Source organism: Trachemys scripta, chromosome 22 (assembly GCF_013100865.1).
Source record: "Trachemys scripta elegans isolate TJP31775 chromosome 22, CAS_Tse_1.0, whole genome shotgun sequence".
Lineage (NCBI taxonomy): Eukaryota > Metazoa > Chordata > Testudines > Emydidae > Trachemys > Trachemys scripta.
In genome coordinates this window covers 441,663-512,074 of record NC_048319.1, presented here as the reverse complement: position 1 = coordinate 512,074, position 70,412 = coordinate 441,663, and the positions used below count along the sequence as shown (strand labels likewise).

The following is a 70,412-nucleotide window of genomic DNA, read 5'->3' as shown; positions in this document are numbered from 1 at the left end:
CCCCCAAGGTTGGGGCACTTTTGTGATGAAGTGCAGAAGGGATTAGGCCTTAAATTCCCCCCCAAAGGAGGGACTGCTTAGAAGACAGTCCTACTCTCTTCTCCTTATTGTACACTCTGTAGTCTGTGAAAACCTGAGTGCTGCCCTCAATGCCCTTGTGCAGAGCGCCACACACTGGCTGCAAACCTGCACCCCAGAATGCCTGTATTTCTCTGGAACAGTGTGTACAGTATATTGTTTTTGAGTTGCTAAGGCTGGAAAGTGCAAGAGAAATAAAATTTTAAGGGACTCTTCCAGACAGGAATAGAACCAAAATAATCTCAACACACAGGGCAGCAGCAGAACCAGCTGTTGTGGGCAAGACACCAGGGAAAGGGGAGAGCTCACCTTTGCAGAAAGACCGGTTTCAGTAAGAAGCCATCGTTCTGGTTGTTTGGGACGCCCTCCACCCCAACGTACTGTTCCATGTAGTTAGCCAAGTGCTATACAAGAAAGACCGTTTCCAAGTCATATCTCCCCAGTCAGAATAAACTCAGTTGCCCTAATAGTGTATTTCTAGGCTGCTTTTAAAGCTGCCTGTACCTAACCCAACCACCCAGAGCCAATTTGCGTTTAAATCCACGTCTGTATCAGCAGCCTCTATATCAAGGACACACAGTCCTCCACATGCTCTACCCCAAGTGCACTCCATGTCCTGGGAAAGCCTGTCCCCCAATTTCGAATGAAATGGAAGGGAATATTCCTGGCAGCCTCCTTTGTCACAGTGGCACAGAGGCGATTCCATAGTCCTTGCACCTTAATTACCTGAACCTCCATAGGGTCTTCTGTTTGGGTTTCTTCTGTGTCTAGTAGCTCGATGGTCATGATCACCTGCCCTTTCCTCTGAAGAAACATTACCTGTAATGAAGTGAGACACAGGGGACGTCACCTGCAGCCTCCAGAGCTGGGCAGGAGCCCAGATCAGTGTGCTGAATTTTCATGGAAATTCAGCTGAACATGACAGATTGGAGAAGAGGTGAATATACAACATGGCACCCTGATGCTTGACCACACACAAACCTAGGCTCAGTTCTTGCTACCACTTTCTCCATTCCTCTACACGGTCTCTTTGGGGATTTCAATACCACCTTTATGCAGATATTCCTTCAACCTCTCAAGCTCTGCCCTCCCCCACTCACCCTGGGTGTTCCCTCCTTCTCTGCCTGCCCCATCACCCTTGGCACAGTAACTCCTCAAACTTAATGCATCAAAACAAAGCTCCATCCTTCCTTCCAGTCCTCCTCCTGACCCTTCGCCCTCCAATACTGCTAACTGCTCCTCTATCCTCCTCACCACCCTGATGTTATATCAGGCTTCTCTCACACTTACTCATGCCTGTCCAAACTGTTGCCAAATGCTGCCTGTCCTTCCTCTACAAGACTTTCCTCTTAATTCAATCTTTATTATTAGAACCACGCTCCCAAGCTTTGGTTAACACCTGTACTGGCTACTATAAGCACCATCTCTTCCCTCTGCCTCCCCACCAGTCCCCCTGGAACTAACCTCCTGGGCCCTCTGCAAAGATGCCTTAAGACTCCATCCTTCCACATTCAAATCCTTCCTTGAAATTCACTGTCCACAAAGCCTCCAAACTTTAACCCTAGCACTGAAACTCACCACGCCCTTTTGGACTTGCCTAGGTCTGAGCGCAGCCAGCATTCATGCTGTGCCGAGAGGGCAGAAGCCCTCTCCTTGCCCGCTGCCCTGTCAGGAAAGAGCTTTGTCTTTTTATTTGCCTCCAAAGTGCCACATGCCCCCATGGAACTATCTGAAAAGTAATATATTCACTCAATGGCTTCCTGTGTGTCTGAATAGGAGCAAACTCTCTGGCGGGCGCCTGGTCACAGCCTCCTTGGCTAGGAGCTACAAAGATAGGAAAACTCCCCAGCCATCTGATCCAAGAGATGAATTAAACTCCCCTGGCCCTAAGTAACAGGATTTGGCTCATCTCTTGGGAGATGGGCTATCAGGAGAGCATCAGACTGCTGCTGTCTGCACCACCCCAGTCTGGTTCCCCTCTGCTGTGGGTAATTCCCCTGAAGCAAGCTCTCACCTTGAAGCAGTTCTCATCTGCCATGCAGCGCTCAGCCTTCCACTGATAGCTGGTCTCCTTGGCTGCCCGGACACACCTGGAGGATAGGTTGCCTCCAGCAGCACCTCGCTTTCTTTCACTTAAGTAGAGCTCTACAACCTTCAGGCAGATATCATCACTCACAAGATGGTGAAGCTATTATCAAGAGAAAAGGGAGTCAGCAAGTTTCTAGCAAGAGTGTTACATACACTGGTGCAACCCACACTACTCCCTTACCTCTGTCCCCCTCTCCCATTTTGCAATGAATGTAACAGAGGGAGCAAGGGGCAGTCAAGGCAAAGCATTTGTTTAAACATCTAATTGCTAAAGTGGTAATGGAGAGCTTGATAATATAGTGAGTGTGAATCGTCTAATTCAACTCCTAATCAGAGCTTCCCAATGGCTCTGGTGGGGACAGTCAAGTGTCACCAGCAAAGAAATCAATGAGATGTGTAGTCGTAAGTTAACTGGCCATAGGAATTTCAGCTCACAAACTGCATTTTCTCCTGTTTTTACCAATAGTCGTTTCCTTTGACTATTTCCTCTGCCTTTTTTCCACCACCACCTAACAGTTGTATAAACACCTCAGGAGAAATCTTGGCTTCTTATGTTTTTAGGATATCTTGTAACCCTAATGGTACTATATAAAACAAAGAGGGAATACTGAAGCTTACAGAAGCTGCAAGTCCACAGGCCTAGATTTTCAAATGCCAATTCCTTTAAACTGTGATACTCAGGATTTTTAAGCTAGGGAGAGACAGGGAGGGAAACGGAGAGCTGAATGCCTGTCTCACCAGGAGATACATTCCAAGTGTCACTCCAAGGCGAAGTTCCTCTTCACCTTTACCCTCACCTTTGCGAGCTCTCTCATACGCACAGACAGACCTGTTTATCAATAGGACAAGGAGGGGCTGTCCACCAACTGCGCTGTGGAAGCACTAAGAGATGATTTGAGAGACAATTACCTGGCGGACAATATTCTGCACCAGCTTGTCCATGGTGAAGCCGATGTAGGCGTGGATAGTGAACATCTCCCTCAGAGTGTCCTCGTACTGCGTGGGGTCAATGTTCCCATCCAGCAAGCTTCTCACCATATCCAAGAATGCTGGGTAGTATTCCTCCAACTCCACCTCACCTGGGCAGGAGAAAACAGCAGTCACTGCATACAGGAGGCAGAGGGTGGCCCCGAGACAGGGGACAGAAGAGATAACTGCTCTAGATCTAGGACATTTGGCACCAAGAATATTTTTTAGACACAAGCAAGACTCTTCAAGTGCAGCACCAACCACATCTTTCCAGATGCCACTGACAGCACACGAAAGACCCCATGAGAACAGTGTGACTATCTGAAATGGTCACTGGGGCAGTGCTTGACTCAACTCTCACACGTGTATGTATTTTAAATGTAAGCAACAAACTCCAAGACACTTCATAACAGTATTTTCCCATGTTCTAGAAATACCTACATAGAAGACATAAGGTATATATCGAACAACAGCCAATGGGCTTGTAGAGGTCTAAATGAACAAAAATGTGTCCCTTGACTTGTAAGTTATCCCCTAACTATCCTGGTTAATACATGCAGGTAACATTAGTTATGAATCCATAATTCTCAGACACTGGAGAGGTCTCAGTATCTATATTCCTCATATTCATGCCAGCTGGTCTCAGTCATTGCAAGTGGCCTCTGCATAAGGCACTTAGAATGCTAACAGCAAAATAATTTCCAGACTGCAGAACGCTCTTACTTGGTTGTTTCAATCTCAGTTCCATGGCTGGATCATTGGACTTTTCTTTCCTTCCCTCACAGAGGAGTTTCTCCCTCTCCTTTTCAGTCCGATACTCTAGAAGCTGCTTCTGAGCCTGACGATAAATCTTTAAGAGCCTGGAGCAGAGAGTCTGGTGAAGGCGGAGGAAGAAATACCAATTATTATTGGCAAAGAACAGACTATAAACGTCGTCCAGAGTTTTGTGAGGCTCAGCAGCAGCGGCGTCACAGAAGCCAGCTTTCTCCTCCAGAGGGCTGCTTGGAGGCCCAGGCACATGTTTCTTTCGTAGCTCAGGATTATCCAGGTTCTGTCCCTGATGGTTTTCTCTGTCCTCATCAGTCGACTCTTCAGAAATACTGTGGTCCGGGAGCGGAGAGAAAAACAGCTGCGGTACAAAGTGATGCACTATTTGCCGAATGGTGGCCTGATCTTCCTTCTGGATAGTGGGCTGTCGTTTCCCATAGTAGCTAATGAGCGAAGCCGCATCTTCTAGAATCTGTTTATCCTCATAGATGAAGATGAGGTGAGGCTCATTCGTGGTGGCACCTCTCCCCTCTGAATGCTGCTCCTGGTGCTGTCATCAAGAGACAAACCAGTCAGACCCTTCCAATCCAGCCTCAAGAGCCATTCCCACCACAACACACACACACGCCAAGTGTTAATGGCTAGGCTGGGGGACAGAGGAGGAAAGGGGATATTTATGGGATTACATATGCTATCTTTCTTACATCTTTATCTACAAGTTATATATATTTTCGAGCATTCTTCTCACCCACTCTTGTCATCTTAAATTATGAGCTCTTCAGGGTAGGTAGGGATGGTATCTTCCTCTATGTTTGTACAGCGCTTCCCACAACAGGGACCCAATTCTGATCTGAACTTCTGGGCATTACCATAATACAGAACAATATAAACAGACAGGATCGATTGTTTGTTAACATATACACCTCATCGTAGACGCTCTCAATCTCATTCAGCAAGCTCTTGGAGCGCAGGGCTTTGGTGTCATTTTGTTTGAAGTTGACAGCCTGGTGGTCAAGGGACTTTAAGTACGCCTTCTCATACTGCTCCCGCCAGACCTTGTTGAAGCCCTGCTGGGCTTCCCGCCATTCCTCCTCTTTTGCTTTCAACCTGCATAATGCAGAACAGACAATTTGAAAACCATACCACAGAAATTCACACACAATGTTTTAAAAGCAGCCTGCTGAGACACAGCAAGACTTTCAGTATTCCCAGGGGAAAAAAAAAAAAAAAAAAACACTTTGGTAAATAGTTATGGCTGGGAATATAAAATACTGTAGTTCAAAAAACCTCTTAAGTGCCAGAAGCTCAAGCAATCCACAGTAGAGATGCCTACGCCTGTAGCCTGATTTGGGGTGGGTTAGTAGGTAGGTCTCTTGCATGACAGCTAAACTTACTTTTAATATAAAATCTATAAATCTAATGCATCAAATACTATCAAAAAGATATATTTATACAGACAAGCAGATTAATCCTTAGGGCTACACACCTTAACTCTGCCCTCCTTTTTCTGGAACAATTTTCTCGGGTCCTAGGAGATCTCCACCTAACTGTCTCTGTCTTAAATACAAGGATTCCATCTGACCCGGCAGATATGCTGGGAAGTGGGAATGGCTCAGAAGTGAGGGGCAGAGCTAAATTTTCCTCACAGGCACTAAAGAAGCTATCACAGAGCAGGGTCCAGGAACAGTGGGTGTTGTGTGAAAATGCCATAGACGGCATTCAGAACAGGAGACTTGGCAGTTGGGGATGGGGGAAGTTAAAAGCTCACGCACCAGGGAGAGAACAATTGGAGGGTGGGACTGATTTTCTTAGAATATTAGGGTTGGAAGGACCTCAGGAGGTCATCTAGTCCAACCCCTTGCTCAAAGCAGGGCCAAACCCCAACTAAATCATCCCAGCCAGGGCTTTGTCAAGCCTGACCTTAAAAACCTCTAAGGAAGGAGATTCCATCGCCTCCCTAGGTAACCCATTCCAGTGCTTCACCACCCTCCTAGTGAAAAAGTTTTTCCTAATAGCCAACCTAAACCTCCCTCAACTTGAGACCGTTACTCCTTGTTCTGTCATCTGGTACCACTGAGAACAGTCTAGATCCATCCTCTTTGGAACCCCCTTTCAGGTAGTTGAAAGCAGCTATCAAGTCCCCCCTCATTCTTCTCTTCTGCAGACTAAACAATCCCAGTTCCCTCAGCCTTTCCTCATAAGTCATCTGCTCCAGCCCCCTAATCATTTTTGTTGCCCTCCGCTGGACTCTTTCCAATTTTTCCACATCCTTCTTGTGGTGTGGGGCCCAAAACTGGACACAGTACTCCCAATGAGGCCTCACCAATGCAGAATAGAGGGGAATGATCACGTCCCTCGATCTGCTGGCAATGCTTATACAGCCCAAAATGCCGTTAGCCTTCTTGGCAACAAGGCCACACTGTCGACTCATATCCAGCTTCTCGTCCACTGTAACCCCTAGGTCCTTTTCTGCAGAACTGCTGCCTAGCCACTCAGTCCCTAGTCTGTAGCAGTGCATGGGATTCTTCCGTCCTAAGTGCACTTGTCCTTGCTGAACCTCATCAGATTTCTTTTGGCCCAATCCTCTAATTTGTCTGGGTCCTCCCTCTGCATCCTATCCCTACCCTCCAGCATATCTACCACTCCTCCCAGTTTAGTGTCATCTCCAACTTGCTGAGGGTGCAGTCCACACCCTCCTCCAGATCATTAATGAAGATATTGAACAAAACCGAGCCCAGGACCGACCCTTGGGGCACTCCGCTTGATACTGTATTTTCTCTCTTTTTAAAAAAAATTAAGCTGTTCAGCATGTAAATTATAATTTTAAAGGGAAAAATCAACATGAGATCCCCACGCCTAGCAAGCAGAGGCTCTTTGGAGAAAAATGGCGATAAAAACCTGCTTTTAAAAATGTAAGTTGAGATTATATGGCACTAGTTATGTAACGGTCATTGGACCTGTAACAGTGCTGTACCATATGCAGAGATCACCTCTAACAACACCACACCCTTGGAATTCGCTGGTTCTCAGTGAAGATTAATCCATAAAGGAGGTTTTTCAGTTATGACTGGACAAAAAAAATTAGAATTTTCAAAAAAAAGGCATACCCTCCTCACCCCCACTTTTCCAAAGTCTCATTCAAAATGACACGTCCAATTAACCTCATATTTTCAAAAATATAAAATCCTCTCTTCCTCTAAGTGGGACTAAAAGAAGTTTTAGTGCAGAAAGGAACTTTTCTCAGCAAGCCAGGGATGAGCATAACTATAACAAAGGAGCCCCTCTCATGGCTCCATTACAGAGCAATACAGTGTGCAAGTGTGAAGAATTCACAAGCTTGGGGGTGGGGGTGAAACAGTTGATTGTCATGCACTAGAAACTGTATTATAGACTGAATTAAAAAAACATACATGTTAATACCAAAAGGTATCTGAAACCTTTTACACGATTACTTAGCTTTTCAATTAAACTATAAGCATTTTTTATATAATGCTTCCTACAAAGAGAGGATTTGAAAAAAGTTTAATTTTAAAATGTATTTGTAGATGTCTACATTAATACTGAAAGCTATCTGAGGAGGAATCCTAGCTGAAACCAAACAATAGCAAAGCCCCACAGAACTAAAGGAATAGCTTGGTTTACTTATAAAATGAATGAAAAACCAATTTAACAATTTTCATGGCAGGAGAAGCAGCAATCTTGTTACAGTTATCCCCGTATTACACAATCATCACAAAGTTTGTGGTGGGCTATTTTCTACTGAAACATACATACTGTTGCTGCAAGAGCAACAGTGCATTGTCATAATTGGCATTGTTTAAGCTGTTCTCCAATGGGGCTAAGAGAGTCAGCTAATATCTTTGTGACCTATTATACTGAAGTGATTTTGTAAAGATATTCCATTAATTGCTCACCTCTGTCCTGCGTTAGAATCCTACGAGATGAAAATAGGTAATTAACTTCTGAAACGACAAACTTTCAAAGACTACATTAGCTAATTAGATAGAAATGATAGGTGAACCCAAGAAAGAGTTACCTTTTTAAAACTACGGGAACAGCAGTAACCGGATTTTTCTTAAGACTTTCAATGATTTCTGGTGCTTTATCACCGTAGATACGGTAGATGGCTCTGCGCTGGATCACTTCCGACGTTCCTCCCAAGCAATCATCCAATCGAAATTTCTCCTGGTCCTCTTGAGACATCCGAGACAGCTTTTTCTGAACACTCTCCAACACGCGTATTGTGGCCAGATTGGTTTCCAAGACAACATCCAACTGTTAAAGTTCACAAACGATATAACAACGTAAGAAAGGATTCAGCAGCTGGTCTCTGCTCTCTTCTTCTATGCTCAGATCTGTACTTGCATTTCAGTGTCCACTGGCTAGGAGTCACGGGCTCCAGTGAGGATTCTCACTAGGTGGAGCGCTCCGACAGTACTTTCAATTGTAAAATTGGCCCACAGATTTCCTTAAGGGCTATTTTCTGCTGCATTTGCCCTTGGCAAAGCAGGGTGCTATGATGCAGTTGACATCATATCTGGTTTAGAGAGAGATTGTGCTTAGAAATAAAATCCTCTACACCAAAAGCAATATTTAAAGCTATAGCACATGCAAGAGTACCAGCAGGGGCACCTCCAAGCCCTGCATGAAAAGGAGAGTACCTAAAGCTCTTGAAACCTTTCCCTCCTGTGATATACACAGTGGCATTATGGTGTTCGTGCCTCCTCCCCACAGGCTAGAGAAGTACAAAGCAATCACCACTACTGGGGAGAAGTGTGAAAGGGTTAACTTCGGAGAAAAGCAGCCTTGGGAAAGCAAGCCCACACTAAAGCTAAAGTAGAAAGAAGGGGAGGGACTGACACAGCAAGAAGAATTAACTAATAAATTGAGCCCTGCTCAGATACAAATTTTGTATCCGCATCTGATCTGCGATCCACAAAAACGACCTGTGGATATCCACATCCGCAGATATCAACAGATTTGCAGGGCTTTAGATATAAAATTTGGATCTGTATCTATCCACAATCCACAAAAATGGTCCACGGATATAAAGCAGATATCCCCGGATTTTCAGGGCTCTACTAATAAAACGTTCAGCATTTGGCTATTAGGTCTCGGGAAGTCACGGTTTCTGTGACTTCCGAGACGTAAACATAGCCTTGACTATAAATAATTTCAAGGCTCTCGGTCACATGAACAGGAGACCAAGTTGCAAAGTTCTAAGTTGAACAGCAGAACCACCTCAAATCGTTCGTCCTCACAGCGATGCAGCTGCTCCTCATAGGGAGTCTTCTTTGAGCTGACAAACGTAGAGTCTTCAGACCAGGATGGAAACGAGACCCAGGTGTCATTTAACACCTACAACAGAGTCAAAGACAACAGTCTACAGTGTCCTATAAAAAAGGACCTGTTCCTGAGGACCTGGTAGGACCTCTACAAGGGAAAATATAAAGTAGTATATTAACAGTGTTTCTATCAGCAGGTAGCTAGCTAGGTATTTCTGCCAATGATCTGTGTCAGAATTTTAAAATGTCAGTGTTGACCATTTCTCAGACATTGTGTATGTGAACAGTTGCACCCAGACATTGTTCAAAAGATTTCTAAGGTGTCCTTTGCTGCTGTTTCATAAAGGAGGAAGAGATGTTTGTCTGTAATAGTCAGCTACTGGTGATAATGGAGACAAAAATGCCAGTGCCAAGGAGGGTGGGAGGGTTGCTCTATTAAACCCAACTCCCACTGTCTGCCAAGATGCTCTGACTCAGAATGCTCCTTTATAACAAAAGGCAGCAAGTGCTTCACAAACTGGTAAGCTAAACCTACAGGGTTCACTTCCCCTATCACTAGGGCCCTACCAAATTCACGGTCCATTTTGGTCGATTTCACAGTCATAGGATTTTTAAAATTGTAAATTTCATGATTTCAGCTATTTAAATCTGAAATTTCAGTGTTGTAATTGTAAGGGTCCTGACTGAAAAAAGAAGGGTGTGTGTGTGTGTGTGTGTGTGTGTGTGTGTGTGTGTGGTGGTGGTGGTGCGGTGGGGGGGGGGCGGAAAGAGAGAGGTTGCAAGGTTATTGTAGGGAGGGTTGTGGTACTGCTACTCTTAATTCTGCTGCCTTCAGAGCTGGGCAGTTGGAGAGCGGCAGCTGCTGGCCAGGATCCCAGCTCTGAAGGCAGAGCTGCCGCCAGCAGCAGCACAGAAGTAAGGATGGCATGATATGGTATTGTCGCCTTACTCCTGCGCTGCTACTGGCAGGGTACTGTCTTCAGAGCTGGACACCCAGCTAACAGCCACCACTCTCTGGCCACCTAGCTCTGAAGACAGTGCAGAAGTAAGGGTGGCAATACCATGACCCCCCTGCTTAACATAACCTTGTGACCCCCCTGCAACTTCCTTTTGGGTCAGGACCCCCAATTTGAGAAAACGCTGCTCTACCCCGTGAAATCTGTATAGTATAAGGTAAAAGCACACAAAAGACCAGATTTCACAGTCTGTGACGCGTTTTTCATGGCTGTGAATTTGGTAGGGCCCTATATCACTGAACACAGCCAACTCTGAATGACCCCATACTAGAATTGTACCCTGCTTACACAGGATTTTTTTTTAGGCTTTGACTCAAAATTTGCTTTTTGGTGACTCACTGGTCTACTAGGCTACAAAGTCTGTCTTCATACCTGGTGCTGAAAAACTCATTTTATGCTGTGAAATAAAACTTCTCTCCCCCATTCCCGCTGCCCCTTCTACCTATCAAAGACAAGGAGTGGGTCCACAAACAAGTTGTACCAGTTTAATGAAAGGTGTGATTTTATACTGATTTAGTTAAACCAGAGCAACTTTATGTGTGGCACTCTTATCACCAGATAAACCTGATTTATAGCAATTTAACTCAGATTAGCAAATTTACAGGTGCAACCTAAACGGACATAAGCAGTTTTAAACCAGTATAAGAGCCTACATACAAAAGTTGCACCAGTTTAAACAAAGTGATTGAAGTTAAATTGGTGCAATGTCCATGTTTCAGAGAAGCCCTAAATCATCATAAGAAAGCAGTATGTGGAGGGCACTGACTAGCCTGCTTTGGGAAAGGCTATCATTGCAGACAGGGGATTCAGTAGTATTAAGCTTGGAGTACCTCCTTGCAAATGGCCGTTCTTCCGCTGCATTTTGGCTGCTGATAGGTTTTTGGAAGAGCCCGGTAACTGGATCCTATGCGTTTGCAGGAAGCATAATCAATTTCCCGACTCATTCCATCCCCAGATCGATCACTCAGCGGAGAAGCAAATGAAAGCTCTTTCACTCCAAGGAAGGATTTGAACTGTGCAAAGAGTTCTGGGAATTTCCTTAAAAAATGAACAGACATACGTGAGTAATTATATTCCACATCATCACATTCTGTCTGTTTTGTCCATTAAGTATTAATTACTTACTTCACCATCTCTTATATTTCATACAGACCATGGTCAAAACTAAACTGAAACCTAGGACTTTCTTGACACAGCCCTAAGAACTCCCTCTCCATAATGTTATCTGCTTTAATCAATCACTCTGCTTAAGGCTCTTTTCAACCATCCTCTTGGTGGAGGGCTAGAGAGATCTCCCTTCAGAATCCCATCAATACCACTCCTTAACCTGCTGAAGGAGTCTTTGTTCATTGCAGTAAGACACTCTCCCTTCTCTTGGAGGGCTAACAGCTCAATTGGCCTCCATCAGGTACTGCTACCGCTATTTGCCTGTTTTATAGCATTGTTCTAAGACTTTATGGACTAAACGTTGTGTCAGATTTTATTTCTCCTCTGTCTGAATGATTCCTAAAATTTTGGCATTGCTAACCCAGAAGAAACCTTTGACTTCATAAGGTTTTCATGTTGAAGCATGAGAGAAAAAGTGACATAGCAAATGTTTAAAAGGTACACCCTACATGTCACTGGAAAGACAAGTTCACTTACCCTAAAAATGGGGTGACTAGCTGGAGAAGCTCTGAGCCTGACACTAGCTCCTGATTGAAGAGTGCTATACAGCGGAGGAAGTTCTCATACACTTCCTGACTCTTCAGTACCCTGCGCACCTGGCAGAGAGAGGGAAAATAAAAACTCTCATATCATTTGTATACTAGCTTTATTTTTATGCTGATATTTTAAAGAGTCTAAGCCTTTTTGCACAGAGCCAATAAATTCATATGCTCATCGGAACCTTGGAAGCAGCATGCATACAGAAGTGCCCTGTTATAAACAGTAGTTTAGTAACAGGATTTACACTACTATGAGGTTCACAATTGCTGAGAAGCAGAGAAAACACACACAAGAATATACTAGTATGCGTTTCCCTCAGGGTCCTCCCAAAACTCCTCCATTTGTTAGGAAACTGTTACTTAATGGACTCTACTATACCATAGAGAGAGTCGTAGAATACCAGTCAATTACTACCTATCTGACTGAAAGCAAGACCATGCAACAGGACGAGGCCAGATCACTGACCTTATCGAAGAAAGAAAACTCCTGCAACGTTCCATATTTTCCCACTGTCGCAACTGACAGATCTTTGGTACCTCGCAGTTTCATTTTCTTCTGTTGAAAAGGTTCGATATTTTTACTTCAATGGTTTTGATTCAAATACCAGCAATTTCCATTTTACTGAACTGTAACTACCCCTTGCTCTGAGCCTTTATTCCAAAAAATCACAAATTAGCTTTGATACATCACACCCTCCATGGAGGTCTGTATCAATGACCCCAAGCAAAAACAAAACAGGTTTGCACGACAGGTAAATGATAGGGTATAATCCTGCAGGAAACAGCAAGTTATTCAAGGGGAGAGGCCCAATTCAGTCCTTCTATCAAGTCCTCATTTTCCTGATACTTAGCACTTATATGTAACTTTATATTGTATCAAGGGACAATGCACTTGTCCAAACAATTTTCAACTTCCCTTTGTTAATTGTCTTCAACACCATTTCCCTGCCCCCATTATTTATTTAAAAAATAAGGATTCTTTTACTTTCCCTTTCATGTTTGGCACTAGTTCTTTAAGAGGAAGAGGACAGTGCACCTATGACTTGTCAACTGACTCCTAATGGGATTTTATGAGTGCGCACATGGGCCATATCAATGGGGGAAATGCCTGTGGACAGACAGAGAGAGGGCAGTTGAGAGCTGCCTGGGAGTCAGGAGACTGGAGGTGGTGTCTGGGCAAAGTTGCATAAAGCAAGAAGCTTTCTGCAGACTCTCCATAGCAAGAGGGTGAAACTGTCAGGAAGCTAGTGGAGAAACGAGCCCGATGATGTTCCTGCACCAGAGAGTGATGGGCACAGAAGGCTGGAGAGGGCTGAAGGCGGAGTGCAGCAGAGGGAGATGCCTGCTGGCTCTCGGGGGTTGGGAGTTGAAGCCAGAGAAGGCTGAAGACTGGGGTCAAGGCATGGTGATATCTGGAATTTTACTGGTGAGGTGAGTGTGGTGAGAGATTCTAAGGATAAGAATGGCCGTACTGGGTCAGACCAATGGTCCATCTAGCCCAGTATTCTGTCTTCCAACAGTAGCCAATGCCAGATGCTTCAGAGGGAGTGAACAGGGCAATTATTGAGTGATCCATCCCCCTTATGTTGAGTCGCAGCATCTGGCAGTCAGAGGTTTGGGGACACCCAAAGCATGGGGTTGTGTCCCTAATCATCTTGGCTAATAGCCATTGATGGACCTATCCTCCATGAACTGATCTAATCCTTTTTTTAACCTAGTTATACTTCTGTCTTTCACATCCCCGGCAATGAGTTCCATAGGCTGACTGTGCATTGTGTTAAGTACTTCCTTTTCTTTTAAACCTGCTACCTATTAATTTCATTGTGTGACCCCTAGTTTTTGTATTATATGAAGAGGTAAATAATACTTCCCTATTCACTTTCTCCACACCAGTCATGATTTTATAGACCTCTATCCCATCCCCCACTTAGTTGTCTCTGTTCAATTTGGAAGAGTCACGGACTTTTTAAATCTATCCTTGTATGGACATTATTCCACACCCCTTACCATTTTTGCTGCCCTTCTCTGTACCTTTTCCAATTTCAATATATCTTTTTTGAGATGGGGCAACCAGAACTGCACACAGTATTCAAAGTGTGGGCATACCATAGATTTATATAGTGGCATTATGGTATTTCCTATCTTACTATCTATCCCCTTCCTAATGGTTCCTAGCATTATATTAGCTTTTTGACCACCACTGCATACTGAATGATGTTTTCAGAGAACTATCTACAAATGACTCCCAAGATCTTATTCTTGAGTGGTAAAGGTAATCTAGAACCCATCAGTTTGTATGGATAATTATGATTATTTTTTCCCAGGTGCGCTACTTTGTGCTTATCAGCACTAAATTTCATTAGCCATTTTGTTGTCCAGTTGCCCAATTTTATAAGATCCCTCTCTAACTCTCTGCAGTCAGCTTTGGACTTAGCTATGTTGAGTAATTTTGTACCGTCTGCAAACTTTTGTCAGCTCACTGTTCACCTCTTTTTCCAGATCATTTATGAATATGTTGAACAGCACTGGTCACAGTAAAGATACTTTGGGAACCCCGCAATCTACTGCTCTCCATTATGAAAACTTACCATTTATTCCGATCCTTTGTTTCTTATCTTTTAACCAATTACTGATCCATGAGAGGACCTTCCCTCTTATCCCATGACAGCTTACTATGCTTTAGAGCCTTTGGTGAGGGACCTTGTCAAAGGCTTTCCGAAAGTCTAAGTACATTATATCAACTAAATTACCCTTGTCCACATGCTTGTTGACACCCTCAAAGAATTTTGATAGATTGGTGAGGCGTGATTTTCCGTTACAAAAGCCATGTTGACTCTTCCTCACCATATTGTCTTTATCTGTGTGTGAGAATTCTGTTCTTTACTATCATTTCAACCAATCTGCCTGGTAACTGAAGTTAGGTTTATGAGGCTTTAATTACCTGGATTGTATCTGGGGTGTTTTTTTTTTTTTTTTTTGGTAAATCAGTGTTACATGAGCTATCCCCCAGTCATCTGGTCCAGAGGCTGATTTAAGCAATAGAGTACATACCACAGTTAGTAGTTCTGCAATTTCATATTTGAGTTCCTTCAGAACTCTTCGGTGAATACCATCTGGTCCTGGTGACTTATTACTGTTTAATCTAGCAATTTGTTCCACAACCTTCTCTACTGACACCTCAGTCTGGGACAGTTCCTCAACCTTTGTCACCTAAAAAGAAAGGCTTAGGTGTGGGAATCTCCCTCACATTCTCTGCAGTGAACACTGGTACAAATAATTAATTTAGTTCCTCCACAATGGCCTTGTCTTCCTTGAGTGCTCCTTTAGCACCCTAATTGTCCAGTGGCTCCACTGATTTGCAGGCTTCCTGCTTCTGATTTACTTTAAAAAAAAAAATTGCTGTCAGTTTTTGTATCTTTTGTTAGTTGCTCTTCAAATTCTTTTTTGGTCTGCCTAATTATACTCTTAACCTTGACTTTCCAGAGTTTAACACCTTTCCATTTTCCTCACTAGGATTTGACTTCTAGTTTTTAAAGAATGCCTTTTTGCCTCTAGCCACTTCTTTTACTCAGTTGTTTACCCGTGGTGGCAGTTTTGGGTCCTTTTTTTTTTTTAAATGAGCTATGCATTAGGTTTGAGCCTTTATTATGGTGTTGTTTTAAAACATCTTCCATGCAGTTTGCAGGCATTTCACGCTTCTGGCTGTTCCTTTTAATTTCCATTTAATTAGCTTCCTCATTTTTGTGTCATTCCCTTATTTGAAGTTAAATGCTGCCATGGTGAGTTTCTTTGGCATTTTATCCCCCTACAAGGATCTTAAATTTCATTACATGGTGATCACTATTACTGAATGGCTCTGTTGTATTCACCTCTTGAACCAGATCCTGCATTCCATGTAGGATTAACTCAAAAATTGCCTCATCTCTTGTGGGTTCCAGGACTGGCTGCTCCAGGAAGCAGTCATTTAATGAGTCTAGAAATTTTATTTCTGTATCCCCTTCCAAGGTGACATATACTCAGTCAATATGAGGACAGTTGAAATAGCCCATTATTATTGCATCTTCTGCCTTTGTAAGCCTCTCTAATCCCCCTGGGCACTTCACAGTCACCATCACCATCCTGGTCAGGTGGCTGGTAATATAGTCCTACTCTTATAATGCAAGCATGGAATTTCTATCCAGAGAGATTCTATGGATCTACTTAATGTACTGTCTGGACTATGGCTGTGGGACTTGTTATGATTTATGTATACAGGAGTTTTGTAATTAACCCTGAAAGGGCTACATATACTTAAGGCCTATTTCAAGGGAATCTGATGGGAAAACTGAGGCATCCATGGCTGTCATACCATGGCCTGGCACTGGAGAGCACCCAGCTGAGGCTGCCCTATGACATGCTCTTAGTAGAATTTGAAAGTTGAGAGCAATTATCTCATATAGCACAGGTTATAGCAATGCCTAAGTATGAAAACAGTACACATTTCTGTTTGCAACAAGATACCTTTGCTGGGCTGGGAACAGGACGCAGCAGTAGAGGTCTGGATCGCTTTTTACTATGTTCCAGATTTTTTTCTGGATCAGTTTTCTGGACACTGTTCATTTCACATGGCCCATTTCCTGTGAACTAAATTAAAGACAATGTTTTCAATTTGCCCTTATTAGTTCCTCAGAAATAGAGAACCCCATTTATCTGAACAGACTAGAGGACATGAGATTTCACTAAACGAGTTACCTAACTACAAAGAACAAATAGTGAAAGCATAGTTCAAACACTGATAGTCAGTTTTTCTATAACAATATTTTGCAGTGATGTAGCACCACTACACACATCACATACAAGCACAACCCATTGGAATAGCAAGAATTAACCCCTTAAAAAAAATTAATACTAAATGTTAGTTCTTTAGTAAGACATTAAGTTATATTCAATTGTTTCAGCTCTACATACAGCTACAAGGCTAGTTTGAAAATCTTGAGAAGGACCCAGTGGTAGCATCTTAACTGCACCCTAGAGTGAAACAGTCATCAGAAGTATCAGAGGGGTAGCCGTGTTAGTCTGAATCTGTAAAAAGCAACAGTCACCCATCCTGGACAATGATCCCTCACTTTCACAGACCTTGGGAGGCAGGCCAGTCCTCGCCCACAGACAACCTGCCAACCTTAAGCATATTCTCACCAGCAACCACGCACCGGACCATAACAACTCTAACTCAGGAACCAACCCATGCAACAAACCTCGATGCCAACTCTGCCCACATATCTACACCAGCAACACCATCACAGGACCTAACCAGATCAGCTACAACATCACCGGCTCATTCACCTGCACGTCCACCGATGTTATATATGCCATCATATGCCAGCAATGCCCCTCTGCTATGTACATTGGCCAAACTGGACAGTCACTACGCAAGAGGATAAATGGACACAAGTCAGATATCAGGAATGGTAATATACAAAAACCTGTAGGAGAACACTTCAACCTCCCTGGCCACACAATAGCAGATGTAAAGGTAGCCATCTTACAGCAAAAAAACTTCAGGACCAGACTCCAAAGAGAAACTGCTGAGCTCAGTTCATTTGCAAATTTGACACCATCAGATCAGGATTAAACAAAGACTGTGAATGGCTATCCAACTACAGAAGCAGTTTCTCCTCCCTTGGTGTTCACACCTCAACTGCTAGCAGAGCACCTCACCCTCCCTGATTGAACTAACCTCATTATCTCCATACTTTGATTTATACCTGCCTCTGGAGATTTCCATTACTTGCATCTGAAGAAGTGAGGTTCTTATCCACGAAAGCTTATGCTCCCAATACTTCTGTTAGCCTTAAAGGTGCCACAGGACCCTCTGTTGCTTTTTACAGTCATCAGAAGGATCAATAAGATTTGTGCTAGAGCTGTTTCAAGGGTCAAATCTTTCTCCACATCTCTGGAATTTCAAAGATTTTTTTTAATCCCTAAAGTTTTTTCATTCAGTATTAAGGATTTAGTAGAGTAGAAATTCCAAGAGCAGGAAACGAGGACAACATTCATTTGACTTTCCCAGCCATAGGGAAGATGCTGCAAGAGCAGTCAGATGATGTAGTGGTGACAGAGAAAGTCACAGGAAAAAGTGGCAGCCCACCAAATAATGGTTTTAACCACATGGATCTCTGTGGACCACCAAAATAATCCCCTCCAATTTAGACATGGTCTATTTGGCATCCAAAGGTAGCTTGTTTTCACCCAGTACTTTATCACAAGATACCCCTCAAAGGGGCTCTACTCTCCCCAAGGCAGAAGGCTCAGAGCATACTTTTTTGGGGGGCAGAGATTTTTTAGCTGTTGCCAATAGCACCACAGAGCAGCAACTTCTAAGAATTTACACATCGCTGTTTACTATCTGTTCCATCTCAAGAGACCGGTTATCTCTACTGTGCTTTGTCCAACTGCTCTGAGAGAAAGGTACACAGACACTCCACCAAATCAACCCTTCTCTCAGTCTCTTCACCTGATGCACTCTCTCCCAGCCCAGATCTCAGTCCTGCAGGGGCAAATAACTTTATTCTTTAGGGTATTTATTCAGACATTATGCAGATTATCCAACTAGAACATAAACACAGAGTAGACTGTCACACTGTTCTATCTTTTTTGCCTTATACTACCAAAACACATACCAAAGATCTTTTAGCCTCAGGGAGAAACTGTCCAAACTCAGAGAGTAGATCCTCCTGTCCCCTGAAGAGATTTGCTACTTCAGTAAACACTTCTTCCTCCGACATGCCTCGAAAGGGTCGGCCTTTAGTGTTCAGCTGTTCTTTCTGCCAATTTACAGAGAAACATTAAACAAACTGTTACAGTAATGCACTTCAGTTAGCAAGGAAACTGGAACAGACAACCCACTGTATTCATGAGTCAAATACAGGAAAAAGCTTTAGATAATTATCAGCTGGCCTAGCATTCTTGTAGCAGCACAATGTGCTACCACGTAGGGTATCCAAGGTTGGCGTCCTAGACCTCAGGGCTCAGCAGTCAATTATCAAACTGTCGTCCTTCCGTGGGCATGTAGATCTAATCACTGCATTCAGTTAGCAGATATAAAGCATTTAAAAATAGAACATTAGTAATGGTAAAAGAAAATCACCTAGCTTAAAACAAAAAATACTTTCTGTACAGTTTCAATCAGTTGTCTCTCTTTTCAAACCGAAGCCTGTAGCACCACCACATTACTGAGTTGACAAGCATTTGACAGACCCTAAGCATTCCCTATCCACATACAAAGCCTATGCTTAAGAGTTTCTCAGTGCCACATTTGTCTGAGAGAGGCTGAAGTTGGGGGAGATTTATAAATCACAATAAAACAGTACTGTACAAACAAATTTAATTTAACATTGCAGGTTCAAACAGCCACAATACTGGCCCATGATATCTTATTTGCCAGAACTCTACCTGGTAAGTGTGAAGAATTTCTAAGAATGATCTGTAGATTTCAGGATGGTCAAGAAAACGTGTTTTGATCTTATTCACGTAACTTATTGCATTATTGAACTCTACAGAATCAGATTCCAAGGAGATTTGAGATTTATCATCTTTGTATGGAAGTTGCTGCCGGAAGTCTTCAGAGCAGTCACTGTGGTTGTGGGAATTCTCCTGGCAATAATGTAACAATAACCCACCACCCGGGTGAGCACTTGGAACAGGCTCTGAAGACACCTAGTGATAGAAGTAATGCAAGCTGGTGACTCAAATAAAAAGAGACATACATGTTCATTAAAATTATCATGCATATTTACAAACTGTTTAGTTAGGGAAAGGTTAATTGCACAGTAAAAGATTTAACTGACCCATGAATTTCTTGACCTCTTTTACTAAGACGATCAATTAAAAACCATTAGCCATAGTGCTAAACTCTCACTTCTCTTTCCATTTAAATCCAACATTGCTTTTAAAGAGCTCTTCCCATCATACCTATTTGAGAACAGAGCTTCAGACAAATGTTTACAGTACTTAAAGTCTTAAACGTAATTATTCAGAGGATTTTCACATCTGATGCACCCCACTGTATGAACATTACTGAGACTTCACTTTTGAAGCTTCAACTTTGATCATTTATAACAAAGGCCAACATTAACCAGCTAAACTTCAAGACTATTGTTTTATTTACAGACACTTATGTTTGAAGGGAAAACAGGTTTGGATTGCACTCTGCAGTTTGCTAGCCTTTATCAGGGTGACTGGTAGATATTCCCAACACTTACTTAATTCTCCAGATCTCTTAAAGATTATAGCTCCACACTTTTGGACACTTACAGAGTAAAAGAAATTGTTGTATATACTTGACTGTGTTTGCAAAGACTCATGGGCTGTTGTAGTTCAGTTTTGGTATATTTTGGCTATTGACTTGTTTGGTGTATGAAGTATGTTGAACATACATTCTTTACAGAAAAATAATTACAGTGACATAATAAAAAGGAAGTGTTTAAATATGTGATGTAGCAAGAAAGAGCTATATTTCCTTATTGTAACAGCCCCTATAAAATAACTTAAAATGAGTCTCAATACCAAGAACATCTCCTTCACATCCACGCCCTGTCCTGCCACACCAGTCAAAGGCTTTCTAAGTCCCTCCTTTCACTAATGGATAAAGGTACGTTCTGAGAGCTCCTAGTAGTGCAGCTATACCATGACGTTGCATAGCAGACAGTCTGATGTACGTTACTGAGTGTCCAAATTTTCGGGAAAAATCGCTGTTTTAAAATAGGCCAATGACAGTTGAACTTCTTGCTTGCAGTTTACAGATGTCAATCAGTGTACAGAAACTTAACAGCTCCTAGCAGTCAAGCTCATTGGAATCTGTATTCCTAGAATTTGGTCAATTGTAGTGCCATGCAGACTCTATGCCACCTCTTGCTTACGATACTGCCTGAAAGCCACTTTTCTAAGCAATTGAGCATTACAGCAATTTGTTTCGATCCAATTTTACCTTTGATTTCTTAATAGCTTCTAGGATAGAGGTGGGCAAACTATGGCCCCCAGGCCACATCCGGCCTGCGGGACCATCCTGCCCAGCCCTTGAGCTCCCGTCCAGGGAGGCTAGCCCCCGGCCCCTCCCCTGCTGTCCCTCCTCCCCCGCAGCCTCAGCTCGCCGCACAGGGAGCGTGGCTGGCTCCGGCCAGGCAGCGCAGCTGGCACCAGCCAAACGGCATGGCTGCCAGTCCTGCCACTCTGAGCAGCATGGTAAGAGGGCGTTGGATAAGGGGCAGGGTGTCCCAGGGGGCAGTCAGGGAGCGGTTGGATGGGGCGGAGGTTCTGTGGGGGTGGTCAGATAGGCGTGCGAGTCCCGGGGGCCTGTCAGGGGTCGGGGATGTGGATAGGGGTTGGGGCAGTCAGGGGACGGGGTGGTTGGATAGGGGGTGGGATACCTGGGGCGGGGGGTCCCAGAAGGGGGCAGTCATGGGACAAGGAGTGGGGGGGTTGGCTGGGTCGGGGGTTGGAAGTGGGAGGGGGCGGATAGGGAGGCACAGTCTTCTCTACCCGGCCCTCCATATAGTTTCACAACCCTGATGTGGCCCTCGGGCTAAAAAGTTTGTCCACCCCTGTTCTAGGAGCATATGGTTCCTTGGTCCCAGGCTGACCAAAACCACATTAACTAGCTATGGAAGAAGTGTCCATTTGTAGCTGATTCCAAGAGAAACTCAAAATATGTTAAATACAGGAACCATCTCTGATAAGGAGATTCACAGAAAGGGCCTTGTAGATAACCTCTGAAAGTATTTTTTCCAGTTGCAAGTCTCAGTTGTCCACAAACCCTTGTATTTCCGCACCACAGGGTAATTTTGTTTCAGGATCCAGCAAGCAAAACAAGTTTCCTGTAAGTCTCTGAACATCTGAAGGCATTTTCAGCACAATAAGGCCAAACTTCATCATTAGATTCTCACACACTGTTCTTTGTGTTCTTTTATCAAAGGGTGAGTGCCTTCTTAGGTCCAGTTTTCATGAACAATTCTTCCACCAGAGCTAGACTCATAAATCAAGGGATTTTCAAATGTTGTACCTGGACCCAATGGCAATGATCTTGACAAAGAAACACAAAGTACTCAAAATTCAATGACCAAATGTCCATGAAAAAACAGACAAGCCACCACTGCTTCTGCTCTTCTGTTTTCATTCTTCCCTCAACAGTAACTGACTCATTAATGCTTGTGACTGTCACTCCATTATCCTCTGCACTTTAGAAAGTAGTGATGCCAAGAACATACAAAACACTCTGTACTAACATTGCTTTATTCTGCAGTAATTGTAGATTTAAAGAAACACGTTCAACAGTAGAGCTCTCAGAAATGCCAAGTTTCTGAGTGATAGAGAGATCAAAGAACATGAGAGCTGAAAGACTAGCAGGTGGCAGAGATTAGAGTTAAAACCAGAGGCTTCTGAACAAAATTCAGCTAAGATTTTTAAGTTTCAAACTCTGCAACTGAAAATGGATGCAAAATCTGGTATGATTCTATCTACGTTCTAATGCTACAGAATGGGAAGAGACTGTCTAGGAAGGAGTACGGCAGAAAGGGATCTAGGGGTTATAGTGGACCACAAGCTAAATATGAGTCAACAGTGTGATGCTGTTGCAAAAAAAGCAAACATGATTCTGGGATGTATTAACAGGTGTGTTGTGAGCAAGACACGAGAAGTCATTCTTCTGCTCTACTCTGCTCTGGTTAGGCCTCAGCTGGAGTATTGTGTCCAGTTCTGGGCGCCGCATTTTAAAAAAGATGTGGAGAAATTGGAAAGGGTCCAAAGAAGAGCAACAAGAATGATTAAAGGTCTTGAGAACATGACCTATGAAGGAAGGCTGAAAGAATTGGGTTTGTTTAGTTTGGAAAAGAGAAGACTGAGAGGGGACATGATAGCAGTTTTCAGGTATCTAAAAGGGTGTCATAAGGAGGAGGGAGAAAACTTGTTCACCTTAGCCTCTAAAGGACAGAACCAGAAACAATGGGTTTAAACTGCAGCAAGGGAGGTCTAGGTTGGACATTAGGAAAAAGTTCCTAACTGTCAGGGTGGTTAAACACTGGAACAAATTGCCTAGGGAGGTTGTGGAATCTCCATCTCTGGAGATATTTAAGAGTAGGTTAGATAAATGTCTATCAGGGATGGTCTAGACAGTATTTGGTCCTGCCATGCGGGCAGGGGACTGGACTCGATGACCTCTCGAGGTCCCTTCCAGTCCTAGAATCTATGAATCTATGAATCCATCACAGCTGTATTGAACACTTGGATAATAAGATTGGGACTTTTCAGCTTGGAAAAGAGATGACTAAGGGGGATATGATAGAGGTCTATCTACCAAATCACATTGGTGTGGAGAAAGTAAATAAGTGTTATTTACTCCTCATAATACAAGAAGAAGGGGTCACTAAATGAAATTAATAGGCAACAGGTTTAAAACGAACAAAAGGAAGTATTTCTTCACACAATGCATAGTCAGCCTGTGGAACTCCTTGCTCAAGGATGTTGTGAAGGCCAAGACAATAACATGGTTCAAAAAAGAACTAGATAAATTCATAGAGGATAGGAAGGTCAGGATGGGCAGAGATGGGGTCTCTAGCCTCTGTTTGCCAGAATCTGGAAATCGGTGACAGGCGATGGATGAATGGATGATTACCTGTTCTGTTCATTCTCTCGGGGACACCTGACATTGGATGCTGTCGGAAGACAGGATACTGGGCTAGATGGACCTTTGGTCTGACCCAGTATGGCAATTCTTATGATACAAATGAACAACATGTACAAATTTGTGTTCTGTGCAGGCATCTTAATGGGTATGTGGAAATATGATCTTTTCAAACATGTTTTTCAAGTTTAAATTCAAGTGCGATTATAAAGATTCACTAAATAATGTGTGTGTACACAGCCAGCCAGCCATGATTTTTAACTTTCAAATTTGATTGAAGTATTTGGCCTGCAGTGGCAACTTGTGTGGGAGCTTCATTTTAATGCAGACTAAAACTATTAAATGTTTCTTAAAGAAATTCTATTCTATTTACATTCTCATACCCATTGTTATGGTATCTGAACAACCTGTAAAACATATTTTCAAACTGCAATAAAGGCAAATCAACTCATCTATTATGCAGACCCCGTATGTCACATGTAGATACACTATGATTAATTTAAATTAATCCAAGCATTTTAACATACCTGACTAGCCAGTGGCGACTGTATACTTAACTTCCCGTTCTTTGGAATCTCTATTCTGTAGCCCAAAGGGAGGAAAGCATTGAATCCGACAATGAGGTCGGGATGTTCATGAAACAGCTGAGAAACCCGCCTGATTACACCAGGAGTATCAATGCTAGAACCAAGAACAGGCTGTTAACTCCATGTAAGACCTTAAGTCACAAAATAAAAGGTAAGATACAGAAAAAGTAAGAACTGCAATAACATTTATTAGCAATCAGGGAATTGGATAGACTTAAACATCAAGATAACATTGACTCCCCTGAAGACAATGATAAACTGTCCAGAGTTCTTGTGGCTTCCTAGAGAAGATTTAGTCACAGCAATTATAATGCAGCAGGTTGAATTATTCCAACTCTCTGGGTATGAATGTATCACAGTTAGGATAGTTCCCCTCCCTGAATCTAAACACTGATCATACAATTTATATATTTTGCAAGGTTAAGGCCAGATGTACAGATGTCCAAAGAAACTCCTTTTCCCATCCCCCCCAGTCTAAAGACTGAACTCTCCAAACGAGGCACACATTACTATTCTGGACAGTCCATGTCACTTTAAAAGACCGACAGAACTAGTAGGCCCAAATGAAGTGAAAGATTCCCAGTCATCAGCAAACTCCTCCCAAAGTGATGGTTCTGCTTACGGGGCCAGATGGAGACTCAAGGATGTGGATTAGCTGAAGGGGATGTGCCTGCCATCACTCCTGGTGTTTTGGGTGTTACAAGTTCTGGCTTCTTCACCCCTTTTTAGAATTTGGATTCCCTGAGTGAGCTGAGTTATAAGATTTATTGTCTTCCTGTAATTATGGCCCTGGGAAATTGTGGGATATTGACTCCATCCGGATGAATGGTGTTGGGATAGGTGTTCTAGAAGCAGATTTGGAACCCTCTTGGGGAGGGGATAATGGAACCCTTTATATCTGGAATTTAACTCTTGCATAATCTCATAGAACCCAAGGAGCATGTTTCCTGCATGAGCTTGGGAAGTGTTATGATCAGATTTTGCTGAAGCTGTGCTGAAAATGGGAACGGAGGCAGGGGAAATATGGAGGGGTATTTTATGTGGGGATGAGCAATGAGGAGGTTCTTAAAGGTGGGTGCTGGCATTAAAGTCTGGGGTCCTATAAGAGGAGTGCTAGGAGCAGGGGAATATTCTAGGGCAAAATGGGATACCTGAGAGGAAGGGGACTGTAGGAGTGGGTATTGGACGGGTTGGAGGGGGTGTCACCTTACCTCTGACGAAGTGGGTATTCACCCACGAAAGCTTATGCTCCAATATATCTGTTAGTCTTAAAGGTGCCACAGGAGACTCTGTTACCTTACCTCTGGCTCTTGAATTCCTTCATGATCTCCAGGAACCCGTTATAGGTGGCGGGATCACTGCCAAAGCGAATCTTCACCTGGTCCAGGTAGGAGAGTGCATCCTCCACCTGCAGGGGAGCAGGAGTTAGTCAGGGAGCTGGGGTGGAGAGCAGAGCGCAAGGCAACCTAGGGTCTGAGGACCTATGCCCCGGGGGGGGGAGAAAGGGGGCTAAGGGGCTTGCAGGAAGGGGTTGGGGTTCACTCCGGTGGGGGGTGTCACCCTCGGGGGGGAGAGGCCCTGGAGCAGACACTGTAGATTATCCCAGGTGGTAGGGAATGGGGGGTTATCCTGGGTGAAGTCCAGCGGGTGCGTGTGGCGGGGCGATGTGGGGCCCGAGCAGGCACGGGTGATTATCCCGGGTGGGAGGGGCAGGAGATTATCCCAGGTGAAGTGCAGGTGGCCCGTGGGGCGGGGCGATGGGGGCCCGAGCGGGCACGGGGGGTTAACGCGGATGGGAGGGGCAGGGAGTTATCCCGGGTGAAGTGCAGGGAGCCCATGGGGCGGGGCGATGGAGGCCCGACCAGCACGAGGGGTTATCCCAGGTGGGAGGGGCCGGGGTTTCTCCCAGGTGAAGTGCAGGGGGCCCCTGGGGCGGGGCGATGGGGGCCCGACCGGCACAGGGGGTTCTCCCGGGTGAAGTGCAGGGGGCCCGTGGGGCGGGGTGATGGGGGCCCGACCGGCACGGGGGGTTCTCCCGGGTGAAGTGCAGGGGGCCCGTGGGGCGGGGCGATGGGGGCCTGACCGGCACGGGGGGTTCTCCCGGGTGAAGTGCAGGGGGCCCGCGGGGTGGGGCGATGGGGGCCCGGGTGGGAGGGGCGGGGGGTTCTCCCGGGTGAAGTGCAGGGGGCCCGCGGGGTGGGGCGATGGGGGCCCGGGTGGGAGGGGCGGGGGGTTATCCCGGGTGGGAGGGGCCGGGGGCCCGTGGGGCGGGGCGATGGGGGCCTGAGCGGGCACGGGGGTTATCCCGGGTGGGAGGGCAGGGGGCCCGTGGGGCGGGGCGATGGGGTCCGACCGGCACGGGCGGGGGGTTCTCCCGGGTGGGGTCACTGAAGGAAGCCGGGGCGGCGCTCGGGGAGGGCCCCGCACTCACATGCACCGGAAGTTTCTCCTGCGCTGCGCCCCCGCCAGCCCGGCCCCCGCCCCATCTGGGGCCACTGCCCCCCCGGCCGCCTCCGCCTCCCCCCGCCGCCATGATGGGAGTCGGGCACCGGGCAGAAGCACCCGCCCAGGACCCCCTCGTCAGCGCGTTCCGAGCGCCTTACGTCACCACGCGCTGCACGGCTCCGCCGGGGCCGGTCGGAATGGGGCGGAACCTAGGGGAGGGGCCAGCGCTATCGGGGACGGAGCACGGGTTGGTCCGGACGATTTGTTCTGCTGCACCAACTTCCGGCCTTCCGAGGTAGCTTCCGGTGCTGGCTTTCAGCCTGGTAGCGTTCGCGTGTGGGCGCTGGCGCGCTCAGGTCAGCGGGAGCTTCGGCGGGAGAGCTGGGCTGAGGTACAGCGCGGCTCCGCACCCGGGACGGACGTGGGGAGGGCTCAGCACAGACACTGCTGGGTCTGTGCCTGCAGTTGACGCCATGTCAGTGGTCACCATGGCAACGCTGCCTGTGCAGCATACTGAGGTGGGAGCCATGACAGCGCCAGTGTAGACAGGAATATTCCCGAGGGTCCAGCAGAGACTGGAAGCATGAGAGGGAAGACCATGAGCCGTGCCCTGCCTGGACAGCTGCAGCTGGTACGGCCCAGGGCGGCAGGACATTGCCTGGAATATAGCTGCTGAATGAGCGGGAGAGAGACTTACAGCAGAAGTGGTTGAAAGGATATGAGTTTGCAAGGTGGAATGACTACAGAAAGGACAGGTCAGGGACGGGTTGCCTACAAGGCCTCATTGCTAAAAGAACAGCACAAGCATGTAGGGACAAAGGGTAAGTTACACCTTGCACCAAAACGAGTTACACCTTGCAAGGGACATAAAGGCAACAATAAGAGTTTATTTGAATATATTAGGAGAAAGATGAAGCCCTTTCACATAAAATGTAAAAAATTGTGGAAGATTTTTTTTAAACTAAGGGCTAGGGAAAAGCTGACAGATGCCGGGGTGGGGGCACACTGGGTGGAGACATCCCTTATGGATGAATTTATTAAATGGAGAACTATAGGTCCTAGTAAAGAAGATAGGAAAGAAATTGGTAAAGTACAGGTAGGAGCTAGTGAAAAACAGTCAAACATAAGAGTTCTATTTAAATGTAACAGATGAAGGCAAGCATCTGAATATTGACAGAATGTACAAGTTCTTATGTACAAATGCTAGCAGTCTAAATATTAAGATGGGTGAACTAGAGTGCCTGGCATTAAATGAGGCTGTTGATATAGTAGGCATCATGGAAACTTGGTAGAATGAGGATAATCAATGGGACATGTTAATGCCATGAGGAAAAATATATAGGAATGAGACAGTAGGTTGTGCTGTGGTTCTATATGTGAAAGAAAGCATAAAGTCAAATAAAGTAAAAATCTTAAACGAATCAAATAGTACCTTAGCATCTCAATAAATAGAAATTCTATGCTTGAACTATAAGTGTATAGAAGTATACTTTGAGTATACTACTGACCTCTAAACCTGGGTAGTGACAGCAATTCTGAACTGCTCAGGCAGATTAGAGAGGCTACAAAGGCAAAAAGTGCAATAATAATGGGGAATTTCAACTATCCTCATATTGACTGGGTATATGTCACATCGGGAAGGGATGTAGAAGTAAAATTTCTAGACACATTAAATGACTGCTTTTTGGAGCAGCTTGTCCTGGAATCCACACTGGGAGAGGTAGTTCTTGATTTAGTCCTACACAGAATGCAGGATCTGGTCCAGGAGGTGAATATAGCTGAACTTCTCTGTAATTGCGACCATGATGTAATAAATGTAACATCCTCGTGGAAGAAAAAATGCCAGAGAAACTCACCACAGTAACATTTAACTTCAAATAGGCGAATTACACAAAAATGAGGAACTTAGTAAACGGAAATTAAAAGGAACAGTCACAAGTGTGAAATACCTGCAAAGTGCATGGAAACTATTAAACACCAAAATAGAGGCTCAAATTAAATGTATACCCAAAATCAAAAAACAGTAAGAGGATGCTGCCATGGCTAAATGGCAGAGTAAAAGAGGCAGTCAGAGGCAAAAAAGGAATTTGTTAAAAATTGGAAGTCAAATTCTAGTGAGGAAAATAGAAAAAAAGCATAAACTCTGGCAACTCAAGTGTAAAAGTATAATAAGGGGACCAAAAAGAATTTGCAAAAGAAAAAAAATTGGTGTCAGTTTGTGTAAGTATATCACAAGCAGAAAGGCTAAAGAGAACTAGATAAATTCATGGAGGTTAAGTCCACTAATGGCTATTAGCCAGGATGGGTAAGGAATGGTGTCCCTAGCTTCTGTTTGTCAGAGGGTGGAGATGGATGGCAGGAGAGAGATCACTTGATCATTACCTGTTAGGTTCACTCCCTCTGGGGCACCTGGCACTGGCCACTGTCAATAGACAGGATACTGGGCTGGATGGACCTTTGGTCTGACCCAGCACTGCCATTCTTATGTTCTTAACTGGGACTGGACAATGGGGGATGAATCACTCAAAATTACCCTGTTCTGTGCATTCTCTCAGAAGCATCTGGCACTGGCTACTGTTAGAAGACAAGCTACTGGGCTAGATGTACCATTGTTCTGACCCAGTATGGCTATTCTTTTGAAGGAAAATGTAGGTCCTCTACTTAGGGAGGAAGAGCTAATAACAGATGACATCTAGATGGGTGAGGTGTTGCCTGTTTTGCTTCAGTCTTCACTAAAAAGATAAACTGACCAGAAACTAAACACAATACTAACAACAATGGGAAAGGAATGCAAACCAAAACAGGGAAACAACAGGTTAAAGAATATTTAGATAAGTCAGATGTACTCAAGTTGCTAGGACCTGATAAAATGTACCCTATGGTACTTAAGCAACTAGTTGAAGCAGTCTCAGAACCATTAGTGATTATCTTTGAGAGATCATGGAGGATGGGTGGGGTCCCAGAGGTTTGGAGAAGGGTAAACATAGTACCTATCTTGAAAGAGGGGGAAAAAGAGGACCCAAGGAATTATAAACCAGTCAGCCTAACTTTGATCCCTGGCAAGATACTGGAATAAATTATTAAGCAATCAGTTTTTAAGCACCTAGAGGGTAATAAGGTAATACATAACAGCCAACATGGATTTGTCAAGAGCAAATCATGCCAAACTAATCGTATTGAAGAGGGATACTGCCCTAATGGGTGTGTGGGGAGCTGTAAATGTGATATATCTTGATTTTAGTTAGGTTTTTGACACAGTCCCATATAAGATTCTCATAAGCAATTAGGGAAATGTGCTCTCAATGAAATTACTATAAGGTGGGTGCACAACTGCTTGAAAGGCTGTACTCAAAGAGTAGTCAGCAATGGTTTGTTGTCAAAATGGGGATGTATCTAGTAGGGTCTCACAGGGGTCTGTCTTAGATCTGGTACTATTAAATATTTTCATTAATGACGAGGATAATGGAGTGGAGAGTATGCTGATAAAATTTTCAGGTGACACAAAGCTCAGAGGGGTTGCTAGCACTCGGGAGGATGGGATCAGAATTCAAAAGGAGCCTGACAAATTGGAGAATTGGCCTGAAATCAACAAGATGAAAATCAATAAAGACAAATTGAAAGTACTACACTTAGGAATCAGAAATCAAATGCATAACTACAAAATGGGGAATAACTGACTATACCAGGGGTGGGCAAACATTTTTCCCCAAGGGCCATATTTGGGTATGGAAATTGTATGTCGGGCCATGAATTCTCACAAAATTGGGGGTTGGGGTGAGGGCTCTGGCTGGGGGCGTGGGCTCTGGGGTGCAGCCAGAAATGAGTTCAGGGTGCGGGAGGGGTCTCCAGGCTGGGACCGAAAGGTTCAGAGGGCGGGAGGAGGATCAGGGTGGGTCATGGGGTTGGGGCATGGGAGGGAGTCAGGGGTGCAGGCTCTAGAGTGCGCTTACCTCAAGCAACTCCCAGAAACAGCGGCATGTCCCCACTCCGACTCCTATGCAGAGGCGCAGCCAGGTAGTTGTGCGCGCTGCCCCATCTGCAGACATCACTCCTGCAGCTCCCATTGGCTGTGGTTCCTGGCCAATGGGAGTTGCGGGGGTGGCACTTGGGGAGGGGCATTGTGTGGAGCCCCCTGGCTGCCCCTATGCGTAGGAGCCGATGGGGGGACATGCTGCTGCTTCTGGGAGCTGCTCGGAGCGAGGCAAACCCCTGACCCCGGTCCCTGGCTGGAGCGGGGCAAGCCCCAGACTCCACTCCTCAGCAGGAGCTCGAGGGCCAGATTAAAATGTCTGGAAGGCCGGATGTGGCCTCCGGGCCATAGTTTGCCCACCCCTGGACTAGATAGTAACACTGCTGAAAAGGATCTGAGGGGATATGGCGAATCACAAATTGAATGAGTCAATAATGTGATGCAATGGCTAATATCATTTCATGGTATATTTATAGGCGTATCATATCTAAGACACAGGAAATAATTGTCCCACTCTGCTTGACACTAGTGAGGCTTCAGCTGGGGTACTGTGTCCAGTTCTGGGTGGAATACTTTAAGAAAAATATGGAAAGTGTGTGTATATATATCTCCTCAATATTTATTCCACTCTATATGCATCCGAAGAAGTGGGCTGTAGTCCACAAAAGCTTATGCTCTAATAAATTTGTTAGTCTCTAAGGTGCCACAAGTACTCCTGTTCTTTTTGCACATACAGACTAACACGGCTGCTACTCTGAAACATGGAAAGTTATAGAGAGTCCAGAGGAGAGCAACAAAAATGATAAAAGGTTTAGCAAACCTGACCTATGATGGGAGGTTAAAAAAAAAACTGGGCATGTTTAGTCTTGAGAAAAGAAGGCAGGTGGATGGGGGAGGGTTAGATAAGTCTTTAAATATGTTAAGGGCTGTTATAAAGAGGACCGTGATCAATTGTTCTCCATGTCCACTGAATGTAAGATAAGAAATAATGGGCTTAATTTTCAGCAATGAAGATTTATGCTAGATATTAGGGAAAACTTTGTAACTATAATGGTAGCGAAGCACTGGAATAGTCTTCAAGGGAGGTTGTGGAATCCCTGTCATTGCCTAACCTGTTCTTAAAATCCTCCAAACACCTGTCAGGGATGATCTTGGTTTACTTAGTCCTACCTCAGTTTACGAGGGCTGGACTTAGATGATTCCTTCAGGTCCCTTCCAGTTCTACATGGAATGGGCAGGCTGAGTGCATTAAGGAATAAAGTTGCATCTTAAAATATTCCTTCCCATTGTTACTAATAAAACTGTAAATTAACAAAAAGAAGAGGAGTACTTGTGGCACCTTAGAGACTAATAAATTTATTTCATCATAAGCTTTCGTGGGCTACAGCCCACTTCTTCAGATGCATAGAGTGAAACACACAGACAGAATTCAGAGTAATACATACAGAGAACATGAAAAGGTGGAAGTATGCATACCAATTGTAAGAGGCCAATCAATTGAGATGAGCTATCAGTAGCAGCAAAAGAAAAAACTTTGAAGTGATAATCGAGATGACCCATAGAAGGTGTGAGGAAAACTTAACATGGGGGGGAAAAAATTCAATTAGTGTAATGACCCAACCATTCCCAGTCTCTGTTTAGACCTAAGTTAATTGTGTCTAATTTGCATATTAATTCGAGTTCAGCAGTCTCTCTTTGGAGTCTGTTTTTGAAGTTTTTTTGTTGCAAAATTGACACCTTCAAGTCTGTCACTGAGTGATTAGAGAGGTTGAAGTGTTCTCCCACTGGTTTTTGAATGTTATGATTCCTGATGTCAGATTTGTGTCCATTTATTCTTTTGCGTAGAGACTGCCCAGTTTGGCCAATGTACATGGCAGAGGGGCATTGCTGGCTGCAATAAATGGAATAAAGAATAAAGGAAAGCTTATGCTGAAATAAATTTGTTAGTCTCTAAGGTGCCACAAGTACTCCTGTTCTTTTTACGGATACAGACTAACACGGCTGTTACTTTGAAACCTGTAAATTAACAATGACATTTGTAAAATTCAAATTTACTTTTCATCATTTATTCTGTTCTTGTCCGATACCTTAGGTATTTTAGAGATAATGCCTCTTTTCTGGAAGTATATTGTACACAGATCTGAGACTTCTCAAGTCAAGACATGCCAGACAGTTTTTCCTGACCTTACCCATACTCATTCGTTATCTCAAATGTTCTCTTATGCAGAAGAGTTTGTAGGCACCACCAGGAGGATGAATAAGAATTAGGGCCCTGATTTGTAGATTCCAAAGCCAGAAGGGACCATGATGATCATCTAGTCTGACCTCCTGAATAACACAGACAATAAACCTTCCCTAAAATAATTCCTAGAACATAGTTTTTAGAAAAAACATCCAGTCTTGATTTTGCATGATGAAAATCAATAGGAACGGGATCAAGACCTCAGAAAACAACACAAGCTGATCTGGGATAAGGGGCAAGATCTCACTCTTAGTCCGGAGCCAGGCTGCTGTAAACCAAATGAAAAATAGGCAGCAGGTAAATAGTCTGAGAATCTTCCTGGAACTGCTCGACCACTTCACAAGTTTTACACAGTCACACAGTTTTGAGAGAGTTTATTGGTTCGAATCTGGTTTCTGGAGACTTTTCCTCTGTCATGTTGTTCTCTTGGGTTTGCCTTCTCTTTCTTTCTGGATTTTACTACACATGTTGCCTTGATGTTCTGGAGTGGATTGTACTGCGAGCTTATGGATTGTGGGCAGCGGAACCTCTCACGAATTATGTAGCCGAGTCTTGTTGTTGCAACGAACCCATCTGCAGTTGGCATGATTCTGTTAGCAGTTGCATACACAAATTGAACAGCCAACAGGGCACCTGCAGAAGACCCCCAGAAGGCAAAAGGGAGAAACCGAGGTCAGAACAGACAAAAGGACTTGCAGCTTAGTATATTCCCCTGAAGCATGGGAAAAGGGCTTGTCATTTTCCATAAATGAGAACCATTTAGAAGGACAATTTGGACTCAAGAAAAATAAGTCACTGATGTTCATAATAATAATATTAATAATAATTTTGTATCAGTAATGTCATTAGCTCCCCGTTGACTATATTGATGGTTTTGGTGAGGGAAGCCTGTAAAGGCCATATAACACTGCCATAACACTTGCAACTGATCAGGACCAAATGCTTTGACTTCACTGTGTGCAAGAGGAATAGGTAGAACACACTTCTTGTGTAAGGAGATAGAAAATCTCTCAAAGGGCCACTGGGCTCCTGCCCAGGAAGCATTTTCTTATTACCACGGTGTAAGCTTACAATCAACTTAGATACCAAAAAGCAGTAAATCTGCTACCAGAGGTGCAAAACACACAGTTGTGCAAACCTTTTGCTGGAATCCCCCTGGTCAGATTAGTCACATCCTTTGGGAAAGAATGACAAGTTATACAGCCATCTAGGACAGGACGGTCACCGTGATTATGCAACATGGGCTGAACTGAGTGTGATCACACAAAATAGCATCTAATACAGAGATGTGGCAAGGAAAAAGAACCCCCCCACACCCATTTCTTCCTTATGCAGAATGGTGCTTTTTTACTCCTGGGCCCTAGACTTTGGGGATACTTCTAAAGATGGACTCATGTGGATACCTTGTATGAGGAGGTCAAAGGTCTTTCTCTTCTTTCTAAAAGGCAGTGCCCTAATCACCTCTGTACATCTGAGAAGGGAACTATAGCCACAGATAATGGTGGCTGGTCAGTGTATCAATATCACTCCCAAAAGAAGCACTGTCTGATCTCTGGGATGGGACATCCTATTGTGATGTCACAAAAGATAGAGGTATCCTGTCAGGCCGTTGTGGGGGGGAAGGTGTCAGTGTTCCTCCACACATAGCTGTAACCCCTTGTATCCATCTGTGCCTGTCAATTAACTGTCTTTGGCCAGGAGACGTATCCCAAGTTTTCTGTTCAAAGATGCAGTCAGGAAGTCTCTCATCCAAACTGCTAAATGAAAACTGTTTCCCTTTGGAAAGGCCATTGGATCTCTGTTTAATAAAGGCAATAAGGTGTACCACCTGCCTTATATTTGCTATAAATCCAGAATTACTCACCACTTGAAACATCCCAAACTGTAATGGAGTGATCGAATGACCCAGTGTACACGTACTTATCATCTTTTGAGAAGCAAGCACACTGAATACCTTTCAAGAAGGAAGTCTGCTAAAAATGGATAAAGATTTGAATTAGACCATAAATATCTTGTTAAATGCAGGTTGAGACTAGGAAGCCCTATACAATTTCGTGGCTACTCAGCAGTTGTGAGAATGGGGATAAAAATCTTATTAAACCAGGATTTCCACCATAAGGCAGAGTGGTCCTAATAGAGGCACGAAATGCCACAATACAAAGTCCTTTGCTTGTAAAACAATCTACAGCTGTGCAGAAAAGAAGAGATCCACTGTGATCTCTCAGGAACCTAATTAATCTACAAGTGACAGGGATTGGATACAGTCTGATTCCACGGTACATCATCAGGTGAAGTCTGAGGTCTATCAGGCGCAGGTGAAAGGCTAAAAATATCAACTCAAACTCTTCTCTCACTTTTTTTTCTTTACTTGCCTCCACTGTTCCTGGCCTGTTCACTCTGTTTTGCTTTTGCTTATTCACTGAGTAAAATCCTGCCCTCTTTACATGCTAGTCCTCCAGCTGATGCCAAGAAATTGAGTGTGGTGAGCAGGCTCTGGGCCAGAGAGATGTTAAATGCATTAGCTCATGGTGACTGTGCACTGAGAGTGTCTCTGAATAGCGCATCAAAATCCTGGATATGTACAAATCAGCACTTCAGGGCATAAAATGGGTACCTAGCTACCAACTGAGCTGCCAGATACAGGATTTAGATGTCCTCCTGTATGAAAATTTGGCTTCCTATGGACTAGTTTTTCTACTGTTTTGGCTTTTCAGATGCATTATTAGCTCATTGAAATAAGTGCCTCACAATGTTGTGTCCCTGTTCCACCCACCAGGGCAGTACCTTATAGTAGCACATTTCATGTTCCCACTGGCAGAGCTCCAAGTCCCAGAGACACTGCAGAGAATCTTCAGAGCCACTTAGTGCCCACTGCTCTCCATGGCTGGTTTCTAAACAGGTGACTATGCATTTGTGCATTTCCAAAGGAAACACTTTGGAATGTGGGCAGTCGTAAAGGAACAAGTCCCCACTTGACATGCCATAGAGGACTCGGTAGTTTGCAAGGACAGCCACACTGGAAATCACAGCAGCAGGGATCTGAGTATAAAAGGTATAAATGGGTTTGTCAATCACAGGGCATGGCTTTCCAGGGCTAACATCCAGCACAAGAACTAAGTCGTCATATGCTATGGCTAGCTGCTCTTCCTGCCTGTTGAGTGCCATGTGGTTGATTGGTTTCTGTGACTTTGGGGGTGGGATGCACACCACATCCTGCCTGGAATTAAGTGGAAACACAAGGACCGTTCCAGACACCAGCCCAGTGAAAAGGAGCTTCCTCTGCTCAGCCACCTCTAGACATCTCACTTGGGCAGAGGTGTCCAGTGTGTCACACTCTGCACCTGCAACAGAGAAGAGATGTCTGTGAGGTTCTCCCTGCTCCAGCTCTAGTCCTTTGGGTTTTTCCCATATGTCATGATAATGATCTAGACAAAAATGTCAAAGAAAAGAGATTAAAATAATTCCTAAACTTACAGTCCCTCTCTGCTCAACCCATCCCTTCTGACACAGTGTGAAGGAACAGAGAGTCCTTGCAGCATGCCTGGAAGACCAAAAAACCTGGCTCTGTCAGATCAATTATTCATTTTTTGGAATCATTTTGATTCCCATGCTACGCCAAGTTTTAATTCTCTACAGTGTTTTATAGATTGTCGTTCACCTTTAGTGGAGTCCCAGATGATGACTTGATGTCTCTCTCCGGCTTGAGGGAAGTAGACATAGTTCCCATCATGGGACATTGCAGTGCACCCTGTGCGATCTGGGACTGGTGCTAAGTTTTTGTGCTTACGATCATAAGTGAGGTCCCAAACTTTGAGATATGGTGCACTATGGGAGGCAGATACCAATGTGTGGCCACAAAGGGCTAAAAGAGTCACTGGTGTTCCCATGCCATCCAAAGTGTCTGTCAGCAAACCCTGCTCTGATAAACTCCACACCTGGGAATTAGAAAAAACATAGTGGCATTCAGTCAAAATAGTAAGAAAACACAAAATCATTAAATATATAAATTTTCCTCTCTCCCATACCCTACTCAGAGGGGTGTAGAACAATCACAGTAAAATTTTATAAAGTCAAAGTAACGATACAAGAAACAGTCTCATAAAACAAGAAACAAAGAAGAGAAATCAAATGTGTCATACACAGAGTAAAGAGAGATGGGAAATGTTCCAAAAGTGACAGTGTCTTAGAAGCATTTCTGTTCAGTTAATAAACACACAAACCTTCTCTTAAATAAACTTTTATGAAAGACCTTGAGCTGTTCTGCCTATCTGATATCTCTGCTCTGAATGACACCCCATGAGATCCTGCTGACCTCAATTGGGTGTCTCAGGTACAGACTATTCCCTTTGGGCTGCTTCACTCTCACTGTTGGAGGAGAGGGCAGTTTCTGGGGTCTTGGAATTTTAATTATTTTAAAATAATATCCCTTAATACTCTGGTTATAAGCTCTCCCTGGCCTTTCTCTCTCTGAATTTATATAGTACCATGACTCACTGTTCAGTGCCAGAAAAAGAATTAACAGGAGAGCAGAGTGAGAGCCACACACTACTAGAACTAGGAAAGAGATAAGAGAAAGACATTCAGATGGGACAATAACAGAAACACCACAAATGCATCCACAAGGCAGGTGGTTAGGGACCCTGCTCAGCACCTTACTAGATCTGGCACGCAAATGTGAGCTGGGCCTGCTGGAGGCATTTCTGACGGGAAAGCTTCCCCTCTTACCTGGATAGATTCACCCTGAGAGCCTGTGACAATGATGCTGTTGTCAGGAGAGAAAACAGCTGAGTGCACCACACACTCATGTTCCAGGTCTGCTGCCATGAACCTGTGGAATCCCTTTGAGTTGGCCAGGAACACTCGCACATACACCCCAAAGCCTAAAACAACGGAATGTTAGTTTCTGATTTACTGATCTGGGGAGGAGCTCTTGAAAGCACTTGAGATGATATAGTGCAGACAAGGCCAGACCCACCCACTGTGCATTCAGAGGCTCTAAAATGTTACATATCTCCTCCATCCATGTTCATAATCTGTTGGTCCCAGCATGCCAGTAAAGTTGTACGTTGAGAACTGCTCAGAAACCAAGGGGCTGAAATTCCCCCCGGGCAGAGGCCCAGCACAAGTCCTATGCATCACGTAAGTCCCACTTACTTTCTCATTATAGGACTTATGTGGTGCATAGACCATGTGCTAGCTCTCTGCACCGGATGAATTTCACCCCATTGCTTTCCAGCCCTTTGAGCATATTAGATTGATAAGAACATGTTAATAAAGGGAAAGACCCCCATCTTGGCCCCTGTTTAAGGGACACTTGGTGTATGACACTTAGAGAGACTACTGCCATCATCTTTTATAAATCTGCTGAAATCTTTCCCAGGTAATTGGGCTGGAGTTAAACCTGCAGCAAGAAGGGACTCATCTTCTGACACTACCAGAAAGCGAACCCTTCCAGGAAGTTTCTTCATTAAGCTGTTTCCATCAGAGAAGATCTGCCGAAAGAGAAGGTACAGTCAGACAGCACTGTGGTAGTTAAGCTGCCTCTCTCAGGTTAGAGGGAAGATGATAGGAGGATAGAAACTAAGGTGAATGGAGTTTAGTTTGGCCTCTTAATGCTGTGCAGCTCCCATGTGTTCTCGTTTACACAGCACGAGGTCTGCAGGTATAGGGAGCATGCTTTCGTCATCATGAGGAGAGGAAAGTTCTTTGGAGACCCACCCTATTACCTAGCTCAGCACAAGGCTGGATGATGCCTGGAACTGTACTTTGGCTCATTTCACTGGACCTTAGGGGACAGTTTACCAGGCAGACCTTGGTGCAAAGTCTTTCTCCTCCCGTGCACACTTTTATTGCTAATAATATTCTACCCTTGTCTAGCGCCGTCTATCCAAGGAGCTCAATGTGCTTTATGAACAGAAAACACCCCAGTGAGGTGCATTATCTTCATATTACACATGGCCAAATTGAAGCACAGAAAGGGGAAATTATTTGCTCAATCACATAGCAAGTTTGTGGCAGAGTTAGGAACAGAACCCAGCTTTACAGCACTTGGATCTTGCAATCACATTGCTGCTGATGGGTGAGCAAGCGCACAAAGGACATCATGCTAGAGCATGTCAAATTGGCTGTCTTAGAAATTCCTAGAAACCATGGAAGTGTGAAAACCTATCAAGGAATCTATGACGACAAAGGCCTATCAAAGATGCAGGCATCAGCACAGAGCGAAGTGAAACTGAGAAGAGAGAATCCAGTATCCCCACAAAGCCAGCATTTCGTAGATTAAATCCCTGAAATGTTATAGCTGGCTAAGCAGAGAGACGCACCATGGAGAGGGAACCCCTGCTAAATCCTACTATCATCTTTCCTTGCTTCTGGATCAGAATGCTGCAAGTTGGTGCTTCTTCCTGTAGCCCTGATAGCTGGCGCTTAGACTGGAGCTCTCCCGTGCTGCTGTCCCACAGACTCAGTGTTCCTCCTTCAGACATAGTCATAACCACCTGCCTTGGTTCAAACACTTCAGTGCATAGCCACGCATCTGAGGCCTCACCAGAAATCTGGAAAATATGTTCCCCTGTTTCCAGGTGCCAGGCATTAACCTAGTAAAAAGAAGGATTGGCAGGTCACCTTCTCTGGAGATCTTTTTGTGCAGCATTTGTACATATATTCATTCTGGAGTTTAGATGCTGACTTAACTTCCCAAATTTCACACTCCAGGGATCTCAAAATATTTTACAAAACCAGCATGATTCCTTGGAAGAACTTCCACATGGTTGTTGCTATCACAGTCTTGGAGTAACTGCACCTGTGTCCCCCCTCTGTGGTCACAGCCAGGTCTCCTGGTATCACCTGTCTCTGTGTAGCCTTCGGACTGGGTTTTTTTTAAGGATGTATAGCTTCCTGCCTTACCCTTTGATATGCCTAGTAACCTAGTCTACCTAAAGGCCAGTGCCTGTAGTTTGCTTTCTCTCTAAGGGCTATGAACAGTGCATTGCCAGCAGTTACAAGTTACCACATGGCTCTTTCTAAGCAAGCACATTTATTCTTAAGGTGAAAGCATTACAAAGAAAACAAAAACAATAAAAGTTCTTATATGCATTCTAAAAGCTTACCAGCAGTCACCCGTCAGTTTTATGGGGCCCTAGTAGGTCAAAGTCCTTCTAATCCTTCTGCAAGGGTTGTCCCTGTCCCACCCTTTGGACAGAAGGTCCTGTCCACTTGCTGGATTAGATAGAAGGCCCAGAGTTAGTTTAAACTTAGCCTTTTTGTATCAAAAGCCCTTTCTTTGTCTGTTGGTTTCTACAAAACCCAGTTTGAATCAGTATGAGAATCTTCTGTTGACCTAGCTGCAGTTACATTGGGAGTTAGGTTGACCTAACCATGACACTCAGGGCATGAAATTTTTCAGATCCCTGTGTGACATAGCTAGGTTGAGCTAATTCTAAAATGTAGATCAGGCCTTGCATTTTATCCAAGCTCCAAACAACCAATTTTTTTCTTCTGTTCCTTGAATGGTTGCTGAAGACGGGATTCACTGTGCTAGCCAGTGGAAGGGAAGGCAGGGGAGCCCCATCATTGAGGACTTTGAAAAGTAGACTGGACAAAGCACTAGCAAATGTCCACCTGGGATATTCTGCACTGGCCCCAGGAGTTTGGACTGGATAGGACCCAGTAGGCTTTTCCATCCAGTGGTGTTGGAATAATTTTTATAGTGGGGGTGCTGAAAGTCATGGAACAAAGCTGTAAACCCTGTATATGATGGAAACCATTTAAAGCCAGGGGTGCTGCCACACCTCGGCACCCCTAGTTCTAGCACCCCTGTTTCCATCTCTATGCTCCATGATTCCCTGATTACAACTTCTTGTGGTTTCTGCTCAGACTCTCGTCTTCTCTGTGCACTTTACATTATGGAGTGGCCTCTAGTTCCATACCTTTGCACCTGATGCTGAATATACAATCCTGTTCCTTTCATCCACATGAAGCTGATATAGATGCTGCTCTCCAGAGTGACTGTCCTGAATGGAAAACTTCTGTCTGCCAGAGACTAAATTCCAGATGCGTAGAGTGTAATCCATGGCAGCTGAGACAGCGGAAGTCCCTTTTCCAAACACTTTCACACATCTCACCTCAGCTACAAAACAGCAGAGAGAAGCATTTGCAAAACGGGGGACCCTCTCCACTTCTAGCAATTGGAAGAGTGCCCAGATTACCATCAGCTGTGAAACGCCTGCTGTGCTTACAGCTCAGGAATGACTAGATGCAAACAGAACAGGAGTACTTGTGGCACCTTAGAGACTAACAAATTTATTAGAGCATAAGCTTTCGTGGACTACAGCCCACTTCTTCGGATGCATATCGTAGATGCAAACAGTCAATGCCTTGTAAGGCCGTGAGAAAAATTCTCCAATGAGGGTCAATGAGGGAGTTAATTGCATTCTACAGCAACATTAGAGGGGGCAGTTTTAATCCATTAAATGTCTCTCAGTTACCACATTCTAAAATCCCTTTTAATTTTGGGCAATCACTTGATCTGTTTAAGGGATGCTGCATGGAATAGGACAGTTTGGCCGTAAAATACGGTTGGTGCAGCCTTCAGCTTTGAGGTCTGGATGTTGCCACCACACAGAAGCTTTCTGTATAGTACAGCGGTTCTCAAACTGTTGGTCGGGACCAGTGTTCCCTCTTATTTTTTACGTCCATGTGTGGAATTAATTTTATTATGTGCACCAGTATGGAGGTGATGTGTGACACATAACAAAATTCATGTGATGGGGGTGGGGCCGAGGGGTTTGGAGTGTGTTAGGGGGCACAGGGCTGGGGCAGAGGGTTGTCGTGTGGGGGGATGAGGGCTCTGGCTGGGGTTGCAGGCTTTGTGGTGGGGCTGGGGATGAAGGGTTTGGGGTGCGGGGGGGGCTCAGGGCTGGGGAAGAGGGTTGGGGAGATGTGGGCTCTGGGGTGGGGCCAGGGATGAGGGGTTTGGGGTGCAGGCTGCCCCGGGGCTGCGGTGGGGGGAGAGGACTCCCCCCAGCCATCTCTCACAGCAGCAGCTCGGGGCCGGGGGAGAGGCGCCTCTCCCCAGCTGCGGCAGCTCCGGCTGGGCTGGGCCAAGGGAGGGGCTCCTCTTCCCCGGCTGTGGCAAATCCGGGGCAGGTCCATGCTGGGGCTGGCGGGGAGGGGTGCCTCTCCCCACCGCAGCCCTGAGCCCCTGCACGGGGCTTAATAGGCAGCTGCGCAGCCGCGCAGCTTAGAGGGAACTTGGGACCCCAAAGTGGGTCGGAACCCCATTTTAATGGGGTCACCAGGGCTGGTTTGGACTTGCTGGGGCCCAGGTCCGAAGCCTGAGCTCCACCACCCCGGGCCAAAGCCAAAGCCTGAGGGCTTCCGCCCTGGGGGTTAGGGCTCAAGATACACGCACCCTGCCTGGGGCTGAAGCCCTTTGGCTTCGGCTTTGGCCCCCGTGCCCAGCCACTGGGGCTCAGGCTTTGGCTTTGACCCTCCACCTCACCCGGAGTGGCAGAGCTTGGACAGGCTCAGGCTTTGGTCCCCCCTCCTGGGGTCATGTCATAATTTTTGTTGTCAGAAGGGGGTTGCAGTACAATGAAGTTTGAGGACCGCTGGTATAGTATAAGAGGAAGTCAGGAACCATGTCCCCTTTAAAAGGCTCACCAGAGTGCCCAGTCAAGGTGTGCATCACCTCAATATCCTCCATGATCCACACAACCATTGTGCCATCCTGGGATCCTGCCACCAGCACCCTGTGATCAGAACTGAGCTCCAGCACTGTCACACCTGTAATTAGACATAGATGGAAGGGGAGTCTGCAGACACAGCAGGCAGAGAGGATACAACTAGAGAACTAGATAAGTTCATGGAAGATAGGTCCATCAATGGCAATTTGCCAAGATGGACAGGGATGGTGTCCCTAGCCTCTGTTTGCCAGAAGCTGGGAATGGGCGACAGGGGATGGATCACTTGATGATTCCCTGTTCTGTTCATTCCCTCTGAGGCATCTGGCATTGGCCACTGTCGGAAGACAGGATCCTGGGCTAGATGGACCTTTGGTCTGATCCATCATGACTGTTCTTATGTTCTTATGTATCCTTTCCCACCTGTGATAGCAGCAAGTCTCTTACTGACCTTGTGTGAGTTATGTGACAAGAGACCAGCCAAACTAGATTAGATTCCCTCAGACATTTGTGGATCTGTGTTTGTTTATATTGTGAATACCGTTGAGTGGCATCTCTCCCTTGGTGCAGTAAAAGCAGTCAAAAACATAACCGGTACTAAATTCAGCATGCAAGGTTAAATCAGCAGATGGACCCTTACAATTCCTTTGTGTTACAGGCAGAGGAAATACAGAAACTGTCCCATCCCATAATATATACCTAAATGCAGCCTAGCAAAATTCTACTTCTACAGGGACATTCATTTTCTTTATTGGGTACTCCAGGGAGCATTCTGCGCCAAAATATTGCAAAATTCTGCACATAATATTGCAAAATTCTGCAAACGTTATTTGTCAAAATAACACTACATAATCACCAGTTTTGATTATTTTTGTAATTTATTTCAAAATACCTGTCAGCAAGTATGTCTGTAACAATACAGACGCACAAAAATTCCCTCAGGAGTAGAGTTAATCATAGGATCATAGACGATTAGGATTGGAAGAGACCTCAGGAGGTCATCTAGTCCAACCTCCTGCTCAAACCACTATGACAACCCAGTTGCCAGTTCCTGTTTCTCTGCCCTCTTCCCCACCCCAGAGCCCAGCTGGGGGGGCAGAGGGCGATACCCACAACCCTTTCCCACCAGAGCCCAGCTGCATGCCCCCCCCAGCCAATACAGCCAAACCCCCTCCACTCCCAGCCCAGCCACGGGTTCCCCCTAGCCCAGACACCCACACCTCCTCCCCCCGGAGCCCAGCTGCACGGCCCCCCCGCTTGCCTAGATATCTGTTCCGCTTTCCCCCAGAGCCCAGCCTTGGCTCCCCCAGCCCAGACACCTGCCTCCCTCCTCCCCAGAGCCCAGGGATCCAGTGGGAGAAAGAGCCTAATGCTCTGTCCCAGGCTTGCATGAAGTTTCCTGTGCACTGCCCTCTCCTTCCCTCAAGGCGTGCTGGGAACTTCAGCTGTCAGGAACCCTTTAGCTCCCTTCCCTGCCCCCCTCTGCCCCAGTGCAATGTCTTCTGTGTGCTAGCTGGGCTCTGCTGGGTCCAGTGCCTCCTAGTGGCGGCCAGCAGCCCATTTCTGTGGGGGAAAGGAAATTCTGCGCACACAACATTAATTTCTGTAAAATTCTGCATAAGAACGGCCATACTGGGTCAGACTAAAGGTCCATCTAGCGCAGTATCCTGTCTTCTGACAGTGGCCAATATCAGGTGTTCCAGAGGGAATGAACAGACCTGGTAATCATCAAGTGATCCATCCCCTGTCGCTCATTCCCAGCTTCTGGTAAACAGAGGCTAGGGACTCCATCCCTGCCCATTCTGGCTAATAGCCATTGATGGACCTATCCTCCGTGAACTTATCTAGTTCTTTTCTTTAATTCCCTCAGAATTTCCCCCAAGAGTAATCAGGCAAGCAAACTATAATGAGCTTTATCATCTTCATCTTGGTAAGGGATGAGTGAGTAGATTTTGTGCCTAGGTTAATACACCTCCAAGACTGTCGTGAACTGGTGCATTACTGCACTGTGCCAATTATTCAGAAATCACTAAGTGAGATTAATAACTAGAAACAATTAAACCAAATATGAGTAAGCCTCACAGTATCATAAACATCCTGGAATGTCCTGCAAAGGAGACCTTGGATGAGTGCCCTATGTAGTGCAATAGTCATCTCTGCCTATAGAGGGAGGCACAATATCCAATATTTACAACACTGTTAGTCCCCTACCTGGGGAATGAGGCCCCTCCTGATCCCCACACTCAGAAACAGGTCAGAGACCAGACACCCAACATTAGTTGTTCTCGTTACAGGCTAGTCTGAACTTTAATGCCAGTCAGAGTTGCTTGCAACACCTTCCAGGCTCCCTTTGTATGCCCTGGTGTTAGTAATATGCACCATCCTGCCAGCTGGGTCACAGAGAATCACCAGTCGGTAAAGTAACCCAACTATCTGAAATTCCCTAGGAGGCCCATGGAAATCCCACCGCATTTCCCAAGCACCAAATAGCAAATGTCAGAGATGCTGTGGGACAAAGAGAGCAGGGAGAACTGACAGATAGTGCCATCTCCTCACATGTAGCTCCTATACTTCTGGTCTCATTAAGGTGACCCGTTTCCGTCAGCTCCCTGGAGGAATCTTCATGCCCTGAGAAAAGGCCTTACCTTTTAGAAATCCAGTGATAGTCATCTTAAGAGGCCCACCAGGAGGCTGGAGAAATCCACACAGCGGGACAAGAACAGGATGGGGACAGACATTGAGCCAGCTCAGACACTGCTGGCACAGCCTTCCAATTAGACCAGGATAGGAAACCATGAAAAAATACAGCCTGGCCAGCATCTCAGTGTATATAATACTCACTCCTAAGAGGGAAAAGGCAAAAGGAATTTTAAAAGGGCTCCTAGCATATGACTGTGAGAGGCCATTGCAATCATTCAATATGGAATACAGTGCATAGACTACCAGTTTATAATGAGCAGGTGTGAGTTTGCCCTTCCCTGGCTAGGTACTCAGATACTGCAGGGATGGGTGCAGTATAAAAACTTGGATAGATGTAACTGTGTATTGGAGAATTTTCATTGGGGGGGGGAATTGTGAATCTATCCCTTTAATTAATGGTAATGCTGCCAGGGGTTTCAGGTGGCTAGTAGATGCTGATAGTGAAGGGGGTGTGAAGAGACGGACCCTCTGGATTCGGGTGAACTGCTCTGATCTAATAAACAAGATGCCTGTTGGCGAAAGCTAACAACTTTCCAAAAAGAAAATTGCGGGTTCCTCTCCAGAGGTCCGGAGATACCTAAGGAAGGATTTCATCTTTAGTTGTAATTGCCCAAGAAGAAACTTCCTCTAGGGAGCAAATATTCCAACTTCCCCAGAACGGATCTGCCCATGCCCAACTGCAGTTCAAACATGGACCAGAAGTGGCTCTTACCTACAACACCATCTATATAGTCAAGTGCTGGTTTCAAAAGGAGAAGAGTTTCTTGTATAAGGCGTAGCTCTGGGCAGTTAATACGCTCATTGCACATGGCAAAGTCATTGGCAATGCCCTGAATTCCAGTGGCAACAATTTTACAGGTGATCCAGTTCATATTCCCTGCAGAGAAGAGTACCGACCATCAGAGCAGAGAACATTGGACACAAGGTGGAACCATAAAGTCCAGAGCACTGGCAGTCATGCACCTGGTGATGAAGGGGAAGGCCACTCCTGGAGAGGGTCTGAGGCCACTCTCCAGGGAGAATGGGGGCTGTCATTGTTGTGGTTCCTTTTTTAGCCTCTTTTTGAGTATGTGAATACTTTTTTAATGTACTGTTTTAAAATGCCTCCTCCTGAGCCTTGGGAAGAGTGAGGGCATGGATTTTTATTTCTCTCAGTGACTGGAGTGTGGATGATGAGGACTCTGACGTGTCTGGGGTAACAGTTTGTGAGGATAATGTATTTTTCTCTTTCACAGATTTCCTTCTCAGTTTGGCTATTGATGCTCAGTTTGGCAGCTCCCAGTGCTTTCAATATAGAAATATTACATGAATTGTGATTCTGCACCTCCCTGGCATGCAGCTGCAGGAATGAAGCATGTTCCCTGTTGAACATTGTCCCCAGCCCTTACCCAGCACATCTTGCTTTAGCTCCTCAATTCTCCCAGCATTCAGTAAGTGAAAAGGCAGTTCGCTTAGCTTCCTCCGATTTGCAACGGTATCAGAGAACCAGAGTGGCTGAGGTGCTACCTGGTAAAGGGAGAAACAGGAGGTGATCAAGGAGAACTCAGGCGAGATACAGGTAATGAATTAATTTCACTAATGCCTCCTGTGCTGTAGTATTTGGATTTCAATTCATGGTGTGACATCTAGCCCTTCCAGGCCACAGCCTGAGGGATATGCTACCTGCAGCAATATTGCACCAGGGGCACAGCAGAGCCAGCAGGCAAGCTGATACAGGCCAATTCCCTATCAAGTGGGGTTACCAGTGATGGACAAAGTAGCGTAGATAAAACAAAAGCAACCCAGAAACAATCTGCCCTAATTCCCAATGCCTCTGATACCACCCCCTGCCCTGCAGTGTGAGGGCCCAGGCCTCTTGGTCCAGAGCCTGCGAGTACCAAGAATGCTTGCTGAGGTGCCTCACCTTCCTGTCAGCATTCAGAGATTTGCCAAGAAGTGGCAGTTTCAGGGACTTCTTCATGCCCCAACTCCAAGTCCCCCTGAAGAAATCTGCTAGGAGCAAGTGACGCTTGGTTTTGTCTTGGGCTGGTAGATAACGATTCTGCACCACTTCAGTAAACTGTCTGGGAGAGGAAAGAAATAGCAGAGACACTGAGATGGGGATCCAGAGAATGGGATCATCACTGAGATGGGGATCCAGAGAATGGGATCATCACCAATCAACACTGATGGGAATGGACAGCAGGGCTGAGACAGGGAGCCTAAGCAGGATCCCCACACAGCCAGCACTGGGACATCCCCCACACAGGAGTTTATGCCTTCTCATCCTGTGTCCCTGCTGTACCTGTGAGCAAGGCCAAGAAGCGCAAAGCCGTCTGCCTGCCTCTCTGCCAAGCACTCTCCAATGTCACAGCGCAGTCGTGCCCACAGCAGAGGAGGAAAGCGGAGGATGGTTTTACATGGAGGAGAGCAGTGCTGGTAAATCTCAGCGAGAACCTCATCATCGAGGGACAAGATGTCCTTCAGCTCTGCGTCTGATAGCCCATTCCTGATTTGGGAAATGACAGAGTCGGGGAGATTAGTCCTCTCCCCCCCAACAGTATGCATTGGCCTCCAAAGTGGGAGGGTGAGCAGTATCTTTACTCCTTTTATACACACACACACACACTCTCTTTCTCTCTCTCTCTCCAGCTGGCCCCAAACCACCATCCACCAGGAAACCCACCTACCTGCTGTTCACAGGGATTCCAGCTCTGGGCAAGAAAGACATACGCAACCTGTTCACCCACCCCAATCTCCACTAGGCAGTCTTAGCTAAGAGCTCAAATCCAGGAGGAGCACAGGAGACCAATTACCATAGGCCAGACTAGGCAGCATGGCAGGTAAGAGAAAGAAGCTTGTGCTTATGCTCATGTAAAGACATTCACAGATTGGAGAAGCCGAGAGCTGCTGTTGCCTGGAACTGTGTTTAGCCACTGAGATTCACCCAGACAAAAGGAGCAGTTGGATGGTGCAGGATGCTCCAAAAGGGGATATGGCAGCACTTACCGTGAGGAGGCAATATACCCCAGCATGTGTGCCACCAGGACCATGCCGTGCAGCTTTTCCAGTCTCGCGCACAGACGGTGCATGGCCTCTTGGACTGTGGTAACAATCATCAGTGCTGAAGGCTGAGTGTAGGATGCCCATCTCCTGGCCTCATTGAAGGCCAGCTTGAATAGCAGCGGGTGCCCACCCTCAGGGAAACTGTTCTGGAGAACAGTCTGCTGAGCTGGGCTCAGCTTCCGTTTCACTGATGCCAACAGCACCTCCAACATCTTCCCACCTTCCTCTCTGGATAATGGACCCACTTCAAAGTAGGCCGTAGGCTCAGGCATGGCCTCTTGGAGAGTTTCCAGAATCCCATGCTCTGCTGTGGAATTGGAGACAACAATGTGAACCTTTGGGGGGCAGTCTTTAGGCACCCAGTAGAGTCTGTGGGCACCATTAGCAGGGATTAGCTGGTCCACAGAGTCAAAGAACAGCACCAGTGACTGTACACCAAGGTGAGAGACAGTGAGGAGGAGGTTATGGAAGAACAGGATTAAATCACTGCAAGCCTGTGTTACCTGTACAGGAAGAGGTGGCAAACCAAATGCTAAACACACCTGGGAACAAATATCTCTCAGCAGGCTGTGGATTGCAGAGCTGACCTGGGATGTCCCCAGCTGGCGAATTACCACCACAGTTTCCTGCCCTAGAAGAGTTCGCACCTGCTCAGACAATTTGCACATCAGAGCTGTCTTTCCACAGCCTGGAGGCCCATAGAGAATGAGGGGTGTGTGGACATGGTCATCATTCTGTCTGATGCTTTGCAGAATATTATCCAGTAAGGCCTGCCTCCCACAGAACACTCTGCAGCTCTCCAGGCACAGCATCATGTGGTGGCTCAGCTCCTGCAAAAGCCCCTCTGGCTCCTCGCTGCTCTTCCCTCGGTATCGGAGGCTTCTCAGGACCTGGTGATTTGTAGCAGTTATGAACTGTTCACACAGCTCCTTCAGGTACTTGGTATGCCCTTTGTGTCGCGGGTTCTCAGGGTGTGCATTCCATGGGACTGTATGCACTTTGAGATGCTGGGGGTAATAGTTTGCAATTTTTGCCTTGAGGCTCCGGAGCAGCTGTTGGGCTTCATTGTCCAGGCTACCATCTTCCTCTGTATCCACCAGTTGCATGCTTGTCCCTTCCAGCAGGTGTTTGTCAAGGCCCTCAACCTCTCTGAGGAATATGGAAGCAGCCAAGTCGATCTCTTGGGTGTTGAGGAGGCCTTGTTCAATCTCCCACTCTGTCTCTACAAAAGTAAGGGGGAAATGTGAAGAACAGTTAGGTCCAACAAAGAGCAGAGGAGAAGCCACAGCCTAAATCAGCCCAGCACACTCCCACCTACCCACTCTGCACCTCAAGCGCAGCTAGCGAGCCAGCACACTGCTACCCACCCACCCACAGCCTGGGGGTGACTCAAAATGGAGTTAAAGGCCCATCTTCTCCTGATTGCTACAAAGAAGACAAAACCAGGGTGTAGGGGGAGAGCCCTGCTTGGCTATGGCCATTGTCTCATGTTGGGGCACACCTGATTTGTCATAGCGATGCCTCTGTTCCTGGCTGATGAGTCCGTGCTTCTCTGCTTCCCGGGCTGCCAGGCGCAGTGCTACGGCCAGATCTTTCTCCAGGCTCCTCCAGACCTCCACATCTCCCTGGTGCTGAGCCTGGTTGGCAGTGGGGTGGCAGTGGGGCAGATGGTCAGTAATTGGCTGCAGGACATACACAGAAGGAATGGCATTCTCATCCTTCCAGTACCAAAATGTCAGAAGATGTGTGGCGGTGGGGTCCCCTATCAGCTGTGCAATCAGGGCCTCAAACTCTTTCTCTTCGATAAGTCGGGGGAGGGGCCGGTGTCCATAGCGATCCCCAAGCAGCCCCTGTAGCAGAGGGACCAGAAAAGGCTTGTAATACTCACCAGCAGCATCATCTGCAGGCAAATGGGGGAAACCCATTTCCCCTGAATAAGTAGAAATGAAGACCTGGGGCCCCGAGCGCTGCACTGGGCTTGTGCCTGCGAGCTTGACAAGGCCTCGGATGGGAAACTGGGTTGTGGCTGTGGCTCTGACAGCTGGACTGGGCCTGAGGTCCTGGGAACTTGGTTGTATCTGAGGCCCTGACAAATGGATCGGGTCTTGGGCTGAGGCCTGGGGAGCCAGACCCATAACGGGAGGCAGTCTGGGCATGGCTGCTTGGTTATGAAATTACCTGACTACCACTAGAGGCATTTGCGGAATACAACATGGAGCAGCTAATGGGAGCATCTGAACAGTCAGAGCAGAGCACAGAGCATGCTCCTCTGGGACACACACAGTAACCCGGTGCTGAGGTTCTAATTGACTCTCTCTCTGAGACCTGGCAGACTCTGAATGCAGAAGACTCTTGGGGAAATCAGATGTATTTCACACAACTGCCTACTAACTTATTTACTCGCACGCAGCTCTGGCCACACCACAGCAGGGCCTCCCTGGGGCCAGGCCCTTACCAGGACTGGGCTCTTGCTAGGGCAGGGCCCTCTCCCTGTTTGTTCTGTCCTGTCATCAGCACCTTTTCTTCTCTCTTTCTAAAATTTTACCAACCCCAAACAACAAGGTGGGTGTGGCACCAGAACAGGTGGCTGATACTGTAGCCCCAGCTCACCTCCTTTGGAGAGAACAGGACCTGACAGCTCTGAGTATTGTGTTCTGATCAGATCTTTAATACCATGCCTGTCACCACAGTGCTAGGTCACCTGAAGGAAGGGCAGCAAGCAGGTCAGGAAAGAGGTTGCCATAACATGCAGCCTTCAGCTCCTGGAAGGAGGTATTAGAGGGTCCCCAGTTCCCTCCCCCTGTGTGGGTCAAAGCAGTGGAACAGACACACTCATTCCTTGCCATGGGGGTATAGTCCTGGTTCTTTGCCACATTCTTTCCCGAGAAGATTTTTTCTGAACTGTTTAGTTTGCCAATGAAAGTCACCCAGGCCCTGAGGTGCTGGGCAGGGGGTAGAGCTCGTGGGGTGATAGATGGCACTGCCCACTCATCTCTTATTCTGTCTGTCTGACTCCTAACGCTGTCTGCTTCTTCAGAATGCACAGTCCTCTTCCCCACAGCCCATTGTCTCCAGTGCTGTAGCCCCGTTCCCTTAACAGCCCATGTATTCAGAGCTGGCCTGGACATGTGCCGTGTGTGTACTTTTGGGGGCCAAACCCCACCTAGTTGCTGAAACTTCCCTCTTCTGCTCCCTGATGAAATACTTCTGAAGACTTCTTCCCCCAAGTAATGACAAGCACCTTTCTGTGTTGCTAAAATACTCCTGCATCTCCACATGAGCTCAGCAAGTTATGGATGTGTGAGGCCAGCCCCATATGTCTTCCTTGGTAGTGGGGTCTGAGCATGCACTCTTTGTACTTACGATAAAAGTGGGACCCACTGACAGTTTTTGACAGGATTCAATCTCCTCCAGACAGAGTTGTGTGCTCATGTGATCAGTGTCTATAACGTCACAAACACCCCATCTCAGGTCAATTACCTGCAGAACAGCAAAAAAGCACAGGGATGCTTGGAGAATAATTCACATCATCTTGAAATGGCAGTGATATGGAGGGACAAAGCTGCCCCATCACTTTAATTTCAAAGTTAAAGCTGGAATCAACAAGGCCCATGTGATTTAGTGACTAGAAACTTGGGAGAGGCAGAGAGGCATGTAATTTCTTGCCAGGGATATCCAGAAGGAGGCACAAATTTGGGAATTTGAACCATAGGCAGCCTGACATGTGATTCATACAGTTTTGTTCAAGTCAAGGAAACTTGTTAATCTGAAGGATGTTTGATACAATATTTGTATGATACTGCATTATAGGGTATAATAATAATGATCCCCAGCCTTACAACGTCTTTTATGCCAAAAGTTCTGCACAGATGGTACAGACTAGGATAATTTCAGATACTCCTGAAGTGCATCCACCTCTGGGATGGAACAGAGAACACTTGTTTATCAGTGTAGAGAAAGTATAGAATAATTTCTCCAATTGAGCCTGGGAGTAATGTGAGAACTTGGAGGCCAACACAGCCCTTCCTGAAAGCTCCTAAGCCTTTAGGGAGGCTGAGAAGTCAGGGAGCATTTGTCGGGCATGGATCACTTTTTTCTGCATCTGACACACTTTGATGGCCTGCAACCAGATCAGAAAGCATCAGCAATAATCTGTAGTACAGGAAATGGTTTACCTCAAACATTAAACTGTGCTTCTGACAGAAGGCCTGGACCTCAGGGTATGCTGCCTTAAGCAGGGTCTCTCTCTCTGTAGCCATGTCTGCAAGGAAGAACATAAGAATGGCCATACTGGGTAAGACCAGAGGTCCATCTAGCCCAGTATCCTGTCTTCTAACAGTGGCCCATGCCAGGTGCTTCAGAGGGAATGAACAGAACAGATAATCATCAGGTGAAAGATTTGTGCAGCACCACAACAAAAGTTAGGAATCTGCTATCTAGTTGTCAATCAACCTACTCATCACCTTTAGGTTTCAGATTTAAAAACCCTGTTCAGATGAATACTTGTCTAATCTAGCTAGGTTTCATACTCTCCTCATCACAGTACTGTCTGACAGTCAGCACTATTGTTTCCTGCTGTTTGCGGATTCAGGTACACATTATTGCATTGGTTAGTGAAGTCCTATTTTAAACATTTTCTTCATAAGGCCTAGAAACAATGTTGTTTTTGTTTGTTTTATTTATTTATTTTTAATGCAAGCTGACCAACAGTGGATTTTGAGGTAGCTTAGAGCTGTTGAGTACCACACAGCAGCCTTGATCTAGTACTGATCCAGGACAATGTATTTCCAACCCCCGGATGAATTTCACAGTGGTCAAACCCCCTCACGTATGGGACTAATCAGCCCCTCTGTTGGCTGTCTCAGTAGAAAAGCCACAGCGAAGGGCACACTTTAACTCCTGGGGGGGACGGGGGACAGAGCCGCATTTGTGACACTTCTGTGGCTGCTGCCCCTGCTGTGCCTGCTGTGAAAAGAGGGCTCCCAGCACTGTCAGTGCAGCCCCTTGTAAGGGTGTCATATCCACTGACTGAACCCAAACAGTTAACAGAGACAGTTAAAATCAATGTGATGATTTGGGGAATCTGTCTATGTGCAACTTATGAATACTGGCTGATTGATTTAATTAAATTACTGTGTCATTGAATTACTCAGTGTATGTGGACAAAGTAGGTGAGGTTACATCTTTTATTGGACCGACATGGCTACAGTGACACTGCATACAATATGTAGGACCCTACCAAATTCACGGTTCATTTTGGTCAATTTCACAGTCATAGGATTTTTTAGAATCGTAAATTTCATTATTTCAGCTATTTAAAACTGAAATTTCAGGGTGTTGTAATTGTAGGGGTCCTGACCCAAAAAGGTGTGTATGTGGGGGGGGTGGGGTTGTGATACTGCTGCCCTTACTTCTGTGCTGCCGCTGGTGGCAGCGCTGCCTTCAGAGCTGGGCAGCTTGAGAGTGGCAGCTGCTGGCCAGGAACCCAGCTCTGAAGGCTGATGGCATGGTATGGTATTGCCACCCTTACTTCTGCGCTGCTGCTGGCGAGGCACTGCCTTCAGAGCTGGGCACCCAGCCTCCATCTGCCACTCTCCTGCAACCAGTCACTGCTCTCCAGCCACCCAGCTCTGAAGGCAGCACAGAAGTAAGGGTGGCAATATCGCAGCCCCCCTAAAATAGCCTTGTGACTCCCCCTGCAACTCCCTTTTGGGTCAGAACCCGCCAATTTGAGAAACGCTAGTCTCGCCCATGAAATCTTTATAGTATAGGGTAAAAGCACACAAAAGACCAGATTTCATGGTCAGAGACTAGATTTCACAGTCCGTGACGTATTTTACATGACCATGAATTTGGTAGAGCCCAAACAATAGGTGTATGTGGAGTCAGCCATCTGCTGTCAGGGGCTGTGCTGTGTATCTCCAAAACCAGGGACAATGTAGGGTTCAGGAGAGTGGAAAATCCCTAATCAGGAGAACAAAAAGGCCAGTTACTAGTGCTGTGTTTTAAAAACCAGAGATCTTGAGAGTGGGAACTCACAGAACAAGGGAAGCTTGGGCAGGAGAGAGGCACATGGGGCATGCTTTCGTAGCTGAGGGGTCATTTTTAACTGCAGAACCAACTAAGGAGGAGGGAACTGGATGCAGAGGAAAGAGAGATTCCATGTTTCAGAGGAGAAGCTGTGCACAGAAGAGGAGACTGGACTCCTTAAAGACCTCAGACCTAAGCATGAAGAACACTCAAGAGTGGTGAGGAAATGAGGTAGGGAAATGTGTTCAGGTGTGATTGTTTTGTCTAGATTTGTGTATTTCTTGAGCTAGCTAAAAAAGAAGTGATTGGTTTTTGAAGCCTTTGCAAAGCCTGGGTCTCTTTCTGTTTCCACTATCATGTGTCCCTGGTTAGGTGAACTGTACAGGAGAGTGCCTACAGGGTTGGAGCCTGGAAAAGGTTGTGCTTAAGCTACTGGAGAGTTTGGGAAGTGAGCTCTGGTCCTGGGGGCCTAGGACAGCTGGGCCATCAAGTCCCATTTTTGTGAAGGGGCAACAGATGAAAGCCTGTGCCCAGGACATGAATCGTAGCAGCCAAATAGAGAGACAGTGCTGCAGCCTACTTGGACCAAGGGAAGCGTAAGAGCACACAGGTGTAGCATCTTGGGATCCAAACATAGCAGCCTGAGGAGGTCCAACTGAGAGAGCTCTACCAGGGGTGTGACAAAGAAAACCAAAGAGCAAATAGGAGAAAGATAAGAGCACTCACAGCCACATACGTACTCATTACCCCACACAATGCCCTGCACATGCACAGCCCTTCCCCCTCACAGACACACACATTCATGCCTACTCCACTCTTCACATGCTCAAGCATGCACATTCCCACCCATGCTCTCACACACAAGCACATGCTGTTCCATGTATTTTTCTCCACACTACAATGGAAGTAAAGAACCAAAATTCAGGGGACCCATTGCACCCAGCCTCACTAAAGCCACTTGAAAGTCAGTCTTGTGCACCAGCCAGCATCTCTTCTCCTTGGCCCCTTGCACAGTAAAGTGTGCTGCATGCTGACCCTGTCTGCACTGGCAATGCCATTAGTGCCAGAATCCTTCTCTCTCAGACACCATCTACATGCAGAGGGGATGGTGGTGGCAAGTACAGCACGCACCTAACTTTGAATAAAATGCAGCAAACTGCAGCCACCTTCACCTTTTAATGTGGAGCTGCAACTCCCATGGAGGACATGATTCTCTGCTGAGTCAAGCAGCCTGGCCATGTTGCTGCACAGTGCAACTAGGGTGACCAGACAGCAAGTGTGAAAAATCGGGACAGAGGTGGGGGATAATAGGTGCTAATATAAGAAAAAGCCCCCCAAAATCAGGACTGTCCCTATAAATCGGGACATCTGGTCACCCTAAGTGCAACCCACTACCCTCATCCCTTCTCGTGTAGGGGACGAGACCTGCATTCAGACTGCCAAAATCATTTGGCATCTTCAGCACTTCGCAGCTTATTTACCTGAGGAAGCTGAGCTGATGAAGATTCGGACCAGACTGGACGGCTGGAAGGGCAAAGGGACCATCTTACCCTGGAGAAGGTCCCGGCATGTGTCCGGGCTGAGGCAGCTGAGACTCATGCTGGTGTCTTCACTCGCTGACTTCTCCCTTGAAGGACACTGCTTTACAGAAGAATATATTCAAACAAGTGTCAGGAATGAGACCCAGCATGTGGCACTAGTGAGCGATTCTGCACACTTGGAAACTGCCCCCTCAAAACTTCCCACATCACCCCAGAGAACAGACCATTGTGGGGCTTTGTTCCTTCACATTTAAACAGGACCAGTAAAATCCTCAGCTGTTCAAATGGAAAAATTAGGAAAACCTAGAGCTCTGAGTCTGCGCTGATAGCTGTGAAACTCTGTCTCCTTGCAACACAGGGGCTTGGCTGCATCCCAGGAGGGCATCCATCTCTATAGCAACCAGTGTTTGTCACTTGGGCGAATCCCCGGGGTGCTCTAAAGTGCCAGACTCTAGAGTTCTCTTAGTCAGGGATGTACACTTGAGGCCCTTTCACTCAGTGGCCTTGTTTATGCTAGAAATTCTTGTAGCCATATTCCAGCAGTGGACAGCGGTACCATTGCTAGCAACAGTATTAGCAGGAATCCGGACAGGGCACTGGCATTCTTTCCACCTGCTCATAGCAGGTTTTGACACGGGGGAATACACCCAAGCCCTGTCTGCATTAGTCTTTTGTCAATGTGTAAAAGGGTGACCTAATAAAATATTCCCAGTCAATATTTACACCTGTACAGTGACCTCTGAAGTCTGTGATGTGTGACTCCAAGTAAACTACAGGGAGGACAGACGCAGCTCACAGGGGAAGCTGATAAGAAAAAGTTATTATACAAGAACTAACTGACCATGCAATGTCGACAATGACCAGGATAAAAAAATAATGATTTTATTTTGGAAAGTGATATGACAGCTGGACTCCAGTGGCACAAAGTGACTCTTACAGTTTGGATTATACTGTACAGAATGCAATCTGCTTGTTCACATACTTGTCAGACTGTGAGAGAACTGGCCTTGCACAGGGTCACTCCCAATTGCACATTTCAACAGTCCATGGGGTACAGTGAGGAGGAAAACGCCCTGCCGATAAACTCTCACCAGCTGGAGTTAGCAGCAAACAGACTCCTTCACTCCAAGCAAATGTGTCATATTTCCAATAACTGCCAGCTAGAAGTTCTCAGTCTATGGCAGCATCACCCAGTAGAGGCTCCCAAATTTTCTTGAGCCTGGAAAGTTGTAATTGCTGCTGAAGGAAACTGGTAGTTTTCGGATGCAAAAGGTGTTTGGTTCCATCGCCCTCCCACCAAAAAAAGTTTGGGTTTGTAATCATAAAAGGTGAGGAGTGATCAGGGAATGGGAGCTGGATGCTCTTAACATGATTGGACCCTTTAGCACCAGGACAAAACAAAAAATACAATCCTAAAGGTTCAGCTCTTCAAGAAACCATTCCTGGCAATAACATATAGTTACAAGCGACAAAGAGTCCTGTGGCACCTTATAGACTAACAGACGTATTGGCGCATAAGCTTTCGTGGGTGAATACCCACTTCATCAGGCGCATCCGGACAGGGCACTGGCATGCGCCTGACGAAGTGGGTATTCACCCACGAAAGCTTATGTTCCAATACGTCTGTTAGTCTATAAGATGCCACAGGACTCTTCATTGCTTTTTACAGATCCAGACTAACACGGCTACCTTTCTGATACTTGTATAGTTACAGTACATGCAAATATAGCTGAACGCAGAGCCTGTGATACAAATCCCCCAGGGACTGCACTAGCCAGTAGCCTCCAATGGCAGGGACTTTGTGGCTTTAAAACTCCAAAGAACTGGCACCTCATGGAAAATGGGGGAAATCTTTATTATGAAACAATTCTGTCCCTTTGGCACATTCCCCATTAGTTATTACAAGGGACTGGTACTTGTAAACAGATTCACAATTTTCCTGCAGCAATTGCTAATCGCCCCACTGTGATCAAAGCCCCTTGAGTGTGCTATCACAATCATAGAAATGTAGGCCTGAAAAGGTCCTTGATAGGTCTTCTAGTCCAGCCCCTTGAACTGAGGGAGGACCAAGTAAAGCTAGCCCATCCGTGATGGGCGTTTGCCCAACCTATTCTTAAAAACCTCCAATGACAGGGATTCCACAACTTCCCTTGGAAGCCTGCTCCAGAGCTTAACTCTCTTTAGAGTTAGAAAGTTTCCCGTAATATCTCCCTAGCTGCAATTAAGCCCATTTCTTCTTGTCCTACCTTCAGTGGACATGGAGAACAGTTGATCACCATCCTCTTTATAACAGCCTTTAACACATTAGAAGACTGTCATCAGATCCCCCTCCACCATCTTTCTCAAGACTAAACATATCCAGTTTTTTTAACTTTTCCTCATAATCAGATTTACTAAACCTTTTATCATTTTTGTTGCTCTCCTCTGGACTTTCTCCAATTTATCCACATCTTTCCTAAAGTGTGGCACCCAGAATTGGACACGGTACTCCAGCTGAGGCCCCACCAGTGCTGAATAGAATGGGACAATTACCTCCTGTGTCTTACAAACAACACTCCTGTTAATGTACCTGTGATGGAGTGTACAAAGCTCACACTGGGCCTGAAGGGGTTAAAGGAAGCACCACCACTCCAGACCTGCAGAGCATGCTCCAACTGGAGAGGCACTTTAAAACATAAAGAGAACGACTTAGCTCAGAAGAGGGAGGCTGGGGAGGAAGACAGACCTACCCTGTGGGCTCCTGAACAAGGGTGCCAAAGCAGCCTACCTGCTGAGCCTAGTTTGGGCTGAAGGTTTAGTTGTCTTTTCATTTTCTTTTATTATCTTATATAGGACTTGAAGGCATGTGGGGATGGATGGTAGGAAATGGCCCAGGGGCAAAGTGGAGGGCATTCCAGGGTGCTGGACACTGTTGGCACTCATAGGACCCTGGGTAAGAGCCTGGTAGAGTGGGAGGGACCGGGCTCCCCTACCAACTGCCTTTGCTGCAGGAGGAGTGTAAGGCTCATTTCCACCCCACTCCCCCTCTAGTAAGGAGAGGGCAAGGACATTGAAAACCCTGAGATAAAGCTAAGGGTTAGGAACTGGACTGAAAGGCCTTCCTGCAGGGAGGCAAGGCTGGAAACTGGGTGGGCTATCCACCTGGCCCTCTGGGAACTCTGTTACAATATCCCGAAGTGATATTAGCATTTTTTGCAACTGCATCACATTGTTGGCTCATGTTATTTGCTATAACTCCCAGATCCTTTTCAGCAGCACTAACACCTAACCAGTTATTCCCCATTTTGTAATTATGCATTTGACTTTTTTCTTCCTAAGTGTAGTGCTTTGCACTTGTCTTTACTGAATTTCACCTTGTTGATTTCTGACTAATTCTCCAATTTGTCAAGTTTCTTTTCAATTGTAATCCTGTCCTCCAAAGTGATTGCTAAAGCAACCAGAGGACTCTGACCACAGATGGAGAATAAACATCAGGAATCTCAAAAAAGAAAGATTTGGTATTGTGCAAATGTCCATGGTAATAAAACAGTGCGGGAGGAGAGAGTGAGAGACCCATCAGATGATCCCATCAGGCAGCAAGGGTCCTTTCCAAGCAGCAGTTGCCTCTGCCTCATATGCACAGAAAATGCTTTCCAGTGTCTGTTCATTCAACTGGGGCATGGGCCCTGGCACCCTCTGGGGTATTCACAGTGTTTTGACTGAGATCTCAGTCTGTTCCTTCTACACAGCCCGCACCAGCGGCAATAGAGACCATGCTGGGCTCTTGATGGGAGCAACAGACTTATTTTTCGGGGCCTCTCCTCCTTGTGCTTTTCCGTTTCTGTATGATAAAGTCAATCTGGTAAATGAGCATCACGGCCATGGAAAACACGAGAATCTGGAAGGGAAAAGGAAGTCACTAGGGCTGGATTCACTGACACCTGAAAGCAACATCTCTGAGGGCTGAGAGCAGGGGAAATGCAGGGAAGGGACTACAAAATCCTGTAATTTATCCTCTAGACAAAACCCAAGTTTCTGATGCCAAGGACTGTGTCCCCCACTGACTTTCATGGTTGCTGCAGGAGTTCAGCACCTGTGAAACTCAGACTACTTGTTTAGGTGCCTAAGCATTATTGTTCATATGTCACTATATTATTAGTACTGTGTATCTAACTATGGATTTAGATGTTAGAATCATAGAATATCAGGGTTGGAAGGGACCTCAGGAGGTCATCTAGTCCAACTCCCTGCTCAAAGCAGGACCAACACCAACTAAATCATCCCAGCCAGGGCTTTGTCAAGCCGGGCCTTAAAAACCTCCAAGGAAGGAGATTTCACCACCTCCCTAGGTAACGCATTCCAGTGCTTCACCACCCTCCCAGTGAAAAAGTTTTTCCTAATAGCCAACCTAAACCTCCCCTACTGCAACTTGAGACCATTACTCCTTGTTCTGTCATCTGGTACCACTGAGAACAGTCTAGATCCAGCCTCTTTGGAACCCCCTTTCAGGTAGTTGAAAGCAGCTATCAAATCCCCCCTCATTCTTCTTTTCTGCAGACTCTTCTGTTAACGTTTGCCACTCAAGTTTGAAAACTTTGTATGGAGGGGAGTGGTTATCATTCATAGAGCTAGCCAAGCAGATTCTTGGCTTTGTTTATACTAGAAAAATGCACTGGTTTAACCACATTTATTTTAAAATAAATTTAATTAAATCAATGCAAACTCCTAATATAGATGCATTTCTATACATGGAGGTAGTTTGCATCAACACGCTTGATAGCTTGCAATTAGTAAGTTACCAGCTTAACCTTTGCTTATGTTAATTTAGCTTAAATCAGTTTATGTGCATTGCTCTTGAGAGTTTGCACTGGTTTAACTCGATTAGTTTTTAATGGATTTAGTTAAACTGATGCACTTTTCTAATACAGACGTAGTCTTAACGCTGTTACAGCCTCAGTTACCTCCAAGAAAAAGAGTCCTATTGCTATCCCTGCAACAAGCAGCAGGTTTCTCTGCCCCCAGCCAACAATCTTTTCCAAGCAGCCCTCAATGTATATCAGACTTTCTGCTTTCCATGATCTCAGGTTCTGGGTCCCATAGCCACACATGGTGTTGAGAACACTCTGCAGGGAGAGAAGAGCCAGTAAGAGTTTAGAGAGTGAGGAACAGGATCTGCTCTTTCCCCCCTGAAGTAGTCACTGCATGCCTGACCCTGAGAGGAGAGGGAGGGGACAGGTGTCCTGATACAAATATCTAGCAGGGATGGTCTAGCTCAGGGGTGGCCAACCTGAGCCTGAGATGGAGCCAGAATTTACCAATGTACATTGCCAAAGAGCTACAGTAATACGTCAGCAGCTCCCCCACGTCATACCCCTCCCGCCCACCGGCAGCCCCACCGATCAGCATCTCCCCCTTCCTCCCAATTAGTGGGGGCAGGGCCTGTGGCAGAGCCAGGGGTTGAGCAGTGAGCATCCCCTGGCACATTGGAAAGTTGGCGCCTGTAGCTCCAGCTCCAGAGTCGGTGCCTATACAAGGAGCTGCATATTAGCTTCTGAAGAGCTGCATGTGGCTCCGGAGCCACCCCTGGGCTAGTTAATACTTAGTCCTGCCATGAGTGCAGGGGACTGGACTAGATGACCTCTCGAGGTCTCTTCCAGTCCTGTGATTCTGATACATAGTGATGGGCCCAATCAAACAACCAGAACAGAACACTGCTTTGTTCTTGGTGGTCTAGCCAGCTATGTTACAGACAAACAGCATGTTAAATGGTTAGTACAAGGGATTTGGAATTGGGAGATGTGGGTTCTGTTCTGAGTCTTCCACAGACTCACTGTATATTCTAAGTAAAGTCACATCGCCTTTCTGTGCCTCAGTTTCCCTAACCCAGTGGCGATAATGATACTGACCTGACCTTGCAAACTGCATTGAGATCCTGACATGAAATGTTATATAATGCAAAGTACCTCTGATACTTTCCTACTTGATCTCTTTGGCTTTATTTTAATGTGTGTCCTTAGCTCCCAACCACGTGCTGCAGTGGAAATTTTTTAAAAATAAAAACCTAAAGAAAAAAATTTTAACCACAAAAAGTGGCCAGATTTGACTTACAGTAATGGCTGCCTCTTGATCTTTTTGGATGCAGCAGGAGAAAGGCACAGCACAGCGTTCCAGGCTTGGGTTGGAGTCTTGGCACTCAAAGTAAATATTCTGGGACCAGTCCTTGTAGGAATGCACCCCACAGCACTCAAACTGAGAGAGTGAAACAGAAAGGAGGACCCTGGGGTAGCTGCTTGTTTACACAGGGCCCAAGTGTGCATGGGACTGTACAGACAGGAGTTCTGAGAATAGCTGTGAGATAAATTACCCACGGGTAGGAATAAACTTCCCAGAAGACCCCCTACAATCCAGAAAGGGAGAACTGTAATCTTTGGAATCTAGTTAAACTCCCCCACAGCCTCCTCAGATTACCAGTGTCTGAGCAGCGGCTTGAACAGGAGACACGGTTGACTCAACCATCTTTCTCTTCTCTCTCTCATGGGTATTCACAGACTTTCAGGGGACTTTAGGAATCCAATTTGGGAGGGAGAAGCAACTGTGTCTTGTGGTGCAAACAGGGAGCAAAAATGGGGTTTCCCTAAATTGGCCAATGGTGAATTTCACTCTGTTTCCAACTGCCCTGGTGAAAGTCACAGCTGCTGCCGTGGACAGAAAAAAATAAATGGAGACCATTCTTCTTTCTGTGGTTTGAGGAGTGGAGAAAACACTGATTTGAGCACAGGGCCTGGCAAGACAATGGGAAGCTGGCTATCAGGGACCTGGCGTTAGGCTCCCTGTGTATGTGAGGGTCTAATGCTGGCACTGAGATCCCAGCACTGACTGAGGATCTGAGACAGAGTATGTTTGGCCATTTGCCTTCACTGAAATAATTGAACAGCAAAGCATGATACAAATCTGAGAGGTGTTTTTAAATTACCTTTTTCTGTATATAATCAATAAGGTTCTGTAAATCTAGGTCATCCCTATAACCGGAGATAGCTTTTCCCATCAGAAATGCTGCTTTCTCCAACACCTGCAACACACACAGACAGTGCAGTTGTCAGCATCTACCAGGCAGATTCATTGACTTTCAGAAGCTCCCCTTGTCTTCCATTTCCTGCACTTTGGGCCCAAGTCTTGTCTCTGGCATCTGGCCTCTCCGAGGCACCCCTAATCTGAGCATGTCACAGGGACAAATGCAAGTTAAACCCAAGTGACTGCCTTTTCCCCCATTCGCCTCCCAAAAAGTGCAGATGGAGAAGGTTGACCTGCATCCCTGTTGGCAGCCAGAGTATAAATACTCTGCATATATATAGCACACTACACTGTGCATTCAGATGTTACCTGATTAATCTTGACAACCGCACAGTCAAGTAGGTAGAGGAAGTATTAATGTTCCCATCTTCCAGAGGAGAAACTGAGGCAGGGAGGGGCAGAGACTTGCCCAAGGCTACATAGGGTGTTACTGACTTCTAGATCTGTGCTCATGCAATTATGTTACCAAATGCAACTGTCTAATTCAGCAAAGTGTCAGCCAGCTTTGGAGTTGGCTTTGCAGTTACCATGCCAGAGAAGAGAAATCCCAGGACAGCAGCCACGATCTGGAGAATGAGAATGATCAGTAAAATCCAGGCAAACTGAAAAATGAAGGGGTGAGATCATCAGAACAACCTGTAGAGCAACCAGTTCCCCCCACCAGCATCAATGCAAGAGCCCTGTGGGGCTGGGGCTGTGTCTATGATGTGTCATGTACATTCACCCTGCTGTGTATGTGTGTTAATACTCGTACCCAGACATCCAATGAGATCATCCTCCACCTCCAACGGTCCAGAGGAAATCAGCTGTCAGGTGCAATGAACCAGCATTTCACCTTCAGTAATACTGTATCTTGGGGGGCCCCAAGGCACTGGGGCCTGCTTAAGACCTGTTACACACAAGACAATCCCTGGAAACTCCAGAGATACACCCTGTGCAGGAAGGCTTGGAAAATCTAGTTCCAGATTCTACAAGAGGACACAGCAGCTGAAACACTGAAGAGAACACAGGGGACAAGCCTAAGACCTGGCTGAGCAGGGGAACTGTTTAAATTACCAGCCCCTTGGAGAGACCAGGCCTGATTATGCATAAAAGGCTGTCTCCTGCCTGCACTACACTACCATTTTTCTAGGTCCCAGCCCTCCTTGCAGCAGGAGGGCTGAATGTGAGAACTTCCAGGCAACCACCTGGATACCAGTGTTATTACAAGATAGGGCTCCCCATCATAGCTAAATGGTAGTACTGCTGGTAAATATCACTACCTGAATGTACTGGAGAGAGTCAAATCCCCTGCCTATAAATCCCAGCTGAGGAAAACACCATGGGCTAGAACAGAATTTCCCCTGGCTGGTTTTCCCACAATCCTCCATGTTTTATTTGCAGGTGAGGCTAGAAGAAAATGATTAGAATGTTTCAGACAAAAATGCCCCACTACCTCTGCTATAGCACTGGTGATGGAGCTGAGATTGCCTGTGCTAATGGAACAGGCACTGACTCCACAGTCAGGTCAGCATTTTGGAGCAAGCCTCCCAGCCCAGATTAGGGCTAATGGGGCTTGCACTAGTGTTTTAACAGCACTTTGAAATTGCAGTTTGGGCTGGGGCTCAGCCTCCAGTGCAAGCGCTGCTCGCCCCAATCTGTCAGCCTAGGCTGGGAGACATACTCTGACCTTGCTGCCATTGTGACTGCCCTACTAGCTGCTTTTTGTAATGCTGTAGCTGTGTTGGTCCCAACAGGGTGGGTGAGGTAAGATCTTTTATTGGACCAACTTCTACTGGTGAAAGAGACGAGTTTTCGAGCTTACACAGAGCTCTTCTTCATGACTGGGAAATGTACTCAGGGTGTCACAGCTAAATACAAGGTGGAACAGGTTGTTTAGCATAAGGAATTACATGTTGTAAGAGGTCATTCAAGGTGAAGTGGGCAGTTCACACCTCTGTTATCATAGGACAAGAAGTTAGTGCATTATACATTGTTACAATGAGCCATAAATCCATGTTAGCTGCTTGGAAGGAGACTTAGGTTATGGCTACACTACCCACCGGTGGGCAGCGATCGATCCAGCAGGGGTCGATTTATTGCGTCTAGTCTAGACATGATAAATCGATCCCCAAGCGCTCTCCCATTGACTCCTGTACTCCACCGCCTCGAGAGGCGCAGGCGGAGTCGTCGGGGGAGCAGCAGCAGTTGACTCACCACAGTGAAGACACCACGGTAAGTCGATCTAAGTACGTCGACTTCAGCTACATTATTCACGTAGCTGAAGTTACGTAACTTAGATCGATCTCTCCCCCCAGTGTAGACCAGGCCTTAGTCTCTAAGGTGCCACAAGGACTCCTTGTTGTTTTTGCTGATACAGACTAACATGGCTACCACTTGTCTTTAAGAGTGCCCCTGTCATGGAATCTTAATTATTAGGGATGTAAAAGACCTATGAGGTAAGCTAATAACACTCACCTCCTGGCTGTGCTTTGAAGTTGCAAAGTGCTAGGTTAGGTACGTGCCAAGTGTGGTTAGCCCATCACTGGGGCTGGTTGTCGTTCCCTACAGTCTATTCTCCAGTGTTTTGTCCTGTCTAGTTTAAATGCCATCTTTTCATTAGCATGGTTAAGTCTCCCTTTGGGGAGAGGAACCAGCGCAGCGAAATGAATTCTTCTCTGCTTTATTATGTTAGCAAACAATTTCTTTGGTGAGTTTTTGCTGCTTTGCTGCAGTCAGCAATTTCCTCAGGTTTATTTGACAAGTTGTGAAATTTTTTTTTTACTCTGTGAATTTATCATGTTGAGTCTGCGCATTTGATTCCCAGCATTCAAAATTCAGTCTGAGTGTGGTCACATAAGGCAGATGGGGTTGTTTCTGTTCGCCAGTTGCATAAATATAACTCTTACGGAGTGCTCTTCCTACACAGATCTTCACACAGGCCATTTTGAAATTTGTTCACCCAAATGTTGCTGAGCATGACTTGAGGGCTCAGAAGATCAGCTCAGAAGCACACAAGGACCCCAGAGCAAGTATATTTTAAAATTGAAGCCAATATTCCAAGACACTGTTCGGTGGAGGCCAGTATTTACCCAGCTATAGTGATAAACATTAGCTGACACCTGAGAAGGAACCTTTCCTTTTGTATTACTGGGAAATGTTAAATCCTATCAAGGGGGAATTTTTGTTATTTGCAAATGAAAAGAACACACCCTAAACCTCTTCCAGCCACATTGGGTTCTATTAGCTACAAGAAACATGCAGTCTCCAAACATATCACACACACTTTCTTGCATTGCACTGCTGTAGCATGCCTGTGCCTCCAGACACTCCGCAATGAAATTATCCCCTAGATAACCTCATACCAACACCTGGAGGAATGTTACATTTGCAAACTCTCTGCAAAATTCCTATAAAGGCAATAACTGTGGATTCTGATAGGCAAATATTATAAACAACCCTTCGACTTGGGACAAATAGTGTAAATGGCAAAACATTGGTGCAAATGTGAAAAACAGGCCACATTAAAAGGTGACAGGACTAGCACAAGCCACCAGATCTTTTTGCTTGGATGTGCAGCCAAAGAGACAGGTGGGGACCAGAAGTTATGAGTCATGATGGCAGTGCGGCCTTTAGTGTGGTCAGGAATTCACTGTTTTTTTTTCCTTTTTCCTTGCTGTTCATGCAGTTGGTGAGCTATTTTCCCACTAGCTCAGTAACGTGCTAGTACTTCCAGTGCCCCCGTTCAGCACCCACTTAAGGGACTGACAAAAATTTATCTTCTAATGCAGGTGGAGCAGGTTCACACTCCACTCTTTGAGGCACTCTCTTTAGGCAGGAAGTTGCCTAGTAAGGGCAGCCCAAGACATAGGGATCCCTATCAGATAGAAGAAATCATCCCACTAGCCTCTCCTTACAATTTTCAGCAGCACAGGCAGGTCACGCAAGGCTCCTGTACACCCCACAAACGTGATGCCAAACATCAGGATCCCCACCGTAAGCAGGATCAGCGAGGGATCAGCAAGCAGCGAATCCACAGCACCTGGCAGAAATTGAAAAACAAGGCAAAGTAAGAAATTTGCGCAAGCCAAATCCTGCTCCTTCCTCTTCCCCTCGGAGTATCAAGAATGGATACAGAGCTCACAGAAGAACACTGAGCTGGACAAGTTCCACATACCAGCCTTCCAGGGCAAGCCCCAACCCTCCCTTTGAAACACATTTCCTCCCTGCACTCGTCAGTTTTAGCCGCACCTTCTCATCACAGAGCTACGGGATTACAAAACACTCACCAAATAAAATTCTGCACTACAAGGTGGCCTGGGTCCACATGTTTAATTGATGAACACATTTGTCACCTTGGACTGTAAACCCTTCAGGGCAGAGTCCATGTTTGTCTCTATGGTCTGTACAGCACCAAGCACATAGCTAGTGCTCAGCAAATACAAATGGCACATTGAAGGGAGGGGGAATTTGTGCTTGGAGGTTTATTCCCCAGCGTTGAAACTGTGAAGCAACGAAGCCTCAGGTTCATGACATTGGTGGAAGGAGCTGAGCTCCCTCATGAGTTTACTTTCCAGAGTTCTCAGGCATTCATTAGGCTGCACCACCTTATTTGATCCATTTGTAATTTGTTTATTGAATATTGCTGAACACTCAGCAGTCTTTGGGGATGACAAATGTACATGGTTATTAATAATCCTTCTCACCCTTGTAGATCCATCAAAAAGATTTGGCAACACCCTGCACCACCATGTGGGAGTGACATACAGGAACGATGGCGGAGGGTGATTTGAAAACTGCCCGTCAGAGATGGGCCACAAAGCTCATCTCCACGCTGTACTGGGAAGAGAGCAATGACTGCACAATTACCCTGCAGTCACTTCGTTAGCTTTATCTAAACTCCAGCTTGGTAATTTATGGAGGGACAGGAAATGGTACTTACTTGCTTCTTTAGAGAGTTTGGCATAAATGCCAACTGCAACCATGAGCCCACTGGCCACCTAGGGAGGAAGAATCAGAGACAAACTCATCATTTTGCAAGAGGAAAAATCCCCAACAGCATCTAATTCTGGGAGCAGGAGACATTTGCCCAGCCAGAGAAGAGAAGCAGGACTAACAGCCTGTCCAAGGGGAGCCCCAATGAAGGGATACTAGAGGGCAGATTAGCAATTTACAAGGGACCTGCACCCTGCCATCCTCACCACAGGGCCCTAGTATCACAACTGGCCAGACTGACTCTTCACTGGGACGACTTTGAAAGTGGGTTTCCCTGCAAGCAGTGATCTTGCTGCCCAGCCAGTGGCAGCCCCACCCTGGGCGTGGCAGCCCCAGCTCTGCTCAGACTCACCCAGAAGAGGTAACAGGAGACAAACAAAGTGTATTTGATGAGCTGGTTTGTTCTCATGGTTCGTGTCGGAGTCTCTGATACCAGTGCACCCCTCTCCCAGCTGTGGAGTCCGTTTCTCTGCTGATTTTTGGTGCCTGGATCATGTGCTCTAGGGAGTGTTACAGGCACAAAGGGAGAAGACTGACATGTACAGTCAGGTTTGCCACGTGTTTCCTAGTGTAAGTCACTTGCCTGTTTCCAGCTCCCTTGCAGCTGCAGTAGGACAGGCTGACTAGGCAAAATAAATTCCTGAAATGAAGACCTCAGACACACTGAAAGAGGAGGCCAACGCAAGGAGAAGCCCAGCAGTGAGGTGGGGCAGCATTCTTCCATTCAGGTTATTGAGAGCAGGAGGAAGATAAGCCATTTGAAGAGAGATTCTGCCCAAGCTGCCAGTGAAATGTCAGAGGAGACAGGAAGAAACAGGTTTAGACTAGATTCTGTGCATCAGAGAGGCAGGTTCCCAGGAACTGGAGTCCCAGCCCCTTATTCCTTGGGTATGGCTCCCTGAGAAGGAAGAGTGCTTGGCAACTGGAATGAGGAGAGAGGCACTTGGAATGGGAGCTCTGCAAGAACTCACCCTTCACCCCCACATGTGAAAAAGAGAGAGACTCCTACAATTAATGTGTTTTTTTAATCAACCTTCAAAGTAAACACAGTAAAAGTTGCCACAAGCTCAGCACTGGAGACAGACAAAATTTCATCAGAATTGAGCAGGGCATGCAGTGGCAGAGGTGGCTTCCTCTCACTGAGCCATGTATTGGGCATCCCAAAGGTTCCAGGGAGATGAGCTCTGTCCGAGGCTGACAGAGCAGATGTCTCTCCACTCCAAGCTGTGCAGTTGCTCCCTGTGACTTGGAGGCCATGCACCAGGTGGCACCATTGCATTGCACCCTGCAGGGAAATGAATGCTGGGGCCTGAGATCTTATTTGTCCTCCTTACGAACCCCAAATTGGGCTGTTTTGTAGGAGTCTGAACCAGGTTGAGTGTATGTGAGAGAGAGGCTGCGAGGTTGAACGAGCAGAGTCTGCTCAGAGGTTTCGAAAGGAGATAGGTAGGGCACTACCAAATTCACAGTCCATTTTGAAAATGGACTTTTAAAAATCATAAATTTCATATATTTAAATCTGAAATTTCATCGTGTTGCAGTTGTAGGAGTTCTGACTGGGGAGGGTTGTAAGATTATTGTAGGGGGGTCTCAGCATTGCCACCCTTACTTCTGCGCTGCTCCTGGCAGGGTGCTACCTTCAGAGCTGGGCACCTGGCCAGCAGCTGCTGCTCTCGAGCCACATAGCTCTGAAGGCAGAACAGATGTAAAGGTGGCAATACCATGACCCCCCTATAATAACCTTGCAACCCTCCGCACCGCCTTTTGGGTCAGGACCTTCTGTTTGAGAAATGCTGTTTTTCCCCATGAAATCTCTATAGTATAGGGTAAAAATACACAAAAGACCAGATTTCATGAGGGAGACTAGATTTCACGATCTGTGATGCGTTTTTCATGGACATTAATTGCCAGGGTTGCCTCTGTAGCCTTTTTTAAAAATAGGCAGTACATTAGCTTCCCTCCAATCATCTGGTCCAGAGGCTGATTTAAGCAATAGGTTACATACCACAGTTAGTAGTTCTGCAATTTCATATTTGAGTTCCTTCAGAACTCTTGGGTGAATACAATCTGGTCCTGGTGACCTTATTACTGTTTAATTTACCAATTTGTTCCACAACATCATCTACTGACACCTCAATCTGGGACAAGCGACAAAGAGTCCTGTGGCACCTTATAGACTAAGGGTATGTCTACACTACGAAATTAGTTCGAATTTATAGAAGCCGGTTTTATTGAAATCGGTTGTATACAGCCGATTGTGTATGTCCACACAATAAAATGCTCTAGGTGCTCTAGTCGGCAGACCGCGTCCACAGTACGAGGCTAGCGTCGACTTCCGGAGCATTGCACTATGGGTAGCTATCCCACAGCTATCCCACAGTTCCCGCAGTCTCTGCCGCCCCTTGGAATTCTGGGTTGAGATCCCAATGCCCGGATGATGCAAAACAGTGTCGCGGGCGGTTCTGGGTACATGTCGTCAGGCCCCTCCCTCCCCCGTCACAGCAACGGCAGACAATAGATTCGCGCCTTTTTATCTGGGTTACCTGGGTTACCTGTGCAGGCAACATGGAGCCCGCTCAGCA

At 46.0% G+C, this 70,412-nt stretch overlaps 3 protein-coding genes across 6 annotated transcripts in view; all 3 read right to left on the bottom strand.

Moving 5' to 3' along the window:
- The window catches only part of SIN3B (SIN3 transcription regulator family member B), a 30,061-nt gene extending 3,373 nt beyond the window's left edge, over positions 1–26,688 (bottom strand). For 2 of the 4 annotated variants that reach the window (XM_034755145.1, XM_034755148.1), the window contains exons 1-17: positions 26,582–26,688; positions 25,452–25,558; positions 24,091–24,244; positions 19,342–19,605; positions 18,570–18,713; positions 16,411–16,533; positions 12,377–12,466; positions 11,849–11,967; positions 11,035–11,242; positions 9,145–9,261; positions 7,940–8,178; positions 4,827–5,010; positions 3,859–4,453; positions 3,076–3,245; positions 2,093–2,266; positions 805–897; positions 388–482 (exon numbers count right to left, since the gene is read on the bottom strand). In XM_034755145.1, coding sequence (XP_034611036.1) covers positions 388–482; positions 805–897; positions 2,093–2,266; positions 3,076–3,245; positions 3,859–4,453; positions 4,827–5,010; positions 7,940–8,178; positions 9,145–9,261; positions 11,035–11,242; positions 11,849–11,967; positions 12,377–12,466; positions 16,411–16,533; positions 18,570–18,713; positions 19,342–19,605; positions 24,091–24,244; positions 25,452–25,558; positions 26,582–26,683 — 2,978 coding nt within the window. In that variant the 5' untranslated portion in view covers positions 26,684–26,688. The remainder of the gene's footprint in view (positions 1–387; positions 483–804; positions 898–2,092; positions 2,267–3,075; positions 3,246–3,858; positions 4,454–4,826; positions 5,011–7,939; positions 8,179–9,144; positions 9,262–11,034; positions 11,243–11,848; positions 11,968–12,376; positions 12,467–16,410; positions 16,534–18,569; positions 18,714–19,341; positions 19,606–24,090; positions 24,245–25,451; positions 25,559–26,581) is intronic. The other 2 variants (XM_034755146.1, XM_034755149.1) reach the window with 2 other exon arrangements.
- Positions 26,689–32,609: 5,921 nt separating this feature from the next.
- Positions 32,610–56,138, bottom strand: NWD1 (NACHT and WD repeat domain containing 1). Its single transcript, XM_034755220.1, has 19 exons — positions 55,747–56,138; positions 52,411–52,496; positions 51,599–51,715; positions 49,737–50,085; positions 48,179–49,457; positions 47,475–47,678; positions 47,094–47,253; positions 46,579–46,696; positions 45,903–46,067; positions 45,136–45,330; positions 42,471–42,593; positions 40,736–40,935; positions 39,131–39,403; positions 38,209–38,299; positions 37,533–37,687; positions 36,466–36,742; positions 35,592–36,148; positions 34,672–34,780; positions 32,610–33,440 (listed from the first exon to the last, which is right to left on the bottom strand). The coding sequence occupies exons 1-19, from the start codon at positions 55,862–55,864 to the stop codon at positions 33,154–33,156; spliced, it is 4,863 nt and encodes a 1,620-aa protein (XP_034611111.1). The 5' UTR covers positions 55,865–56,138; the 3' UTR covers positions 32,610–33,153.
- Positions 56,139–59,155: 3,017 nt separating this feature from the next.
- On the bottom strand, positions 59,156–68,813 carry LOC117868780 (tetraspanin-33-like). The gene is made up of 7 exons (XM_034755001.1): positions 67,778–68,813; positions 66,753–66,877; positions 63,384–63,458; positions 62,759–62,854; positions 61,894–62,034; positions 60,747–60,908; positions 59,156–59,683 (listed from the first exon to the last, which is right to left on the bottom strand). Exons 1-7 carry the CDS (start codon positions 67,818–67,820, stop codon positions 59,588–59,590), a joined length of 738 nt encoding a protein of 245 aa, XP_034610892.1. The 5' UTR covers positions 67,821–68,813; the 3' UTR covers positions 59,156–59,587.
- Positions 68,814–70,412: the final 1,599 nt, after the last annotated feature.

Excerpts from the sequence above, each read along its gene's own strand:
- NWD1 (XM_034755220.1), bottom strand. The coding sequence starts at position 55,864 with ATGAGTCTCAGCTGCCTCAGCCCGGACACATGCCGGGACCTTCTCCAG. Across the intron at positions 45,331-45,902 it reads CTATATAGATGGTGTTGTAG|TGAGTATTATATACACTGAG; the intron begins GTAAGAGCCACT and ends CCCTCTTAGGAG. Across the intron at positions 34,781-35,591 it reads ATGAAATGTGCTACTATAAG|CAGACTTCCTTCTTGAAAGG; the intron begins GTACTGCCCTGG and ends ATCCATTTTTAG.
- LOC117868780 (XM_034755001.1), bottom strand. The coding sequence starts at position 67,820 with ATGGTTGCAGTTGGCATTTATGCCAAACTCTCTAAAGAAGCAA. Across the intron at positions 62,035-62,758 it reads TTGATTATATACAGAAAAAG|TTTGAGTGCTGTGGGGTGCA; the intron begins GTAATTTAAAAA and ends TCACTCTCTCAG. Across the intron at positions 60,909-61,893 it reads ATCAAGAGGCAGCCATTACT|AGTGTTCTCAACACCATGTG; the intron begins GTAAGTCAAATC and ends CTCTCCCTGCAG.